Source organism: Sebastes umbrosus, chromosome 19 (assembly GCF_015220745.1).
Source record: "Sebastes umbrosus isolate fSebUmb1 chromosome 19, fSebUmb1.pri, whole genome shotgun sequence".
Lineage (NCBI taxonomy): Eukaryota > Metazoa > Chordata > Actinopteri > Perciformes > Sebastidae > Sebastes > Sebastes umbrosus.
The window spans coordinates 24,492,347-24,545,727 of NC_051287.1; the positions used below are offsets into that span (position 1 = coordinate 24,492,347).

Here is a 53,381-nt window from a genome sequence, read left to right on the forward strand (position 1 = left end):
CCATTTATCAAAGATGGCAGTAATGTAGGAGCTGGATTTTGTTCAAATACGCCTATGTGAGAAGGAGGAGAGATAGCTTGGTGGCATGCCCTTGAATGTGCTGTTCCTCATAAGCACTGGATTGGAAAGCATGCAGTGAAACTTGAACAAACAGCTCCCTCCAGTGGTGGAAAAGCAAAATGTCCAAGCCAACATCCAACAAGGGAAGTTTTATCCAACTGTTTCTAGTGGAAAAACAAAATAAAAATGCAAAGAAATGTTTAAGACAATACAAACAAATATGAAAAAAGGAAAAATAATGTCTCTCTGCAAATATTATGTATGATTGTAGAGAAAACTTCTCCTATTGTAGGCCTGTGTTCCTGCGAGCAAATTATATCAGCTCTCCATATTGTGAAACACCAATTTGGAACTTGGCATCACAACGAAATCACTTTGTTCTGTTGGATCAGTGAGCCTTGTAAATAGGTCAACTTGTGCGATTTAGACTCATTAAAAGGAAACAGCTGATCTGTGTCGGACAACCGCAGGTTGTGTCCTCGTCAGTTTTCACAAGATTTTATAGAGTAGACCCACTGTAGTACGCTTAAAGGACCGGTGTGTAACAATTAGGGGGATCTATTGGCAGAAATGGAATATAATATTAAGAAGTATAATTTCCTTAGAGTATAATCACCTGAAACTAGAATCGTTGTGTTTTCGTCACCTTAGAATGCACCCGATTCGACTGTTATCAGGCCATTAAATAGCAATCAGTAGGAGCCTTCTAAACCTACTACGTTGTAAAAGTGAAAGTAAAGCTTAAACAACACGTTCTGACAAGTTGTAAAACTGAATGAAACGTCCCTTTTTGAACACAAACAAAAAGGCTTTTTTAGGTTTAGGCAATAAAACTACAACTTCTTTAGGTTCAGGCAAAAGAAAACAGTTTGTTTACGGAAAAACATGGTGTTTAGAACATAGACAACTACACATTGTTGGTTTCACATGGGATGCAAACTCTGATCTCCTGGCTGAAAACCCAGTGTTTGTGTCCCATCCATCGACCCCGATCTCCACCGTTTATGGAGTTTCACAATGTCTATACTACAGCGCCTGACTTCCGCTTCTGCGCCTGTCATAAATACTAAGGTTGCTAGAGGTCGCTGTTGTGTTCTTTTATACCGTCTTTCAGTGATCTACCATGTGAATGGATGATAAAACCTACCAGTGGGTGTAGTAGCCCCCTATTAACCCACATCTATGGGGCTTATAGCGACTAATAACGCCTCCTTAATAGCCTGACAACAGCCGTTTATATCTACAAAGGAAGAAGGTCCCCTCTCCACGGAGTCCACCATGTTGCACCGCTGTGTTTCTACAGTAGCCCAGAATGGACAAACCAGACTGTTAACTTTTCCTGCTTGGGCCGGAGTCGATAACGTTACTCGCTTCCGTCGCCACCGCACTCTCTCTCTTCACCACTCACTTCCCACCTACACACACACTCTAAGAACTCTACTCTTACAACAACTGGCTTCAGAGAGGGCCATTTGCGTTTTCGTGTCGCCCACCGTTGCAATCCTACACGCTTGGCACACGGGAGAAGTTGCAATCTGCAACCGCACCGCTAGATACCACCAGATCCAACACACTGTTCCTTTAAACGTGCGCACTTCGACAATCAAAGTGTAACCAAATTAACTGCAACCTATCCTTCAACGTTTCCTCTGACCTCGAACTTTCTGTTTTTAGGGATTTGGCAGATAAATCCATATTTGCATGTTTTTACTGCTCATGTTTGCATATCTCTTGGCCAACTTAGATGTGAACTCAAACAGAGATCATTCTGACGCCTTGCCCTTTATCTACCTGTGTCCTTTCCTACTGGGCCTACTTTATTTATTCCCGAGAACGGAAACTAGTTCTTCACTACCCCGACAACAAGGAGAACCCTCAAGGTATTTCTTTTTTTTTTCTAAATGACCACCATTAATCTTCTAACCAGAAAATAGGGCAACCCATTATAAGAACACTTCTCTAGTGAGTTACGGAGGAAGATTAGGCAGAAAAAGTTTCTTGCCAAAATGGAATCGACTCAGCTGGGACAAGAAGCGCAACAACCTGCACAGCAGGTTCTGGTCCCAAAGTGATCCAAAGATCCAAAAATACAATTCAGAGTAAAGATAGAGAAAAAAAAGATTCCTGCTGAAAGTGTCTGAACCAAGTTACTGCCAAAATGGGTGTGATAACGCAGGGATTTACAGTATAAGGAAGTATTTTGTGAGTTTAAAATTACAGAGTTCAACAGCATCTGCCTTGTGAGATATTGAGTTTAGAAAGTTTTCAGCATCCAATTTAGTGAGTTATATTTGGTTTCTAAAATTAAAAAATCAAAAATTATAAAATTAAAACCATACTAATGTTTACAAGCAGTGGCGGAACTGTTTTGTGTGGCTACAGGTGAACTATTGATAAGGGTGTGATTGAATAGTGATAAAGTTAACTAGCAGTCCATGAATAAGCTTTGATGGATGGATGGACATGGATGGATTTTCAGCTTGTACAATAAAGGAACAGCGTGTAGCATTTAGGAGGATCTATTGGCAAAAATGGAATATAATATTAATAGGTATGTTTTCTTTTGTGTATAATCACCTGAAATTAAGAATCGTTGTGTTTTCGTTACCTTATAATGAGCCGTTTATATCTGCAGCTATGTTTCTACAGTAGCCCAGAATGGACAAACCGAACACTTGTTCTAGATAGGGCCATTCCCGTTTTCGTGTCGGTCACCGTAGTTCTCCTACGCGCTTGGCACACAGGAGAAGTTAAGCTTAATATTGGTTGCAAGATGTAACCTCACCACTAGATGGCGCCAGATCCCACACACTGCACCTTTAAACTGAATAAGATATGGGTGATGCCATAATTCATGTTCAAGTTTCCTGTATGACAAATATCCTGATGTAACATCTGTTATTAATACTGAAAACGAAGAGGCTTCTCTCTTTTTTTTCTGAAGCAAGAGTTCAGTGCCTTGAGGTTGTTTGTCACAGTGATGGCATTGATCGCCAACCATCAGGTTCATAAAGAGGCTATGAGCAAAATAACGAGAGTACTGGAAGCAGCTCTTCCAATGAATTCAACAATTGACCCTAAGCTTTAAAAACTCTTTATCAGAAAGCCTGCAAGGAGAAAAAAAAGGCATTTAGACAGATGGATCGTGCAAGTCAACAACACACTGAATATATAGTACAGTAGATGGCTGGTGGTAAGTGGGTTTCAAGACTGAAAGTTGCCACTTATTATCGTAGCTTTGATGCTGACTGAGTAAGCAGTTGACCCTTCAGACAATAAACTTTTAATAGATGAGATATGATGAGCTGATTATTTGTGAACCAGAATTCACAAATAATAAAAAAGGTATCTCCTGCACAAATGGGATTCATTCTAGACCACTGTGGCTCCCTGGAGTGAGAGGTATAAACTGTACTGTAGTATGGAAGATGTTTAGATAAGTGGGCGCTCTCTTGTGGACAAAGAAAACACTCCATTTTAATATACTGCCATTTTAATTTGTATGGCCAGAGCTGACTTCAGAGTTTGGCTGCCACTCAAATTATTATGCTATGGATTTCATCGCTAAACTCAATCATAATCATAATATGAAAGCAAAGCACACAGATTAATATATTCAGCCCCAAGGACAGTTTTATGCATGTTTGATTAAATATTATAAGGTTTGTTTTTGCATAATACACCTTTAAATTCCCAGTAAAGTGATCCAGCACGCTATTAACAACTGCAATAAACTCTTTTTTTTTTTTTAAAGCCTGTTTCATTATGATTTATACATCACCTGCGGCCATCTGGCCTGCTGACAGATAGCGTGGATGTAATCATTCTCCGGCCAACCCATAAATCTGCACAACGAAGGTTACTTGATATACAGAGTGAGAGGCTTCACACACTTCTGAGGACGAGCGTGTGGGCACACTGTGCAACCTTGCGTGAGATTTACAGACACATGACTACCGATGCACTCTTGACCTTGCAGTCAGTCTTTCTTTGGAAGTAAAGAGGAAAAGTTACCCAGCCCTCTTGCATAAATGTTAAACATGCACTTCCTCATATTTGGAATTAATAAAAAAGTGGTTTGGTTTTTTTTTCTTTCCCTGTTTCTTGTGTATTTTGTGTTTTTGTATGGCAGCTCCAAAGCTTTGGAACAGCCTTCCACTTTACATTGAATGTTCCTCCTCCATTGACACTTTTAAGAGAAACCTTAAGACATACTTATTTTCAATGGCCTTTGGTTGCTCTCAGTGTTTTAATGCTTGAATGTTTTAGTATTTATACTCCTTTATTTTTATAAATTGCTCTTACAAGACTTATTCTGAATCTGTGTTAGATTTGTGCACATTTTATGATATTGCCTTTTATTTTTCCATTGCAACCTGTTGTTGTTTTGTTGCTTTTGTTGGTGGTGTTTTACTTACAGTTCACTTTAACCTGTACAGCACTCCAGTTGTTTTGAAACGTGCTATATGAATAAACCTGACTTGACTTGACTTGACTATTTGTGGTGAAATTTCCCTCAAACTGTAACTGCAACAATCATATACACAAATATTGTGACAGATTGTGGGGACACATTGATTAACTGCATATTATTGTTTTAATGTCATTGATGCTGTAGAAAATAGTCTAAATACCAAGTGGTTGTTTTACTTTCCCTTTGTTATTGGGAAGTAGGGAAATTCCCAAAAATGTCCAATGTAGTTTTGAACCTAAAAGCAAACTGAAATCAAAATGACATACACATACTGTACATAATACATAATTATAATAATTACTGATGTTTGGAGAATATGGTTGTTTAAGGGGAGACACCCCAGGTGAATAGAGTAAACATTTTAACAGATACCACCATGGAACTTGGCAATTATTTTTTTTGTATTACAAGTTTTCTGAAACTGTATGTTTACATATGAAAATGAGGCATTATCTTATCAAATATGTGGTAATTTGCATACACTTCCAACACAGAAATCTGAACATTGGATAAAGCCAGGTTCAAAATTCCTGTTTCATTTTGTTGACATATTAGAGTCAAAGGTTTTTTACAGAGGGAATTGTCGATATCTCTTTTTATCACTCCATCAATCATAAAATACTGTCAGCATCCATAAACATTTTTTTTTAAAATTGGCATGTTTTTAGGAATATATTGTTGTATAAATCAGGCTATGAATGATATATGAACAAAACCCTCGGTAAAAAAAGTTTCAGGATATAGATAGGAATGAAACTGGAAAGTTTGGAGTATGTAAGTGCTACTGAAGTGGAGATTTCTGGATTTCTTTAAAGAGATGTAGGCTATGGTAAAATATTATATATATATATATATATATATATATGGCATGTTTTGATGCCATATAAAATGATAGTAATTTTATTTATAGAGCACTTTCAAGCCATAAGCACAAAGTGCTTTCCAAGGATATTCACAACATAAACAATAGAATAGGTAAATAGGCATATACATATTCATACATACATTATGCACATACATACGCACATACATCAGCACACAAGCATACAAAATGACTCAAAATCAGCTGTTCAGAAAAGCTATTTTATAAAAGTTAGTTTTAACATGGGATTTAAAAGTTGTGACAGAGTGACACAGCTCATCTGATGCTCTGAAACTTTTCCAGTTGATCACCCTATTTTTTGTATTACAAGTTTTCTTAAATTGTATGTTCACATATGCAAATAATGCTTATTTGTGGGTGAATTTAAGAGAAATCTACAGATGCAAATAGACAAAGTGAAATAAAATAAAACACCTAAATGTGTATTTCGGGTGTTTTCTCTCCACTAGTGTGAAAGAAGACATGTTATGGAAGCAAAAATAGTCCAAAACCTCAAAATGTACCTGTTTTTTCCTGGTGTGTGTGAGAATAGAGAGCATCCTCCCCTCTGTCCTACTAGGAGCACTTCCCCTTTAACAGCTGACGTCACCGCACGATGACTCGTATATTTTGCGACCGGAAGTAGAAGCGCCGGCTCGTCGCCGCCTCATCTCATCTCCGCGGGCTCAAAACAGTCAAACATCTTGGGGGGAAAAAAACAGAAAACAAACCTCGTGTGTTGATGTTCCAGCCAAACTGTTTATAATGTGATCCAATGCTCCTCCAGTCGACTGAGACTCACACAGCAGCTTCTCTTGGTGAGGAGGAAGAGACGTCCTGGTGTTGCATGTAAGATCACCAAGTCCACCACTGCTTCTGCACGGGCACTTCATTAGAGACCACTGTATGGATCAAAGGTGTTAGCTGTGATTGAGCCATTAAAACACAATGTATAGCTTTCTGTGCAGACTGTTCTAATGTATCTATACCTGTTGGTTTTAGTAAATGAAGTATGCACGGGCCTGCATGTCTTGTATTAGGTTTGCAACAATGTGTGCATGTGCATTCTGAAAACTGTATTAAAAACACACACTAACAATGTCGTTTCTTGTTGCATTCAAAGGCGAAAAGGTTGCTGACAGCAGACAGACGCTCCCAGCAGCTCCGTCTCACTCCTCCTGGGCTCCTGTGCGAGCCACTCTTTGCTCCACAACCAAATGAAGCCAACTTCCTCCATAGAGGACTGTAACACCTGTACCTGGGACTCCTGTGCACCGTGCTGGGCTCCGGTAGCCCACCCATGCCTGTGATCCCCATCCCACGGCGGGTGCGCAGCTTCCATGGCCCCCACACCACCTGCATGCACTCGGCCTGCGGGTCGACGCACGCTTCCAAGCTGGTGCGCACCAAGTACAATAACTTTGACCTCTACCTGCGCTCGCGCTGCATGTACAGCTTCCTGCGCTTCCTGCTCTACTTTGGCTGCAGCCTGCTGACCTCACTGCTGTGGGTGGCGCTCTCCGTACTCTTCTTCCTGCAGTACGTCAGCGTGCGCGTGCTCCTGCGGCTGCAGTACAAGCTGTCCGTCATTCTGCTCCTGTTGGGGCACCGGCGCCTGGACTTTGGGGTGCTCAATGACCTGATCATCTACAGCATGCAGATCACCATGTTTCTGGTGGGGGGGCTCGGCTGGTGCTTCATGGTGTTTGTGGACATGTAGCTGTGCCCGTGGGAAATGTAGTAGATGCTTCAAACTGTAACTAAAGCATTGTGTGGCGTTGTGGGACAGCATACGACTTGTCCCGTAGGACTGCTCCGCATCACTTTCAGCTCTAGTCAAAAAGATCCCTTTGACGTTAACTCAAAATCGTATTGGTTTTGTTTCAGATATGGTAGAATACAATAAGAGACTTTGTAACAACAGTGTGTACAGTCCCTTTTAAAAATGTTCTGTATAACTCTGAGCGAACCGCCCGGTTGCTGAATATCAAAAATGATGCATGAAGTCAAATCTGAATGTGAGTCAAACTTAGTCAGAGGGTCCAAATCTTTCCAATTTCAATTGTATTTTCATGCCATTTGTAAACCGTTTTAACAAATTTTGAAATCTTGACTAGAAACCCATTTGTTTACATTTTCAACAAATGGAAAATGTAAATGGAAAATGTGAATGTCAATGTTGCATGGAAAAGTGACTGATCATGTGGATGATGTGCATCATGGCTGTGTGATGCAAAGGCGGTCATTTGTGCCAAAATAACCCACTCTGAATGCAGAGTTGTACCATGCAGGTTGAGATGATTCCGGTTATGTCGTGTGTAAACAAACACTATATCATGTAAAAACATACATGTACCACAGAGACATGGTGACTTATGGTGGATAAAAGTGACCAAAAACAAGTGAATTTGTGTGTGTGTATAATGTGGTTTTGTGGCAGGAAATAGGAGAGTAAGTGACTAACTTTTTTTGTAAAGTTATTAAATGCATTTTCTGTTGATGAAATGTTGAAAATGCTGACTCATTTCCGAGTTTCAGAACTCATTCTTGCACCACTCGATAGCAGGATAAGTGATCAACTTTTTTTTTGTAAAGTTATTAAATGCATTTCCTGTTCACGAAATGTTTAACATGCACTGCGAAGTGACTGTGTTTACTGTGTTGGCTAACGCCCACGTTGGCGTGCCTCAAGCCGTGTCACAAGAGTGTGTGACAGGTCAGATAGAGAATGTCTTTGGGTCAAATGTTCCATCAGTCGCCCTCTTCGCTTCACGTTGTCTCAGAGCTGCTCTGACAGACTTCTCTGTTTAGCTTCCTGAAGCACGCAAACACCAGCCATAACTAGACCCCGCTGTGTCTGCCAAGCATAACAATGGCAATGGCTGTGTCCCAATCACCTTATATAGCCTCGTTTTCACATGGCATGAAGTATGCTTACGGGATCTAAGGAGGGCTGAAGCACTCAAATAAGCTTTTTTAAACGGATATAATTTGTGAGGATAACTGTGCTGTCATGTCAGCTTAGATTTCCATGTTTATCGTCGGCTAGTGACGAGCAAAAGAGTCTGGAAACTATCTTTAGATGGGAACTTTTGACACAGAGGCTGGTGGCCCGACTGAGACATGCTTGAGACCGGTATGGCCTCTGGCTGTAATTGGATAATCAGAGGGGGGAAACAATAAGCTATTGTTCTGAGGATCAACACATCATATGCCTCATGCTCCGAGCTGACAGCCCAGTTTACGACAGAGAGAACATGAGTTGTCTTGTGATGTCAACATGGTGCAGAAGGTAGGCTTGATGATTAAATCATGGCCTACTCATTTTCATTTCTTCTTTTTGTTTGAAAAGCTGAAGTCGATTGCTTATGCCTGAATGGCTCGGCAGTTTCATTTTTTAAGTCCTGACCATAGATCCACATCCTCTCCTGTATTTGGTTACTTTTTGAAGTTCATGAAACACGTCACACCACGTGGACTTCATTCATCCCAGTTTGATGAAGTCTGTGTTGCTACTAGAACAAAATTAGCCGTCATTTCATTAGGCTACAGTTACAGTTTTACAAGTTGAGCTGGATGATGAAAAATCTTTAATTTCCTTGTAAACATTAATGTGATTGTAGTAATGGCATCGACTTAAGTACAGTGAGATCATTATAAACTCGCCACTGAGTACCACAGACACATGATAGTCCCTATAGGAATATTATAGTGCTGCCATACACTTTTTAAATACCAAGAGGTACAATAAGGGCACTGCAGACTCTATTAAATGTCACTGTGAGCTCATACAGGAATATTACAGCACTAATAGAGTGACTCCACATCATGGTACAGATGAATACATGGTACTTGACAGAGGTTATAAATGAGATATAATATGATAGAGAGAGAAATAAAGATAATCCAGTGTCATCATGAAGTGAAGAGATAAACACCAATGTCAAATGTAATAATGAATAGTAGAGCAAATTGGGAGATAAGATTACACAGGTATAAACAGTGGTAACTAATTCATTTACTAAATTGGTTTACAGAAAAAGAAAAAAAAGTACAGCTTTGAGGATATTGTACTTAAAGGGAACCTATGAAAAGCTCACTTGTTCAGTGCTTGTGTACATACTGTACATGTGGGTATTTGGATTGCCTACCAAACTCCTAACCTAAACCACAAACTATGAAATAAGATAACCCAGTTATTTGTTTGTATGCTGCCTAGATCAGAAGCCAATGCTGAAGTGCCTTAAACTTGCATTCTTTCTAACAGCCAGCAGGGGGCGACTCCTCTGGTTGCAAAAAGAAGTCTGATTGTATAGAAGTCTATGAGAAAATGAGCCTACTTCTCACTTGATTTATTACCTCAGTAAACATTGTAAACATGACTTTATGGTCTCATTTCGCTAGTTTCATGTCTTCTTCAATACAGCATGATGTTTATTTAGTAAATTATGATTCCACTTGGAATAAAATAGATAATAAAACAGGATATGCTTTAGGGCTACCTTGTGATTGACAGGTCGCTACCACTGCATGTCCGGTCTGGGAGTTGTCCATGTTTTCGTCTTAGAACTTTAACCCTTTCACAGTGTGTTTTCAGTTCATGAAAGTTTATTATAACATTTTGGTCACCTAAAAATGTCTTATTCAATGTTCGGTTGTACTTAGCTCCCCCCTCTCGTGTCACTTCTGGTTGCAAAAAAACAAGATGGCAACGAACGAAATGCCTTCAAAAAGTCCACAAACCAATTGGTGACGTCACGGTGACTACGTCCACTTCCTCAATACAATATGGTCAGAAAACATGTGATTCAACAAGGCCAGTGCTCGAAATGGGCCGATACGCGGCGGTACAGCGATACGTACATTACAGCGGTACGCACGCAGCGGTACGCACGCAGCGGTACGCAGCGGTACCAGCACTTCTACATTTACTCCTTAACGTACCAGGACTTCTTCATGCGTACTGGAGCTTCTCACAAGCTGCAGACTCTCCTCTGCCCTCTCCATATCAGGTTCTCTGGGAGATTCATAATGGAGATTCATTGCTGTAATTTATCAATACAATATTCACGTCCTTTTAGTAAAATAATTTTTGAACTGTTCGTCATAACTTTTTTTGTGAACAAATGTAATTAATGAAACATTATTGAAAAGTTTTCTGAATCTGGTCTTTTGATTTACAGAATATGATTTTACATTTCCAGAAGAATTAAATGTTCAGACGAAAGCTGTTATAAATAATAAAAATAATCATTTAACTAATAATAATAATGGTCCAAAATTATATAAAATTGCATAGTTTTAAGTCAAAAACCTTCAAATTTTCTAAGGGGAGGACACCCAATATTTCCTATAGTATCTTTTATTCACTGCAGAAATTCAGAATGTGTCTCTGTATAAAATGTAGGAGCATCCTGACACTGCTCCTAACACCTGAAGGAAGAGCTCAAACACCTCAGCTCTGCATGCATACCTGCTTGTCTGGCTGGCTCCTGTTTATTCCAGCCTATAGACATACCATAATATATTATAGAGTGATGCTGTTGGCTAGAAAGCACTTCAAGTATTAACACTATATACAAACACACCACCTTAACACTATAATGTTCCAGTGTGAATATTATTGGAGTATTATCGACCTGCTGTAGAAGATGCATAGCCCAAGTATACAGGTATATAGCAATAAAATCACATCTGATTATGACACACGGTTTAAAATGGTTATAAAAATAATGAATAAAACACCTACATGTGAATAAGGGGAGTACCGGCACTTATTTTTTTTCACTTCAAGCACTGAACAAGCCGTTCAGATCTGTCTCCCCTTCCTATATCACATGGAGGCTAATTAGAACATATCGCCCACAGCTTGAGCGCTACCTTTGAAAAGGTGCAACATATTTTTCTCGCAAGCCAAACAGAGTAGATTGGGCTTTTTTGGGAGGGGGGGCTTAAAGAGACAGGCACTAAAACGGAGCATTTCAAACAGAGGTATACAGGTATATACGTACAAACCGACAGTATGAGAAAAATAATGTGTATTTTCTTTTTAACATTATAGCATGTAAATATGTTCTAGTAGAAACCCAAAATACAAATATGTACTTGAAAAGGAACATGATATGTCCCCTTTAAATGTTACCAGGCAGTAAATCCATTTTATCAGAATATAACATTTTACATTTTTTACTCAACATTTATCTTATGGCTGTTTCTAGTCACTTGCTTTTCAGAAAAGATTTGACTTGCAAAACAGATAATAAGATAACAGAGTATGATGGATTGCTGGAGTTTAACCTGGAATACTTACACGGCTGGTTCCCAAGCTGAGGGTCGTGCCCCCTCCAGGGGGTCACTGTATACATTTTGTGGGGTCACAAGATGATTAAGGAGTTAGGAAAAATAAACATACATTATAGAGTTGTTTTATTTACATGCAGCTATGCCATTTATCTTTGCTTTGTACTTTTTACATAGGTGGTTTTACCTCTTCCGGCCTCTAAAAAGTAATCAAATTAACAAGAAGAGGTAAAGAGAAGAGGAAGTAAAAAAATAAATCCAATCCAAAAACTTGATAATTGAAACTTCACATCTTATATGGACAAATCTTCACAAATAGTTCAGTTTGCTTTCTTGACTTGTTATGACATATTTTCCATTAGCAATGGATTTTAACACATTTCCCACCACTGAGCATATGCTAGGCATGGCTCTGAGTATAAAGTATGTAAATATACTGTGGGTGAGGTGATACCCTGCCATGAAGAGTGATGAATCATTGGGCAAAAATTCCATAATAACCTTTCAGCATATTGTAATTCAAGTGTTCTGAGAGAAAACTAGACTTCTACACCTCCTCATGGCTCTGTTTTCAGGCTTTAGAAAATCTAGCCTGTGGATGGTAGACTTTGGCCAATCACAGGTCATTTCAGAGAGAGAGAGCGTTCCTATTAGCTGTGCTCAGCTGGTGGGCAGTGCTTGGTATTTCCTCAACAGATCTCAACATGGCTAACAAACTTTCTCATTTTACAGCTAAACAGTACACTACAAGATGCTTCTGAAAACATTTCAGGAGAGAAATAGTCATTACAGTAACAGAATTTTGATTAATATTTAATCAGCGCTGCCTAATTTGATCGGAGTTCACGAGTGATTGACAGCCGCTCATAGACGGCAAGGCTCCGGCTCGGCTCTGATTGGTTGTTTTCCTCCGGTCTGTGAAATCTTGCAGATGTCATTAGGAGCACCGGAGGACACCGGAGGACACATGTTTTTTTTCTTCTTATATTATCTGTCTCATGCACTACTGTCAAGATACACTGACCATTCTATAAAAATCATATTTGCTCCAATCCTACCCACTGCAGCTTTAAAAAATATACATGGTAATATAAACATTTTTAAATATACAATGCTGCATCCTTGCACATGGTGCTCATATAGAAATTAAAGGAGAACATTGTGCCAGTGTGAAGTACAGTAGAGCCTATTTAGCAGCAGTGATTTAGTGCGCTGTGGCACCGTGCTGTGTGCTATCGCGTGCCTGCAGTAAAGAAAAGTTGACTTGAGGTCACACCGCCAGCAGTTGGCGCTTCTAATTCAGCAGTGCAGCACACATGCGCATCATGGAGCCTTTAGCTGTCATCACATAGGGACACGTGAGGTAACCACACATGTAAATCCTCTTTAAGGAGCACAACTGTCTCACACACGCACAGCTGCACAATGAGCCCCCTATAAGTTGTTTTTACATCCCATATTCGAGCCAGTGTTGGGCTGACTCTTCCCCCGGAGGCTTCGACACAGACACAAATCTGCACCTTTAAGCCCGCAGAGTGCAGCGAGTTCGTGTGTCCGTAAAGGCTCCACGATATGACCGACCGGTGCTGACAGACAGCCGCCCTAGAGTAGACTAGACTCCACTATAGTGTACCTATACAGTACAGACAGTAGAACCTGGCGGGACCCACTGAAGAAAAAACCCGTCTGCGTCTTTAAAAAGAAACTCTTCCCCGAGTGGTGCATGATGTCAGGCTGCCTGCACTGTGCATGTGAGCCGCGTTCACTTCCTGCAAAGGGATAAAGAGAGAGTGGGATAGGAGAGAGAGAGATGGGGGACGAGCAGCCAAGATAGGAGACAGGACTGGACTTATAGAGAGAGAGAGACAGAGAGACAGAGGACGAGAGGGGGAAACCGGGGCCTGCTTCTTTTTCTTTTTACACAAACTTTTATCCCGAAGAGAGAAGAGAAAGCCTGCCACATCTGCTGCCAGCTGACAACCCGCCGCGGTTCATGGAATAGCGACATACACATCGGGTAAATATATTCCCTCCTCTACTGTCTTCTTGTCTTGGTGTTTACAGTGCCTGGTTTGGTGTGACGCATAGGTTTTACCATGCATTATCTCCTCCTTTAGAGGTACAATAGGCAGCAGCAGCACACCCACCCGACTATCTGCTGACATTAACAAACATGGGGACTTAATGTGGGTTAAAAACTAGCAGCTAACTAAGTTTAAACTTCGCCAAATGCGATGGTTTTACGCAGAGGAGGAGGATGGTGGGTTTGTTCCAAACACGCGGCACTACTAGAGTCCCATAATCAGGCTAATATTTGTAGTTCTTTTTTTACACCCACATGTCATTGTAGTCTATAATTATAATGCCCGGCACCACCACTTTTTTTTTTTTTTTTTTGTTAAACACTCAAACCACAGGAAATAGTGTTGTGCCATTCTAGTTTCAACTGTATGAGAAAGTGGTACGATGTCCTGGCGTCACGATGAAAACAAAACAAACCAAACAAAAATAAATCTCCACCCCATAATGCATCCATCCATTGTGGTGCCTATATGTTGTGCATGATTGCGACAAGGAGTACAGACAGGCCTGCTTTACACTAAACAGTGGGAGTTGCTGGTGTTGTCAGGGTCATTATTTCACAAGTAGGAGACAGTTTATTATGATCCAAGACAGCTGGCTCCTCAAAATCCTCAACCAGCACTGTTAGTTCAAGATACAGTGAAGATACATTTATTTTTTTTTTTTCTTCTTTAAAATCCAAAAAATAAAAAACATAAGGTGAGGTAAGCTGTGAGGATTGTGAACCAAAATGGATTAATACATTTAAATTGATAATGTTAAATATGTCAGAGTGATTGGTAAACATTATAAAAGTTTCATTTATACACTTTTGCCTGCTGTAGTGTGAGGTCTGTCAGTTGCAGCTCTGTTTACCTCACCTGAACCCTGCAGGAGTCATCTGAGTATACAGTACATGCAATACCTCACCCCCCACCCCCTCCCTCCACCCCTTCTCCTCCTGTGTGTACAGTACATGGGTGCAGTGTGTGTGTGTATGTGTGTGTGTGTGTGTGTGTGTGTGTGTGTGTGTGTGTGTGTGTGTGTGGCTAGCCGGCGTGTAGCTTGTGGCAATTTTCTTCATTTCCTGTCACTTTCCTTCCCTCTCTCTCTCTCTCTCTCTCTCTGTCACCCTGCTCTCATTCTTATTCTCCGGTCCACCGTCAAGTGTTTTGTTCTCAAGATGACTGTGACAAAAAATCCCAAATATTTCCAACTTAGTTACGGTCTACATCTTTATCTTTGTCATTGTGGTAACAACCCAGATTGTGTGTGTGTGTGTGTGTGTGTGTGTGTGTGTGTGTGTTTGTGACTTACAGTATATGATGAGGTAGGGCTACACGCTTATGGCCAAAATTCTAATTATTTTGATCAATATTGAGATCACGATTATTTATCACGATTATTCATTGGTTTTTAGCGACAACATATTTTGATTGCACTTTCACATTAGAGAGCACTCTCATCCTGCTAATGTACAAAATAGGGCTGCATGATGTTGGAAAAAACTGACATTGCAATATTTTTGTTCTGCTATATTATACTGTATATTTCTTAATGAGAAAAAATAACAGGAATATTCGGCCTACCCCCTTTTGTTAGCTACATTATAAAGTTGAATGCTTCAATCTGGCGCACTTCGAGAGCAAAATTGGCAACATTAAGAGCTAAATAAACAATTTCATGCTCTCAATTTAATCATAAACACATCGGTTGTATAAATAATATCTATAACCAAAAGTGAAGCCAAGACATCTCGATCACCGGCTGTTAGTTTAGGAAGCGCTTTTTAGAGTTTTCTATGAGCAGAACGCTCATTTGAAACGTCCATATTGCAGGCGATCATGTTTTTTAATTGTGGGAAGCCAAAATAGTGATCGTGATTAATATTCCATTAATTGTGCAGCCCCTATGATGAGGCATCCGGGCCCCCAAGACAGGTGTCACACAGGTTGGACGTTAGAAATGTCTGCTTGTCTTATGTAGAGTCATATGTGTGCCGCCTTCCTCACCATTCTTGAGTGTTTTAGTGCCCATCTGTTTCTGCTTCTCCCATGTACAATGGGGGATAACAAGATGTTCTGTACTTCCCTTTTGAATAACTAGAACAGCATGATTCCATAGGTGTACCAGCCCGTCCTAAGGCAAGACAAAGGCAGCTTTTATCAAGGTACTTTATGATACACCTCGCCTCCAATACGGGGAAACCAGTTCGGGGTAATGTGAGTTCTCACTGCCAACTTTCTATCTTCAGTGTTTAACTCAACATACATGGAAAATGTTGGACTTTTTTCTTTCTTTCTTTCTTTCTTTCTTTCTTTCTTTCTAAACGGAGGCCCTTCCAACACCGCTCGTCTTTGACTTGGCCGTCTGCCAAAGGGTTGTGATGGCTCTCAACAGCTGTATTTGTCTGTGTGTGCGTGTTTGCGTGTGTCGGTGAGTGTGTTTAGCGTGTGTGTGTGTGTGCTCTCGCCGTGTCCCGGGATGCCCTTCCTCCATAGGCCTCACATTATACAGCATTCCACAAGGGGGCCCGGGGCTGTGTGCAAGTGGGGAGTGTCGAGGAGAGAGAACGACAACACGGTTTCAAATAGAACTGATGCGGATACCGGCGGAGGAAAGTACAAAGACTGAGAGAGTCTTGCCTCATCTCCTGTTAGACACACAAATGAGAAAAGAGTTGACGTTGCCTCAACACATGGAAAGCACTTTATTTCTTAGTCCACAAATATTTAAGGATAACAATAATACACTCAGACGATGTTTATTGATCCAAACATTTAAAACCTGGAGTTTTTGTCCCTATAGAGCTGCTTCATTTGCTCTGTGTGTGTGTGTGTGCCTGCTTGGTGCACTTTTATCTGCCCTGTATATGCGTGTATACTCATGCGGGGAGTGTGTTTATGTGTGTTTGATTTTCCTTTCCTGAGACAGTAATGAGTCACTGCTGATGGTATGCGATACAGGGCACCAGTCATACATCATATTCTCATACATCTTCTCTATGTAGCACAGAACTATTGCTGCTGGTGGTGGTGTGTTCAGGCTTGTTTGGTTGCTGGTAATAGAAGTGAACAGTTAAGGTTAACTGAAAGAATGTCTAATGTCACCACAGATAGAAATGTGAATATGATTCTAATTTTATCTCAATTTTTACTGGACAAATCGGTTTATGTGCCCTCCCAGCACGCAGTAGTTTCTAAGGTGTCATGGTGGTTTTTCCTTGAAGTAGCAACAATTTAAAATGTCATCTGCAAAATTATACTTAAGTGTTTCCAGGTCTGGGTGGCACTGGTTCTGTTTGGCCAACATGCAGATGTTCTGTCATGCAGTTTTGTCGCTTAAAACTGTTTAAGAGAGAGACAGAAAATAAAAAATAAAATAGTTTGGTTCTCTTCTTAGTAGGGGTGGGAATCACCAGAGGCTCCTCAATATATCATCACGATAAGTCACTATAAGATCTTATTGCGATTTTAAAGATTTTGCGATGGACTGAATATTTTTCAACAAGGCAAAGTATGCAGTTTGTCAACATCTGCTTTATCTGATAAGATACAGTTTTCACTCTGTTCATCTCAGAGTTTACATCCACATATCTTGAGGTCAGAGGTCAAGAGGCCATAAAAATGGCCATGCCAGTTTTTCCTCGCCAAAAACTTAGCGTAACTTTTGAGAGTTATTAAGCATCCTTCCCAACAAGCTGACACTTCTTACTAGGGATGCTAATTTTGAAAAATGTTCTTAACCGATTATTAACCGTTAACTGACAAGATTAGTGCCTCGCATGCAGCGGTGCGCCAGCTGCAGTGTATGAGCACAACAGACAACTGAGTCTCCAGTTCACCGTCAGAAGAGCTACTGTTGCAGCCACGGTGCTGCGTTCACTGTCTCCAGTTCGCCCGTCCGGAAGTGTTAACTTAGCAGCTACGATGCTGCGTGTAGTGTCGCGGACATGCAGCCACTTTCCCAGTAAAAGTCTCCACCGCACATTTAGTTTAGTTTAGCAGGTTGTCAGCTGTGTGTCTGCCCGGCGTAACGACACTCTGTCTGTCCAGATTAACGATAGCGATTATCCAACAAACAGTGTGTGTGTTTGTGCTACGTTAGCAGCTGTAGCTCTGCTGATAGCTTTGTGCTCGTCGTAGTCACACACACATATGGTCTGTCAGCGTGGCGTAACTTCAGCGAGTTTCCGACAGACCGTGTGTGTGTTTTTTTGTCGTTGCCGTTACAGCTGTGAACGTAGGTGTAGCAGACAGTGTGTGTACAGTTTATTTGTCGGTGAATAAATGCTACGAGGCTACAACTCCTCCGCTCAAGCGAGCTATAGACGGGAGCCAACTTCCTGTATCTGTAACACCAGCTCAGACTCTCTTAAGGTGGTTAAAATGCTTAATGTCGGTTAACGGCTAAACGGTTAATTAGTAACATCCCTACTCCTTAGGTTTTCTAGTTTCATATGATACCAGTATATTCACTTGGGGGCGGCTGTGGCTCAGACGGTAGAGCAGGTCGTCCACTAATCGGAAGGTTGGTCGGTTGTTCGATCCCCGCCTCCTCCGGTTACATGTCGAAGTGTCCTTGAGCAAGACTAGAAAAGCAATATATAAATGCAAGTCCATTTACAATTCACTCTAGCTTTAGGACTGAGCCCGCTACAAAGACAGAATAGCGTCCGGGTCCGCCGGATTGTTAAGAGGTTAATAGTTTATATAATAAAAGATCGATACTTGACGTCCGTATATTGAAACAATATTGCCACACAAAATATCGCGATACTATGTAGTATTGATTTTTTTCTGTCAGTATGAGAGTAGTTCGGTATAACTGACTGGTAAATCCGTATATCTCAGATGACTTTAAAGTTGGCCATCCAAAAGGTTTGAAAGATACAAACAGAAGAAGGGAGGCGTATCCACTCAACTCCATGTGTGCGTTCTAAAGGGGTATAAATCCTCATCTCCTGAAATGCAGATGAATAGTAGCTAAAGCTGACCTTGCCTTGTCCACATATTTTCTTATCAAAGCCTAAATTAAGTTGGAAGTCACATCAAATCAGATTGACTGCTAAATAGGTGAATCTGGCTGCGCGGCTGTAACATAAATCCACTTAGAGAAACTACATTACGTCCAAATGACCAATGTTCCCTTGGTCTGTCTTCTAACTGATATACAGTAGCTAGCTACATGGTTTCCCACCTGAATCAACACTAGGAATGTTTGGTCAAGAAGAGGGAAAAGAATAGAAAAAAAAAGAGAGAGATCAGCCTGAAAGTTGTCAACCAAAGATGTGCATTTATTCTGCATGACCCTATTAGTTTGCAGCCAAAAAGGTGAAAGTAGAGCTGCAACGATTAACCGATTAATTGTCAACTATTAAAATGAATCGCCATCTATTTTGATAATTGATTTGAGTAATTTTTTAAGAAAAAAAAGTCAAAATTCTCTGATTCCAGCTTCTTAAATGTGAATATGCTCTGGTTTCTTTCCTCCTCTATGACAGTAAACAGAATATCTTTGAATTGTGGACAAAACGAGACATTTGACGACGTCATCTTGAGCTTTGGGAAACACATTTTTCACCATTTTACGACATTTTATAGACCAAACAACTAATCGATTAATTGAGAAAAAAAATCAACAGATTAATCGACAATTAAAATAATCGTTGCCGCCCTATGCCAAAGCCAAAAAAAGAGGGTTGGGTAGTTATTCGAATGCAATACCTTTTGTCAGTCCCTCCTACTTTCAGCCTCACTCTAGGAAAACACAGATTTGAGGATAAGATAAAACACTTCCTGTTTATTTATGCACCCTTAAAATTAATTTCTAGTTCCCCCAGTGGTTTGTAGGCCACACAGAGATAATAATGTAGCTGGAAGTTTCTACTGCCGTTAAAGTACATTTTCTTTGCCATTTACTGTGCACAAACACACAGGTACGGTCCATTTATGCACATGCTGAAATACAGTAAAACATGCGGAGAAATAATGAGGGAGCAAATGAGCGAGAGAGAGGATCAGAGAAAAGCCATCAGGAATCTTAAAATGTAACTGATTTGGGCTGCTTTGGCTCACTGCGTGCATTTCAGGAAGCCTTCCAAGAATTTAGACAATGAACAGTAAACATGGCATGTTCCTCAGAACAATTCCACATTAGATCTCAAAGATCACGTGCCTCTTTTCCTTTTCTCAGAATCGACTGCCCCCACACCATCGCAGATAACTGTAGCAGCTAAATCTCATGTTCCCTGTGTATGTACTGTTACTGTACTTCCACTCGACAAGGAGCTCTCACAAACTCACAAATGTGCAGAATCCTTCTCTCGCTCTCTCTTTCTCTCTTTCTCTCTTTCTATCTCACTCTCTCTCTCTCACTCTGTCTCAGAGATTTCTGGTAAGTGACATGTTTGGCCGTTGGCATAATGCCTAGCAAGATCACATGGCATGAATGTCGTGCCTGTGTTGTGTGAGTGTGTGTGTGAGTGTGTGTGTGTGTGTGTGTGTGTGTGCATTTGTGCTTGAGTAGAAAAAAGAAAAGAAAGGGAGCATGTGCACATTTGATTGTTCCAAGTATTTTCAGCATGAATAGGAGCACGTAGCCGTGGCAGAGCAGTATGACGAGGATGTGTTGCTGATACGGTCATGAGATTGCATTCTCAAAGTGGACGGAAAATTTTGATTTAATACTTAACAGTCGAAAGCTATTTTGCCTCATTTTATGGCATTTGTGGCATCAGCACACATTAAAAATTCATGAAGGTTATGAAGCCTTATAGAAAGCTTATTTCACTTGTTGTTGTAATGTGCATTAGGGCCGATTCTGAAAAGCTTCAAAAGATTTCCAAGTCGTTCATCAGCATTACCTGGCACTTGTTTTTCGAGTTCTGGGAACCTCGGTTGAACTCCTTTTGTGTATTTAATTTACAGCCCATAAGGTCTTTCACTTAAATACAGAAGAATGTGTGAGCTTAAATCAACTTTTTGAACTCCCGCTGTCTTTCGCAAGCGCTTCATTTGAACTGAAGACAGTAGCCTGATATTTTTTTTCAGATCCTTAGAGCTTCAGCGAGGGGACTTACTGTGAAAGTCAAACCTATAATTCGGGGGATGACGCACGCCGACATGCACAAACACACGCATTCACAAACACATAAATAAACCCCACAGAATCATTCAGCTACACACAGAAGTAGACAGAGAGAGGGAGAGAGAGAGAGAGAGAGAGAGGGAGCACTGTGGATGGCATTTATCCTCGCAGCCCACCTCAATTTTCCGTGCTCTTTCGCAGTGTGCTGTACATAATTAAATTGCTGCAAACTTCAAGCCTCTCTCAAGACTCGTGCCAGTAAACAAAGCATGCTAATTGGTGCATAAGGTAATAAGTGAGGAAAGCAGATAGGCTGACCACCCCCCCCCCCCTTCTCTGTGGCAGTGACCTGTCCTGTATGTGCTCTTCATGTCCTAACAGCCTGGCAGAACGCTGGTAGGAGCCAGTGGAAAAAGACAGGAATCTGAGGCGGGTAGTTTTCACTACACAGCGCCCCCCCCCCCCCCCCCCCCCCCCCCCCCCCCCCCCCCCCTCAACCCCCGACCGCCAACACTTCCACAGCTAACATGCGTTAGCAATTACTGCTAAATCACAGCCTTACCTACCTGATGCTTGCAATTGTGTTCCCTGTAGAAGGTGAAAGTCACACTTCCTTGAAATTATGCCCTGACATCTAACTGCTTTAATCTACTTAAATGCTAGAAATGTCACGTTTTGGGGTTATTCTGATGGCAACAATTAACTTTATCGACCCTTGATGTTCTATGTGCGCTTGTTTGTTTGTTTTTTGTGCCATGAGTTAGATAAGAGGTTTGATACCAGTCTCAAATCTGTCTGTTCAGGATGTAGCTGCAGCCAGGAGATGGTTAGCGCTTTTAGCATAAAGACTCCAAACCATAAAGAGAACTGGATACAGCGTCGGAGGCAGGGCCACGTTCATTCCTATGAAAGTTGCTCAGTGGCACATAAAGCCAAAAAGAAGTTCAACATCAGGGTATAAAATTACCCGGATCTTTTGGCGATCATCCGCATCCATTGGGCCCCACAGAGCAAGCACACTATAGTGTGACCTTTAACCCCGCCTCCCCACCCCTTGGTCTGGCCCTATTGGTCTGGGTCGTGTCTAAAAGGAATCCCGCAAATTGCGAAATCTGATCTGAGATCTGCAAAAACTTGCAAAACTATCACGAGACTCGCTACCCAATGACCCATCTTAACCATAACTATTCAAGATCAATGGTTATCCTTAACCATCTCGCGAGAGTTTCCCCAACTTGCAGGTTCCCTTCTAGCTCACTACCGTCGGTCTGGGGCTCATTCACATGAACGGAGGAAGAGAAATAACTTGGCTATTAGTGCATTTTGCAACTTATACCTAATAATTTAAATAAGGGCTATTCAAGTGTTTGTACTGGGAAGTTGATTTACCTAAAAAAATAAAATGATCTACCGATTTACAGACGTCTCTTTTGGCATCATGTGACGGACACAGAAGTTGTAATTCCACAGTTTGGCCACTTTGAAAATTTACTTCAAAGCCCGGCGCTTGGTTTGCTTGAAACAGGGAAAACAGCTAGCCTAGAAAAGATTTATTTATTTTTTTAAAAAGAAAAGAAATCTGCCCACCAGCTCCTCTAAAGCTCACTATTTCACATGTTATATCTCGTTTATCTCATCCATAGCCTATAAAAAAACGCTGGTTGGAAGTCACTGCTCCTAGCCAAGAAATAGTCCTGCATGTAACCCCCCGTAAAACCTCAACTGGTTGTTTTTATACTTGCGTGTTTGTACGGATTGAACAAATGAGATATGACGTGTTAATTAGTGAGCTTCGATTTTTTTCTTTTTACCTTTGGATAGTGCCAGGCTAACTGTTTTCTCCTCTTTCCAGTCTTTGTGCTAAGCTAAACGGCTGCTTGGGGTAGCTTCATATTTATCGCACAAATACGAAGAGTGGTATCGATCTTCTCATCTAACTTTCGGAAAGAAAGCAAATTATATATATATTTCCCAAAATGTAGAACTACATAAAAAAATCATATGTTCATTGATAAATTTGTTGCTACATAAAAAACAGTAGATGCTCCATATTGTCAGACCGTCACCAAATCCAAAATGACCTGACCTTAAAAGTAATAGTATTATAGTATTATAACTATGATACCTTTGTTTGTACAGGATCATGCAACAGCAAGCAATTAAAGGCACGCAAGTCACGTATACTTGTGTCTGTGGGTGTGTGTGGGTGTGTGTTTGTGTGTTCATCCTCAACTGAACCCATGTACATAGCACTGAAAAATGCATGGTATTTTTCCGCTGCATGAGGGTGCTTCCTATGTCCATGTTGTTTACTCTGTTCTGGCTTGAGATGCAGATAAACAAGCTCTGTTGGCATAGGTCAGCTCGGGCCCTTTACAGCGTGTCACCAGGCCGCTGAGGTTAACCAAGGTGGCATGTTATTTGATCACATGTATGCTAGCTTCGCCTGGTGCTGACTGGAAGATTCTCAGGTCACAGTAATGTGTGTGTGTGTATGGGTGGGGGGAGTGTTCCGGTACGAACTTAAAATAAATGTGAATGTATTGCTGTGCACTTGAACAAACAGCCTTTTATGTCACATTATAACACTAGATGGCATTATGATTTTTTTTTTATTATGGGAAATGCCGCATGTCATGAGACATTCTCTTGATTCACCTACCCTGATCATATCAAACAACATTTCGTTCCCCCCACTGTTTTTTTTCCTCCCTTTTTTGCATGCAAGATAATGAATTAAAGCATTCTGTCGCCTCTAATTGAAAAAAAATGTACATGGCACTCAGTGGATGTGGGCGCTGCTCTCTCTGTATGTCTTTGTGTGGGCGTGTGGGCGTGTGTTTGTGTATGCCTGTGTCTGTAGACAGTGGGGCACTGATGCTGAAAGATGTGTCCTCATTTTTGCATTGCACTGGGCTCCTCTGGCGGTCATATCGGGCTGCTCTGATGTCACGTATGTGTCACTGCAGAACATTCAGCACAGCGCGGGGCGATCAGAATGGCATGTTCATCATCTCCATGTCCCACCCCCCCCCTCCCCTCCCCCACCACCTCCTCATCTCTCTCTACTTCTATGTCACCCTCTTCCTACTGCTCACTCTTTCACTCACTGTGCTATATGCACTGAAAACTTTACCGTACAATTTGTTTTTCATGCAGAGAGACGTCTCATGAGGGGAGGGGGGGAGAGCAGCGGCTTTACTGGGGAGGAATTAAACGCTGTTTTCACACTTAAAGGTGCCACAATCCTATCAGAGCACAACCTCATTTTATGTTTTCTTTTTTTTAATTCCTCTCACCTCGCCTTGCCCCTGTTTGATTTACACTCTTGCTGCCAGCTGCTATCCACCATTTTTAATTGTTCTTGGATGAACATCCACTCACTGACACAGCGTGTCACATTCGTCCAACACGTGAATACCTATAGACCTTGTCTTTGAAATTGCTTTGCGGCATGTAAAAACCTATAGACCGACGCTCATGTTTCCCCAGGGAGAGTTTTTTTTTTTTCAGAGTTAATCAGAAAGGGCTAGAACTTGCAAAGCCCTTCCTTTAGTCTCATGGACGGAGCTGTGCCTCAGCAACCACAAGGAGAGTTATTTGGTACAAGCCCCTTCTAACAATGTTAGCTATATCGTCCAATTTTTTGCGGGATAGCAAGTTAGTTATTCTTTCAAAGGCACACCCCAAAAATATCCACAATACAGTCTAGTCATTTTCAGACTACTTCAATTTTGGTAGTCAAGGATCTTGGATCGATGAGGCTGTGAAATTGATGATTTTTTTTGCTCAGTTTCATCACCGTTTTAGCTGAACACCCAGTGACAGTTTGAAACCACATATCAAACAATTGTATTTGTTCCTGTTATCGGCAACATGAAACTCCCCCAGCAAAACTTAAACTCTTTGAGATTTGAATGCCCGGGAACTCCCCACACGTCAGAACCAATGTAGTTCCTTGGATGAGTCTACAAACAGCAAATCCAGCCTGCTTTGGCTTCGAGAAAGAATTTGACCTGGATGACTAAGAATCTTCATATACAAAAATGTATCTTAAAAAAAACAATGCTGACATAAAGATAAGCATTTCTTGCCACCACATGTGGTGACAAGAAAAATGTGAAAGAGAGGAGTGGAAGAAGAATGTTAGATATGTTAAAAATAAAAAATAAAAGATTAGCATACCCTGTAGAGTTTTTGTACCACTAGTAGCAATATGGAGCAATGTCTTTGCCATATAAGAAGTGGACGTAGTCACCGTGACGTCACCCGTTGGTTTGTGGACTGTTTTGAAGCTTTGCGTTTGGCAATTTTAGCCGTCGCCATCTTGGTTCTTTGCAACCAGAAGTGACACTGGACAGTGGAGCTAAGTACAACCGAAGGTGACCAAAATGTTACAATTAACTTTCATGAACCGTAAGATGAAAATGCGGAAAAGATCCAGACCAAACAATGCCGTAATAGCGTCCTCTCAATCGCAAGGTAGCCACGCCCTAAAGCATCCCCTGCTTTATGGTCTATTTGACTCTAAATGGGACCATAATTTACTAAATGAACATCATGCTGTATTGAAGAATTGAGACCATAAACTCATGTTTACAATGTTTACTGAGGTAATAAATCAAGTGAGATGTAATTTTCTCATAGACTTCTATACAATCAGACTTCTTTTTGCAACCAGAGGAGTCGCCCCCTGCTGGCTGTTAGAAAGAATGCAAGTTTAAGGCACTTCAGCATTGGCTTCACTTTTCAGACCCAGGGTTGCCCACTGGTTTTCATGAGTGAGTCCCCATTTTGTTTGTATCATTCACACGCTCGACTACGAACATGCACAGATGCGGGCGACGCAATCCCCGCTCCTGCCATCAGTTTCACACTTTTCCACTGATCAACAGTTGGTGGCGCTAATGCACAAAGAAACCAACCAAGGCATAGAAGAAGAAGTCTGCAAGCTAGCCAACATGGATGTAAACAATTCAAGAATTTAAATACAAGAATTGTTATAAGTAAATGCACTCAATGGGTTTATAAGGCCTCAAGGATACACACAATGTGTTATGGTGAGTAACACTGAACATAAGGGCTCTTTCTCAAGCCATAGTGCATTTGGTAGTGATGATGAGAGGAAGCTTCATGAAGCACTGAAGCTCTCCAGCAAATTAGTTCGCAAAGGGGTTCATTTCACGAGGCTTCATCTGGGCTTCATGTGCACACAAAACCACCTACTGGTCAAATAGTGTAAAACAGGCAGATACATTACAGATGTGTGGCAGTGGTTTAACCGGGCAGAGGGCAGTGAGTGTGCTTGTGTATCTATAGGAAAATGATAGATGGGAGACATTATTAGTTTATATTCAGGAATAATAAGTTCTCAACTGCATTTCGGCTTCAAGCGTCTTCAATGACATCATCGGTCTAAACAAGCCTCGATACATGCTTCACAGAAAACTTCCCGGATTACTCAACACACACTCCGAAGCCTCGGCACAGCACGTCACATCATTACCATTTGGCTAGTCCGACTCAGAGTGAAATTGTTACTTTTGGTTCATTTAGTCTTTCACAGTGCACAAATTAAAGCTCACCAAATTAAAAGAAATAATCTGCTGAGGGGCGTGTACGAAGAAGTGGATTTATCTTTTTCGTCTTGAGAGCTGCTGCTCCTACGCAGGGAATAAATAAGGCACTTATATACTGTATGTTGCTGTCGAAATGTTTCCACTTTGAGTTGGCACTGATCTACTGTGCGCATGAATCCATTTTCCTTCAGTTTATCTCAAATGACTTTATAAACATCACTATTTTTGTGGACTTTATTTAGCATATTCTTTTCTCTTTGGATATCAAGCAAAAATCGGACTTTTGCAAAAGTCCAGGTCAGTCCTCTCCCACTCAGGTTAACCTGTTGTTTACCTGTGTCCGTCTCAACAAATGCCCACACAGGCAGCCTGCTTTCGCTTGGAAACCGGTTGTTTTGGTCCGCACCAGAGTACGATTACTGCGTTCACAACCGCCCAAATGAACCGCACCAGAGTTAAATGAAAACAGACTAAATGTTGGCTTGTGAAAGCGCCCTACGAGAACTCCACAGGGCTCCCTTAAGAAGGGCGAGGACAATAGGACAAATTAAGACAAAACCATCATTAAACATTTTGATTATTGTTTTAATTCTAAGTCAATCTACTCATACATACGGTATACAGTACAATGAAGTCTTTTCTCGCCCACTCCATTCACTTATAGTATAGTATATGCGCGTGCTGGATCACCACGCTGATATGCTTTCATTTCACAGTGATTCATCCTATTTCCTCCATTTCTCACTCTCATGCACCATGAAAATCAAATCATGTTTGGAACAAAATGCGTACAGAGTGTCACCATTGATACACATACACTTGCAAACATACAGACCTCCTGTGAAATCTAACCTAATTGTAGTCCTCGTGTGACAGTCAGTGACACTCAGCAGGCCGTCTCCTGCCCTTCGTTGTCCCCAGATGAAGGTCACGTTAGGGAGGATATCAATGGGGGTTTTTAGGGCCCTGTGCTTTTTCAAACTAAGTGCAAGCAACTGCACAAATCTGCTGTGTTTTTTAGCAAACTTGAGTATCAGATGTCTGGTGGGCAGGAGAGCCAGCGCAGCAGTGACACACCTGCTTTTGTAATTGTACTTGCAAGAATAAATTATCAAGGAGCTATAAGGGCAGGCATCAACTCCAGCCAATTAGCTCCTTCTTAAACCTGTACGCTGTGTGTATCCACAGTTTGGAAGTGAGGGAACGCATTTTTTGAGGTGCCAGAGAAGCTTCTCCCGAGAATAAACCAATGTCCTCATCAAAGCAGGAGTCACAAGGCGGGAGTTCAACACCCCCGACCTGTGATGCCAACGGCAAATGATGTTTGTTTCAAGTGTAGACGAACCGTTATCTGTTCACATACACCTACAGTGGAAAAAGTTTGATAATTTTTCTCACTGTTTTAGGTAGCTAATGAGTCTAGAATAGCCTTGCTATAAACCCTACCTTCATGAAGATAGGATACGAAAAAACTGCACAACCCTCCCTCTTTTTTACTGTAATTCTTTTCATACAGTCCCTAACTGTGCAATTAATCTGTAATTTAATATGCCACGCATACCAACATTGACACCAATATCAGTAATGTCATCACCAAACTGGCAAATCTGCCCGAGCCCATCAAAACTGATACTTTGCTGGCAGAAGATAAGTGCACGGCAGCATGAAATTAGGGCCCTGAGGCTCATGGAAAATGTACAGTTCTGTGTTACGCTTTGGGACACCCACCAGTCACATGGCAGTTTGGAGCCGATGCCAAAGTAAAGGATTTAATAGTATGAAACTGTCCCGAAAAAAGAGATATCACATGGCAGTCATGGTGCAGTATACTGTAACATTGTGTACACTGCTGTTTAACATTCACACATTCATTCTGCTGATGCCTCCCGGATCATTTCTCGTGTTCTCTTTCCTCCTTCCTGTGCTACTTACGTAGCTTCCTTTTTTAAAGTTGAAAATCGGGGGAATTTTCGGTCTTGTGTCAGTGTTTGTTCAAAATATCTCATTCTTGCGTGAGACCTGGGCTTGAGTTTCCCCGCTGCTCTAACGTCACACTTATGTGTTGCTATAAACTGGAACGACCTGCCGGCCCCTGTGGTTCTGCAATATGAGCTTACCGGAAAAATCCAACCGTCTTTGTCCTTTTAACACTTTTGTTCTCATGTTATGCTGCATTCTCTTCCCTTTTCCTCGGTCATACAGCAGGATTCTGGGAAGCCTCTTTGGTTGGAGCTGACATTTTGGAGTCAGTAATGTGGAGGTGGAATGTCTTTTTATTAGAACAAAGTGTCAGTTTGTTGATAGCACTTGGCTTCGTCTGTTGCTTTGCTCTGACAAGCCGACACACAAAAAAAATGTAATCAAATTACACCATATACAGTTATTCTACACAAGTCTTGAATGGGAATATTATTGATACAATCGGGTCTATTTAGCTTATTGGTATTTTGATTTCTTTTTTTTCTCCAGCACTTTGTGTTTTCTTTGTATTTTTGTCATCTTGGCTCCCACAGCTTCTTTCCTCATCCCGAACTCTTTTTACCTTTCTGTATCACTCTGACTGATTTCCCTATTCCTCTCTAACGCTCCTCTCCCTGTGACTGTGCTTTGTCAACTTCTCTCTTGTTCTTTTCTATTTGCATCTTTTACACACACTCCCTCTCTCTGTCCTCTCTCTCCTTTTGTTCGTCTATCTCCTCGATTCAACCCCTCCCTTTCGCCTCTCTCTCAAATTATTCTCCCCTTCTGTACCTTTCAATTTTTCCTATCTCTATCTCTTCAGCTCTCAAACTGTATGCCCAAAAGCCATCATGTATATTCAAGGGTATGTGGGTTGATTTGTTTGTGCGTACGGGGTGTGTGCAGCAATCCCGATGTCCTAGTCGCCGGAGTTTGGTGTGATGTAGTAGCCGCTGCTACTGTTTGTTTGTTTGTTTACCTCCCACAGCCACTTGGAGTTCATTAGCAATGCCTTTGCCTCAGGAGGATCATCCACACACACACACACACACACACAAATGCACAATGAAAACACGGACGTGCTCTTCCTCTGTCTTTTCCCACTATCTCGTTTTTCTCTCACGCACATCAACCGCGACTATGAGCTAAACTGACAGGTGGCCCACCGTTACAGGAGTTTTCTGTCACAGCTTCGTGTTTGATAAAGTCTCCGACCACTGGGACACGTCAGGGTTTTATGTGCAATAAGAGGATGTTGACTTGCTGCAGTGCTGTCTTTCTCCGCAAAGCTGGTGCATTTTTACATATGTATTTGTGTGTGCATGTTAGTATTTATCCCTTGTCCCTGCACTACCAAATGGATGGATGTTATTGGTCAATTTGCACAAATGACAATTGCGCCTTTTGACTGATTGATTTTAGGGGAAATGAACGGTGACCACTAATTACAGCAGCAGCAGGCAGTAATATAGCATGTGAACCAAATTTTATCAAATTACCGAAATTGTTAAGACCAATCCAAGTCTGAAACTGCAAATTTAATTGAGTTACATATAATCAAATTAGGAATAGCTACAAATAACGGCATGGCTGTCACTTTTAACGATTGAGAACGAGCACAATATTTGTTTGAATAAATTTGAGAAAAACCTACATAGCCTAATTCTAAATTAACTGGATGTTGTTCAATTCATTCGTGGTGCATCCGCTGCCTCACTTTTGGCCACTTGGAGTGCCAGAAACAAGCTGTGAACACATTATCACCTTTTAAAGGGGATCTATTATGCTTTTGTGCTTTTTCCCTTTCCTTAAGTGTGTTATACAGTTTTTTTGTGTGTAAAATGTCTGCAAAGTTACAAAGCCCAAAGTCCACGCCAAAGGGAATAACTCTCCCCCACAGAAACACTGCTCCTGAACTGCCTGAAACGCCTCGCTTGAAGTCCCGCCTTTTCTTCTGTAACGTGGTGATGTCACTAAGTAACACATCTGCATAATACCTGCCTAGCAGCTAGTTGGGCACGCCCTCAAACAAAGCTAGTTAGAGCGAACCAAAGAGTTTGGTTCTTCTGACCAATCATAATAAGAACCTCATAAAAAGAGGTGCTGCAGCATAGCCGGTATAAGAAAAATAAAGCCTTCTTTTTTCTTTTTTTTTTATCATGAAAGCATATAAACGTGTTTTAGTAGAAACCCAAAATACAAGTATGCACCTGAAAATAACCATAATAGGTCCTCTTAAAGTTGATACGGCTAACTTGCTAGCATTCAGATGCCTATTACGCACACAGTAGATTTGGAGTAACATTCAATTGGAGATTAGATCCTGATGGGCGAAGTTGGCACCTTAGCAGCCTCTGCCATCAGTGTATGAATGTGTGTGTGAATGGGTGAATGCTGACATGTAGTGTAAAGCGCTTTGAGTGGTCTGAAGATTAGAAAAGCGCTATATAAGTCCAAGTCCATTTACCATTTACCATAATATTCACTCTCCTTTTTAGCTCTGTTTTTGGTCTACACCAACGATAAATGTGTAGCTCTTTAACTGCTAAATGCCTCATTTCCACTGCACGGTTCAGCTCAACTCAACTCTACTTGACCCACTTTTGGTACCAGATGCTTTTCTCAGTTTCGTTTTCCACTGCAGATAGTACATTGTCAATGTATGCTAGACTCTTAGCTGATGTCACAGCGACGCTGCCGTGTCATCATCTTCAATGCGACAACACGCACGTTACTCCATCCAGGATCCTTTCATCGGCAACCAAACAGAGAAACGTCTGCCCTTCGTCATTTGACCATGTCAATGGTTTTTGCGGGCTGCCATTTCTTTAAAATCTGGGTCCAGCGAATAAAAAAATGCAATTACTATTGACGGTAGCTTGGCTATTTAATAATAATGGGTTTGTGCTGGATGTCCCATTGGTGCACAGTTCTCTCTGACCAATCAGTGGTCTGCAGTGTTTTAACTCCACCTTCTAGTCTCGGCTCAGCTCACTTGGAACCTCGACCGAGGTGGTACCACAAAAAGTATCAGGTACCATCCACAACTTTTGCCAGTGGAAAACCAAAAAAGAACGGTTCCAAGCGAGCCGAGCCGAGTCGTGCCGTATCGTGCAGTGGATTTGTGGCTTGTGTGTCACCAGCTAGTAGTCATTGGATCCATTGTTATTATAAAAATATTGATTATAGCCACTCTAAGTGATGAGCTAAGAGGTGGCAAACTCATTGTAATGTTACATATAATTAGAAATTCAACAAATCAATCCGCTTACAGTCCAGTTCAAAAGTGGCCATACTGTATTTTATCAGAACAAATGAGTCAGAAGTGAGCCAGCATCATTGTCATTTTCATATTGCCACAGACAGCCATTTAGTTTTACCTGAAATTCAGCCTCTTTTTTTTTCTCCTACTCAGACCACAAGTTACATTATCGGTGCATATTGAGTGAATACAAGTGGAAAGATACCAGACAATATTCAGCCCACAACAAATCATTTCATAGTTGTCTGTTTGTTACATAACTGCATGAATCATAGGGAGTTTTTTTTCTTTTTTTTTTAAAGAAAAGACGATTTTGATCCCGACTATGTGCAGACAACTTCACCCAGCAGGGTCTATACACAGAGAATGATGTTGCATTATAAGCAGTGATAAGCAGCCTCTCTCACTCTTTCTCTCTCTCTCTCTCTCTCTCTCGACATCCCATAATGATACTCAGACAGACTCAGGCAGGCAGACACCCGCTCGGTCCCGATTGGTAGAACTGTTGCCAGGGAGCGTTGCCGTCTCAACGTGGATAGAATCTGTTGTCTGGTACACTTTAGACATGAGAACAACTGCAGGATCTGAATATTTATAACGAGGGGACTGTTCATATTGAGATTGTATAGAGGCAACATAAGCTGGAGCGGAAGGAGCTGTTCCTACTCAGCTCACTTAAAAAAAAAAAATTAATTTACATTTATTCGTGGATTGCCGCACTTTAAATGAGATTTTAATTAACGCCATCACTTCTCTGTATTTGTATTCTGAACGTATGTTTAGCTTAGTTAGGATTTTATCATCTGCATGTTGAACAAAAGTTGGTGCGACAACAACTTTCCCTTCAATATTCAACTAACTTGAACTATTCCATGAAGTGCTAAATGGTAAATACATGAATCATAATTATATGTAACTTTTATAGTCTTATGGAAGTCATTTTTAAATATCATCATTTATTCAATTGGTTCACCCCAGTGGGTAACCTCCAGGATCTGAGAAGTGAAGCCAATGCGGAAGTTCCTTAAACTTGCATTCTCTTTAATATCCAGCAGGGGGCGACTCCTCGGGTTGCAAAAAGAAGTCTGGTTGTATAGAAGTCTATGAGAAAATTACTTCTCACTTGATTTATTACCTCAATAAACATTGTAAACGTGAGTTTATAGTCTCAATCGCTAGTTTCAAATCTTCTTTAATACAGCATGATGTTCATTTAGTAAATTATGGTCACATTTGGAGTCAAACAGACCATAAAGCAGGGGATGCTTTAGGGCGGGGCTACCTTGTGATTGACAGGTCACTACCACGGCGTTGTCTGATCTGGATGTTGTCTGTGTTTTCGTATTACAGCTTTAACCCTTTCATGGTGTGTTCTCAGTTCATGAAAGTTAATCATAACTTTTTTGGTCGCCTAAAAATGTCTTATTCAGCGTTCGGTTGTACATAGCTCCACCCTCTCGTGTCACATCTGGTTGCAAAATGCCAAGATGGCGACAGCCAAAATAGCCAAACTCGAGGCCTCAAAACTGTAGTCCACAAACCAATAGGTGACGTCACGATGACTATGTCCACTTCTTATATATACAGTCTATGGTTCACCCTTCATACCTTGGTTCCTTATTTGGTGCATGCACATTAGATCATAACATGAAGGACGCATGAAGGTTTCATGTTAATGTGTGGTCAGCACACACTGACTGACTGGCTGCTCGCCAATCGGTCAGAATGATGGTAACAACACATTCTCACGCCCAAATCGTCAAATACCGCCACTTGGCCAGTGCGCTTCGACATCGGAGACCGACGCACAGGGTACCCCTCTTACGATACTTTTGGCCGGACCGGGGGACCGCGTGTCAGATATACGCTTGTTACATGCATAGAGTCCTTTCAAAATAAAGTTCTGTTTTCACAGGAAGCTAGGATTAGGCAACACAACAAATTAATTAGGGGTAAGGAAACGGTCGTGGTTGATGTTAACTTCACTGGCTAGCGACTCACGGGACTGCTATACCGACAAGTCACTTAACTAAAGACTGATGTGACAAAATAAGTCAATGATACTTTTAGTTTCACCCGGGTCACGAACAGCAGTTGCCTGGTTGAAAGTCTTGTGTTTGTTTGACCCATCCACCACCCCTCCTACCAGCCCTGAGCGGACTCTCACACTATTAATATTGGGTGGGGTAATAATTAGTGGGTTTACATTGGATTTAGTTGAAAGCCCGGGTTGTCACGTACTGTCGACAAAGGGTTCCTCCGTGCATCTCCATTCAGAGTCTCCTCATTGCGATCCCATTCGTTGACTTCCACATCAGTGTTTTGTGTGGTCATTCAGAGCGCTTCAAGTTTTACAGAACAATCCTCCACAACAGTCTTACATTTGACTGTTAGCCTATTGTTATTTGGTGGATAGCTACCGTATAACTAGTGATTAGCCGTGTGCATGTGTGTGTGCATGTGTGCCATCTGGCGAATCGTCTCATTTCTTCAGATTATTCAAATATGCCTGGACCTGCTGCTGCAGTTAATAACACTGTGCGTAGGTATGAATCCTTGATTAAAATGGATGTAACACATTCCAACAAAGCAGACAACAGCAATTCAGATCTCATATCTCTGCTCGCACACACACACACACACACACACACACACACACACGCCTGACATACAGTGCCAAAAGTCACAGCCGGGTATATAACGATGATTATAGAAGCACGCCTTGGTACGCGAGAAACTTTGACATGGAAATGCAAACACAGAAGGAAATGAGGACACAAGCAGCACACACACACAGACACACATACATAATCACTCGTTGAGGGAGTTCATGCCTTATATTTTTTCATCACGGATGTGCAAAGTCTATATTTAATACAGGCGGGAAGGGGGTTGCAATTTCCGTGGGGATGTTTGTGTACATGTACGTTTTAATGTGCCCGCCCACCTCCATAATCTACATGTGTTTCAAATCCACTCGCGCATACATTTACATGAACATGCGGGAGTGTGTCTGTGTATATATACTGTATGTGCAGTGTGGCACACCGCCGTCCTGTCTGCCTGACTCAACATATTCTCCGCTCACTCTCCTTTGCTCTCCCCCTCCCTCTTCCTCTTTTCCCCTCACTCCTCCCTCCCTCCCTTACCCCCTCCCTCTCTCCTCCTCCTCTCCTCTCCCTCTCCCTCTCCCTCTGCCCGGCTGGCACGTACATGCATGTCTGTAGACTCTGTACTGTGCTTGCTGCCGTGGCACGCGCCAACCTCACTGCAATGCAGCCCTGTGTGCATTAATTGGCAGAGAGACAGTGGGTATGTGGTATGCGGGGCGGGAAGGATAGAGAGAAAAAAGAAGGAGAGTGGGGAGAAGCAAGAGGCGATGTGAGGACACACTAGTAACAATATTTGATGGATGGACCGATGGACAAGCAGTCTGGCAGGTTCACAGAAGGACAGACAGACAAACAGAGTGTGGGTTGCTGAGTGTGCACAGGGAGATTACCTGACTGTGTGTGTGTGTGTGTGTATTGAACAGGGGGAGGGAGTGTGTATATGTTTTCATTAGTGTGCCTGCGGATTTGTGTCTCCTGCGTTTTTCGACTGCGCTTTTTGTGTGCGCTCGCTCATGTGTGGCTATATGTGTCGTGCAGATATCACACCGCCGGGGCAAAGCTCTCTCTAAACCAAAGTCTGACTCACTGTATTCGACGCTTTGTGATATCCTCCCTTTCATATTTCCGCCTTGACTGAAGAGTAAAAGTTTGCTCAGTTTAGCGCAACTTTTTCTCCACTTGAGGTTTCTTTTGGCAAAAGAAAGAAAAATGAAGCGCAATGTGTCTGGTTACTTTCTGGGGACGCGCTCGGATATAAAAAATGCTTCGCTTCAGCTTTTCATTTTCTTAACAGATGTGCGTTGCGAGGAGAAAAAGATGAAATTTTGAAATCGCTTGCTGAAGTGTCTTCATGTGTCTTCAGCGCAGAGGTCAGAGAGAGCTCTTCCTCCGACATGCAAGCATTGCGCAACCTTCACATGCGCGTGTGTACAAAATGAACTTACTCATCTGTCATATTTGCATTCTTATCCTCCCACGCACATCTTTCTGGAACTTCTTTCCTATTTCTGTTAGTGTTTTATCTTTCCCTCCCCTGGCTGCGACATCTGGCTCCTGTCCTCCCTCATCCACATCACGCTACATTTTCAGGGATGCCTTCCATGCTCCATGCATGGTCAAAAAAAAACTAAAAAATCTAACAACAACAGGAAAAATGTCACCTGAATGAGCTGAGCCAGCAAAGTGGAGGCGTGAATTAATCATTTAATTTACCAATTCATGTAGAAATACAAAATAGTCTTGCGTGAAGACAAGAACTTCTCTCCGCTTGTGTGTAGGTGTTTGGCAGAGAGGTCCTCGCATGATTCAGAGAGAATACACAACACTTGCTCAAAAGTAAAAAAGCTCTTTTTTAAAAAACTATTGTCCTCCGAAGACAAAGGGAAATACCTTGAAATGAGTTTTTTAATTCTGCAATTGGAAGGATTATTAAAGCTTTCCAGTTGCTTTACTGTGACGTGACGCATTCCCTTCCAGACTTGCGTCAAACAGGGATTTCAGAAGTTTCACTATTTAATTAATTAACGGCGGCTTTGACCTCTGTAAGCTTTTCTCTTTTCTCTTAGTCATCCTCCTCTCTTCTGTTAGACCATATAGGCATCTGTGTCCAGGGGCAAGTGGCAGAAGTTGCTTCAACCTAATTGTCTTTCTCTACTCGTACTGTCCTCAAATGACTTTCTCTCTGTCTCAACTCCCCCCTCCCTCCTTTGCTTCTCTCTAAGCTCTGCCCAGTCTCTGTCTCTGTCTGTAACTGTAGCCTGTGTTTTTCTCTCCCTCCCACTCCCTGCGACGTATAGATACTGCATTGATCAGACACACGCGCGCAGACACATGCACACACGCGCGCACACTGAGCCTCCCACTCCTTTCATCATTGATTCGCTCTGCTCTGCTCTGCTCTCTTTCTCTCTCTCCCCATTCTCTCTCACTCTCTCTCTACAGCGGCACTTGTTGAATTCAACCCTTGGAGAATAGAGAGAGGGGAGAGAAACAGAGAGAGATAATGACAGGGAGGCAGAGGGAGGCTTTGAGACGGCGCTAGAACAGACAGCGAGCGGAGAGAATGGGGCTTTGGAGGATATAGAGATTGAAGATATAGGCTGCAGACACACAGTCAGAGGGAAAGTCAGTCACACAGCAGAAAGAGAGAGAGAGAGAAAATCATCTTTGAGACAGTGGGAATGACACTTTAAGTCGACCAGACGGAGCACATCAGAGTGCTCTCCTTCCATCTCTAACTCTTCTGTCCCGCCGCCGCCGCCGCCGCTGCTGCTGCTGCTGCTGGTGTGATAGCGTGCGCCAAGCCTCCGTGGTGTGATGTGCTTACACAGGTCACAGCCGTCTGGGACAACAGCGAGCGCTTTTCTCCGCATTCGTGCATGTGTGTGAGTTTAGCAGGGGAAAAGTCGTTTGCTGCTGGTTTCTCCAGGTGAGTGCTTGCGTGCCAGAGTACACAGTCATTTCCCTATGCAGCCTGTACTGTAAGTGTTAATCGTGCACACACACACACACTTTTTTTATGTAAGTAAGCCAGAGTGCATGCCTGTCTGTCTGTCTGTCTGTCTGTCTGTATGGAGTGCATGAAGAAGTGGGAGAGAGAGCGAGAGTGTGTGTGTGTGAGAGAGAGAGAGAGGCGGTGACATTTTTTTTCAGTTTGTATTCCTGGAAACTGTTCTGCAGCATTGCTTAATAATGAAACCAATGCGTATATGTATGTGTGTGTGTGTGTGGGTTGGTGGGGAGTAAAACAATGGCACAAGGTTCAGGGAAGGAAAGAAGGTGCAAATATGCCTGCAAATATGCCTGGAGTATGTTACTAAGAAGGGAGCTATCAAAGTTAGTGTGAAAATGGTTGTGTTGTTTTGTTCCCCAGCCGGAGTTTAGGAAGAGGACAAATGCTGACAACGGTATAATAGAGTCAGCAAAATCAAGAAGTGTGTCTCTAAACTCTTGACATGAAAAACTGGTTGCATTCGGCGTGGCGTCCTCTGCCTGAAAAGTTGTTGTCGAGGCTGATATACAGGTCGTCAAAGTCCATGCATAAATACATGGAAGGAGTCCAAGGTTCTAGGAATTTAATCCATGTTAAAACAGCATAGCCTTAAGGTATTTCACAACGGCCTCATGTACAGTAGGCACGGCATTGTATTGTTTCTTCTTTTTTTTTTCAAATGTGGACTCACTTGACTCCTCCTTTCTCTCTCCTGCCTCCACTCTCTCTCTCTCTCTCCGCATATCCATCTCTCTTTTTCACACACCTCTCACTTCTCCCTCAACTGTATTCATTTTCTCACGTCATCTCAACTCTATTTTCCTTCTTGCTCTTTCTGTTCCTTTTAAGATTCTCTCAATTCTCGCCTCTCTGCCTCCCTCTGGCATGTCTTTTCATCTTTCACGCGTTGTCTTTTCGCTCCTTCTTTATCGCTGCATTTATTTTTCCCAATGCATTCAACATACCTTTTTCTCTTTTTTTTTTTTTCTTTCTTCCAGATGCCTCTCTCAGTGGCGGAGTCTGCAGTAAATATCTGAAACCCCATCTTCCTCTTCCTCTGCGGCCATCATGTCCCAGCTGCTCCACGTGGAGATCCCCAACTTTGGAGCCACAGTTCTGGGCTCCCTTAATGAGCAGCGCCTGCTGGGACACTACTGCGATGTTTCCATCCTGGTCAAAGGTCGGTTAGCAGGAAATCTGGAGTTTTTACTTTGAAATCATTAGGGCTGTCAAAGTTAACGCGATAACAACGCGTTAAAGCAAATTTAAAGCAAAACGCCTCAAATTTCTTTAACGCACTATCACAACTTGCGATTTTTAGGTTGTAGCGGGCTCAGTTTTAAAGCTAGAGTGAAGATACTGGCATCATATGAAACTAAAAAACCTGATGAATCCATTGGTTCATACTAGCTTACTTCATGGCCATTTTCAAAGGGGTCCCTTGACCTCTGACCTCAAGATATGTGAATGTAAATGGGTTCTATGGGTACCCACGAGTCTCCCCTTTACAGACATGCCCACTTTATGATAATCACATGCAATTTTTGGCAAGTCATAGTAGAGCGATATGGCCTAAAAATAATATCGCAATATTTTTAGGCAATATCGTGATACACGATATATATCGCGATATTTTCAAATATCCTTCAGGCACTTCATAAATGCTTGATTTTACCCTTTGATGCATACAATCACACCAATATGATGATTCTTGTAGTCCCTGCAGCATATGTCTGCATTAAAACCTTCTTGTTTATATTCATTAGTGGTTTCTATTAGAATTATTTTAATCTTGCATTCAAAACGGGAGAAATCACAAGTTCAATTTAACAAAACAGGACCCAACAGTATTCACTTTAACCAAATAGTTATCTGGCAATACATGCTTTATATATTTTGATAAATACATAACACACACACACAGTTTTAATGGCATGTAATACGTGTAAAGTAACTTATTGTTATGTTTACCAGTAAGCTGTTATAACATTGCTGATAATGAAAATTATTATTTTCCCACTAGTGTAGAAAGACTCACCAATTGCGAGGTGTAGCCTGTGGCCAAAGCAGTCTGGTCCACTTATTCAGGCTTTGGTTCTGTTAGCTGGATGTTCAGATCGGTAGTTGTGGAGAAGTGGGTCACCTCTGTTAGCTGGTAGGCCAACTTTTCCCTCACTTAAATGTAGAACTTCGGTAGAGCTTTCTCCGCAAAATAAATTTGCGACCAGGCAGTTCATATTTTTGGATCAAGTGTCTTTATGCGTCTTTTGAATCCGGGCTTTTCCACTACGCTAACCGGATGTAGTTGTTTACCTTGGCCGTGATTTCTTTGCATTTTGCAATTTTTTTCATGGTCATATGGGATTGCTTTGGAAAGCGAGGAAGACAGAGTCATTTGCTTCTTGACTGGTTCTGGTTGCTTTGGTCGTGTTCTCGTCTTCTGCTTTCTCCGGGCTCCGGCCTTTCTCTTTCCGCTGCGTCCCTCCGAATACAAAAACACGCCAAGTCATAGTCAAGTCAGCACACTGACACGCTGACAGCTGCTGTTGCCTGTTGGGCTGCAGTTTGCCATGTTATAATTTGAGCATATTTTTATGCTAAATGTAGTACCTGTGAGGGTTTCTGGACAATATGTATTATTGTTTTGGGTTGTTAATTGATTTCCAATAATAAATATATAAATAATTTGCATAAAGCAGCATATCTGCCCACTCCCATGTTGATAAGTGAATACTTGACCGATTGACAGCCCTAGAAATGAAACTAGAATTCTGTATCAGTAGTCTCAACTTTTTTTTTTCCTGTTTTCTGTTATTTCTATCAACCAGGTCAGGCTTTCAAAGCCCACCGGGCCGTTTTGGCTGCCAGCAGCCTCTACTTCCGCGACCTCTTCAGCAGTTCCACCAAGAGCCAGTTTGAGTTGCCCTCCTCAGTCACACCTGCCTGCTTCGAGCAGATCCTCACTTTCTGCTACACAGGGAAGCTAACGATGGCTGCTAGCGAACAGCTGGTGGTCATGTACACAGCTGGCTACCTCCAGATTCAGCATATAGTTGAAAGAGGCATGGACCTAATGTTCAAGGCAAACTCGCCTCACTGTGACTCGCAGACGGCGGGGTCTTTAGAGGAAACCGGATCCGAGCCACAGAGTCCCTGTAATAATGGCAACGGCCTGGCGGTGGCTGCCCTGTTGGGAACCACGGGCTGGTCTCCGTCCCTACTCATGCCGCAACGTAAGATCAAACTAGAAGGGGGCGAACCGACGCCCCTGACGATGCCTTCGACGCAAAACAAGATTTCGTCTTCGGAGTTGGGGAGTCGGCTGGCGAGGGCCAGCTCGCTGTTCTACACGACGGCCGGCGGGACCGCCATCCCCGGTATGCCTCCTTACCACCTTCATGGGGCCGGTGGTGGGGGTGGAGCAGGAGGAGCGGGAGTCGAAAGGTCAAGTCCTGGATCGTCCAGCCTGCCAACCACCGACAGCCCTACATCCTACCAGAATGAGGATGAGGAGTTTGAGGAAGAGCCCTATGATGGGATCACAGAGGATGCCTACAGTCACCTCTATGGACGTTCAGCTAACCCCTACGGAAGTGAGTATTATTTTATATTGATGCTTTTAAGTGTTGCAGTGCTTTGGTGTGTTTGTTGGATCACTGAAAGCTTCTCCCTGGAATATTTTTTCATCATTAAAAACTTCTAAAAATACAGAATGTTCTAAGTTATGGCCAAAAACTAATATTACATTACAACAAACTCAATAATATTTATTCCACTACACCCGCTGTAATAGTATTTACTTCTCAACTCCAGCAAATTAAAATTGTTTAAAAGGAAAAACTGGTCAAATGAGCAAAATGCTAACAAGACAATTCAATATCCCCTCGTCAATATCTTCAAAAATCTTTCTAGACATACAAGATCTGAGTAAGTGAATTACTTTCTCAATTGTCCTTGGCTCGGATGGAGGAAATTCATTTGATATCGGACCGATTTAAAAGTAGAACTCGGCATGACTTGCAGAAATGTACACCCATGAATGTAGGGGTTTATGGAACAAAGTTCCTCCTTGTCCAGACTTGTGCAAAAAAAGAAACTGATGCACATTCATTTCATCCCAGTTACATTATTTAATCTTTCATAAATCATGTATCCTGAGCATCTCGAAAAAAAGCTGGATGTTGTTGCCTCCAGTGTGTGTGTGGGTTCTCTCAGCATAAAGATAGCTTTATGGAGTTATGATTGGAGTGCATCGTGACCAACAACGCACTCCTTATCACAGCTACAACAGCTGGTCTGTGCTGCATTTTGTTATAGTTTTCGTACTGGTGCAGGTTTGCCTACTACACACATGCAAGCATAGATGCTACAGTATATTCACTTCACAGGCATGTACACACACACACACACACACACACACAGACACTCCATCATTCTTAGCATCCTGCAGCTCAAAGGCATCACATGGGTTTGTCAAATTCTAGAGTTTCAGATATTTATGAAATCCACTCTATCTGCAATCAGTCAGAGCACCCCAGGGTGACATTGTGGGATATTTGAGAACCGTGCACGTCCTTCCTGTGTGTGCGTGCGTGCGTGTGTAGGTATAAGTGTCAATGCAATAATCCACACTTTTCTGTATGTGTGTGGCAATTAATGGATTCATTTCTCCTGTTCTCTATGTGTGTGTGTGTGTTTACACACGTGTGCACGGGAGGTGCGTGCATGTGCACACACTCACAAGTCATCCCAGAGGTTAGGGGGGGAACAAATTTTGCGAGTAAGAACCTAACACCCAACTTCGGATCTGTCCCCCGTCCAAAAAACTCAAAGTTGCTGATGCAGCATCATGACTTATCTGGGATACATCTGCAATGCTCTAAAACATTCATGAAACACAACAAGCTTGTCTGAGATTACACCAACCTGCTTTACTAATTACATTTTGTAGCCTCTATTTTAATAGAGGGCACAGAGGTTAGGGATGTTTTTTTAATAGACTGATAATTATATGGATGCTTACACATTCATCTGTTTTTTTTTGCTGTGTAACAAAGAGCTTTTCTGAAACCCCTCTCTGTCCTCGCTCGCTTCCATCAGTCCAGGACAAGCCGGAGATGGCAGCGATGCCCTTGGCCTTGGAGAGCCGCAACTGTGTGCTGATCCGCAGGGACCTGGTGGCGCTGCCTGCAAGCCTCATCAGCCAGATAGGCTACCGCTGCCACCCTAAGCTCTACACTGAGGGGGACCCGGGGGAGAAGCTGGAGCTGGTAGCCGGTAGGCACGCACACACGCAAAGTCAGTGCATCCACTCACACGCATTTTACACGCTCACATTTTATCACATGTTGTGGAGATGAACTTGTATGCAGTGAGATTGGAAAGTATTCATACCTCCACCCTCTTGCACATTTATATAGGGGCTGGGCAATAATTCAATATGATAATTTATCGTCTTTCATTGGAATCGTATCGTGATGAAATCATATATCGAGATATATTGTTATACACAATTACGTTGCTTAAATTGATAATAAAAAGCACATACTAACAGAAATTTCTCAGAAATGTGAAATATTTTAAGGGAATATCATTTGAAGATTGAGGTATACCACTCAGTTCAATGCGATTAATAAACGGTGTATACATATATTGAAATATTTCTCTATAATTTCACTTGAAACTTATGTTCATTTTGCACCGAAATTCTTAATTAAATGAGAAAATAGTCTTTCATTTGTCAAGTATTTTATTCACACAGGAGTATACAAATATAGGCTTTACCATGTTGTTATTTCTTATAGATTATTTATTCATTGAATTACCAGAAAACATGCTATATAGTATATATCGTTATCGGGAGGATAGAAGATTTTGGCCATATCGTATATTTAATATTCTATAGCTGGTCAAATTAAACTGACAGAATTAATTCCAACTACTAAATTCAGGACATAAGAGAACTCTTATATATTCCATTGTGAAATAGAAAACCTTTAATATCAAAACTTCTTTCTAGAGCTGGCAATTCACACAAAATCAGTGACTGGCAAAGAGGACATTGATTGGGGAGGTTACCCAGAACCCAGCTGAGGTGTGTGGACTCGAGTCAGACAGTTGATGACTTTAGACTCGACAAAATCCAAAAAGACTTGCAACTCGATTTGGACTTTAACACCAGTGACTTGTGACTTCACTTGGACTTGAGCCTTTTGACTTGAAAATACTTGATACCTTCCCTCAAGCCCAAAGATTAAAAAGTATGTTATTTAAAAAGTGTGCTAGAATCAATTAATGTCCCTTCATTTCCCGAATCAACTAACGTCAACGCTTTTCATTCCCAGCACGTCCACACTTAATTCCCCACTTCTTTTTCTACCATTAAGCTCAGTTGCACTTGTTTTAACAAACTTGTTTTAACAAATAATGTTTTTTAATACAAATTTTAAAAAGCGTTTTTAAATGATGTTTGTAAATGTATACATATATAAATATATTAATACCCTGTTGTCAAAATGGCATTACATTTGGTGAAGAGCGCATTGACTTGTTTAGGACTCGAAACTCAAAGTTTAGGACTTGTGACTTGACTTGGGACTCGTCTGTCCTGACTTGGGACTTGACTTGGGACTTGTCTGTCTTGAATTGGGATTTGACGTGGGACTTGTCCGTCCTGACTCGGGACTTGACTTGGGACTTGTCTGTCTTGAATTGGGACTTGACGTGGGACTTGTCTGTCCTGACTCGGGACTTGGGGCTTGACTTGGGACTTGTCAGTCTTGACTTGGGACTTGACTTGGAACTTGTCAGTCTTGACTTGGGACTTGTCAGTCTTGATTTGGGACTTGTCAGTCTTGAATTGGGAGTTGTCTGTCCTGACTTGGGTCTTGACTTGGGACTTGTCTGTCCTGACTTGGGACTTGTCTGTCCTGACTTGGGTCTTGACTTGGGACTTGTCAGTCTTGACTTGGGATTTGAGACTTATGTGTGACTTGCAAAAAAATGACTTGGTCCCACCTTTGCAACCCAGTGACCCATACTGTATGCTTTTATGCAGGAGACGCTTGTATTCAACCTGCATTTGACCCAGATCAGATCAGATCAGATCAGACTGCTGGTCCTCATCATTAACAGTGACTCGTCTCTATCTCAACTCCAGCTCTAATATACATTAGTGCTAAGCCATATAATTAAGACACTCTGGTTAAACTATGTTTAGACATCAATAACATTGAATTGAATTCTCATCCCTAATGAAAAGCCTGTTTAGCAGCGTCTGAACCTCGTTCAACCAGACTGTGATTGGCCGCCACAGCAGTTTTGAGCCACATTGCTGTGGTGATCTTAGAGGGACAGAACAAAGCTGCAGAGCTTCTCTGCAGAGATTGAGGACCGTGACAGAAGGACAACTATCTCTGCAGTACTCATCAATCAGGCCTTTATGGTGGAGCGACTAGACAGAGAAGTCACTCCGGAGTAAAAAGCATATGACAGCCTGCCGGGAGTTTGCCAAATGGCCCTTACAGGGCTCTGAGAGCATGGGGAAAAAGATTCTTTTTTTTTGGTATGATGAAACAAAAAGCTGAACTCTTTGGTCTGTCTGCCAGACACCAGACGTCGCTCTTGGCAGTCAGACCAAAGACTTTCAAAGAGAGCAGGTACCGTTCAACATGTAGCTAATATAATTCATACAAAAGGAGCAGGGCAAAAGGTTTAATCAATTTAGTATTAAATCTTTTCAGACAAAAAGAATACGGTCTGAATACTGCAAGTAGTCAATAATCACTCAAAATACTTTCTGGAACAAGAGGTCAGAAAGTTACCGCATGCTCAGATTCAATCAGACTGTTATGTGATTGAAAAACACAATGTGGAAACGGCTTATTCAGTTCTGTAGTCTGCATGTGAGATACAGAATACAATACGTGTATGGGAAAGACGTGGTTTTATAAAAGAAAGCAAAGCAAAGTAATATAATAAAAAAAGTGCTGTTTTTATGGCCTTCAACTTCGACTCCTCCTGATTTCTGATTCTACTTTGAACAGCTGAAACTTTGTTTGACTGCGTTAAAACATCTCCTTGAACATGAATTTCTAATGTAGCAAAAGAATAAAAGATCAACTGTGGGCCAAAGAGAGAAAAGACAAATGGATTGTAATATGAGCAGGTTTCTCAGAAAATCCTCTTTTCTTTTTTTCTTCACCAGGTACGCAGGTGTTCATGACTCGAGGACAGTTGATGAATTGTCATCTATGTGCTGGTATCAAACACAAAGTCTTGCTTCGCCGTCTGCTAGCCACGTTCTTTGATAGGTGAGTGTAATGACGTGCACGACACAGCAGAACACTTTTTGTGAGACTTTGCTGTAAGATCTGAGTTCTTTGTATGACTCCAACACTACCGCTGCTGTTGTCTCAAACCAACTTTCACACTCCATCTGTGGCCATGTTGTGCAATGCGGTTAGTTGTGTGTGTTCCCATGTTTCTCTACTGTATATGTGGCTGCTGCTGACTCTGCCCCCTGGTGTTCTCTCTGTGTCCCTGCAGAAACACTTTAGCCAATAGCTGTGGGACAGGCATCCGCTCCTCTACTAGTGACCCCAGCAGGAAACCCCTGGACAGCAGGGTCCTCAACGCTGTCAAACGTAGGTTTACTGTCCAAATCATCAAATGTGATATTATTTTAAAAGAGCACAATCTACATTGGAGTTTTCTCTCTCTTTTACAGTCTACTGTCAAAATTTCAACCCTAACTTCAAGGAGAGTGAAATGAATGTGATCGCTGCTGATATGTGCACAAACGCGAGGCGCGTCCGCAAGCGGTGGTTGCCCAAGATCAAGTCCATGCTGCCCGACGGCATGGAGGTGTACCGCGCAGGGATGGGCATGGGTGCTGCTGTGGGTCTGGGCCTGGCGCTGGGTGCCTCTCAACCAGGGGTGACCCTTCCCTTCGAGGCCCTAGACCAAAGGTTGTTTGCAGATCGCAAGGACCTTCTCAGGACTCACCTACCGCTGACGGCGGGCAGCCCCGGGTCCGGGGCGGCCGGAGCGGAGGCCGAAGGCGAAGGAGCGGTCCAGGAGGAGCAGGAGGAAGACGAGGACGAAGCTGGGTTAGAAGGTGTGGACGGATCACTGGGGGCGCCGACTTTGGTCCCGGGAGCCGAGGCGGGCAGTTGTGGCGACACGCCGCCGGAGCAGGAGGTGGAAAATTTCGGACAAGGTCTGAGGGTGAACGGACAGTGAACGTCCCTCCGGGCCGCCTCTCACGTTGTGAAATCTGTTGAACGGCGCAGTTTTCTTTTGCTTGCTCTCTTACTCTTAACATCTCGTCCACCACTCTTTCTTCTCCTCTGTGCTTCCTCATCAGGAATGACTCGGCACAAAAAAGCTGCGCTCGTAGACCTTACTATACAGGAATTTGTCACACATGCATGCGCACACGTCGTGTACACGCATACTTACTGATAGTGGCAGTAGATCACTCATAGTAGAAGTAGACACAGGCATGGCATCAGCACATTAAGAACATTTCTGCTCCACCCTTTTCTTAGTATACAGTATTCAGTATTTACTCAGTATTTGGGCAGCAACATTATAAAGGCCTGATAGCAGGACAAATGGCTGGAATGAGTCATCATTTCAGTGCAATACAAAAGCAACAGCTGCTTTGCTGGCCGTTTATGGATTGTGGTGTAATGGTATGTAAAATGATTCTGTTTTCTTGGAAAGCCACGTCTGAAAATAACCCATGTAACCTTGGGGGGGGAAAACAGATCAGAGAAACGAAGCTCTCTTAGAAAGCAGCTTATTTTGTTGTATGATAAATATGTATGAATATTATAACAAAGATTGTATTATAATTAAAGGTCAAGCACTGCATTACCGCCACTAAACGGAACATTTTGCATTTCTGTTAAAACGTCATTTTTAGGATGAAGGCGAGAAAAAGTGTTTTCTGCGAAAGCTAAAGGCGGCCCAACAAATGCTCTATCACATGGAGTCGTGTATTCACGCATATCTGCCTGTGACTTATTGGATTAGATTGTCAATGTGATGCCTGTGTCTGCTCCAGACCGCCCCTCCCGACCACACACACACACACATAGATCCATACACACACACACACACACACATGCACACATTTCTCACCTTATGATACTTAGCCTTTAATATCTGCATTCAAAATACACTGTCCAAAAAAAAAAGAAACAATGCTTTTTAACTTTGAAAAATCCTTTTTCGATGACATCATTCTGTCTTGGAGATGCGGAGAGAGACGCGAACAAGAACGTGCACTAAAATCCAAGCTTGCATGCATGAATACAAACAGTAGATACGGAGAATTACCGAAAACAACAACAACAAACCTGCATCTAAATAAGAAATATGTGCCGTAATATGCCGTTAAAGGACTTTTTTTCCATTTCTCACTGGGATCTGACCTCAGTCTGACACGTGTTAGAACTGACCCGGGTGTGACGCAGGATCGGCTCTGTTTGGATTTCCTTTTTTTAAACTTTGGAGAGTGCTCACCACGTGTAGACGAGACTGAACATATGGAGTAGGAAGAGGAAGTGCACTACACCGAGTGGTAGAAGAGAGAAGCACTGTTTTACCTTTGATGTGGCGGTGTGATCGGCACCAAGACTACATAGTCCTGCTTCCATCCTGTTTTTTTTTTTTTCCTGGGGGGTTGGGGGGGTAAATTATTGAATAAAACTTTTTGCTGGCTTATTGCATTTGCACTCAAAAAAAGGTTTAAGGGTGGGAAACTAAGGCAAAATGTGACTGTACTAAAGACTGAATATGTCCTCCACATCACCCTGATTGTTTATTTGATGAGCAGATTGTGGGTTTGGAAAGAGGTCTTTCTGAAGATACCTGTTTCTATATTTCTTTTTTTTGAAGCGGGCGGAGTGAAGCAATGTCTAACAGGGACAAAAAATACCTGTATTTGTCATATTAATTTTCTTTTTTTGATATCTGTTCATGCTTTCTGCCACGCGTAGGGACGCAGTCCAAACAGCCTTCCTTTGTTGTTTTGTGCATTGATTTTAAGAGATACACTGTTCTATGTTTTTGTGTGTCAAATCACATTTAATCACAAGGTCAGACCATCAAATTTAGTCAGCTCAAAAAATTAATCAGACTTTTCCACTGCAAAAAATGAATAGCATAAGCTAACAACCAAGCAGTATACGCCCTTGATGTATTTGTTTGTTTGTGCTTCAGCGCTGTGCCACCTCAAAGGTTGTGTTTACGTGTCTTGTTTCGTATTCTTTAGGAGACGCTTTAAGATGGCCCTGCACAAGAAACACAGGGTTATAATTGCACTAGGTAATAATAATAATGATAATGATAATAATAATGATGTTTACAGTATCTAGTATTTTTCTTTTCTTTTGTGATCTACCATAGATTTAACAGGGCTGTGATCGAATGGCTGAGATGATGAATGAATGTAAACTGCAGCACTGCTTTGGCGAGGGGTCCGAGCCTTGATTGAATATGGTCAAATACTCTTTGTATTATTTTTTATTTTTTATATGACTCAGTATTCCCTCAATTGTATGTAAAAAATAGGCCATAATATAACATTAATCTGACTGTGATGATGATGTTCAAACCTAAAGCTTTAGTGATTTTGAAACTGGTCTTCCGAAGTGGTGAACACCGGGGAGTATTTCCCTGATAATATAGAAAACTGCACGAGTACAGACTTTTATTACTCTATTGTTTTTATTTTGTCCCAACAAGCTTTTATTTTTTTTAGATAATCTGAGTAATGTGTGTCACTAATGTTGAAATGAATGTGTTCACCAAACTGAGAGATCATGACATTTTCTGTATAGAAAATCAAATTTTTAAGCTTCGAAAGTAAGAAAAACATAATAAAGATATTCAGTGGTTCATTGGACCCACTATCTTAGTTACTTTATGACTTTACGAGAGGATCATCTGCACTTCTGATTTTGTCAACCGAGGTATCAGTCGTTTTGGAAGTAAACCAAATTCACAGTTATTACTTTAGATCACAAAATAGTTCGCAACTGCCGCCCAAAAAATTTAAATCTGTGTTCTCCACTGTTAAACTGTGCGGTAAGTATAATATTTGTTCTATTTCCTCTCTCTGTATTTTCATGCACGGTGAATCTATGCCTTTGGTTCTGCAGGGTTTTTTTTTGTTTTGCATGGCCACGACTTTAACTTCGAGGAATTAACTCCAATTAAAACGAATCGGTAAATAATAGCCTATAGGGTGGGAAATATTGATATACTCCACTGTAGTGATAAAGGGGGTGTGGAGCAGTGCCTTAGACTGTGACTGTGTGGATGTTGTGATGTGAACCTTTATGATCAGAGACGAACGAGACAAAGTAGCTGTAGGGGTAGGATGCACACATTGATTTTTTTCCTTTACTATAATTGGCCTCCAAAAACCTTTGCTCAGTATATTTAATATTTTATTCACCCGTCTTCTTACTCTATGTTTGCCATCATCTTATTCTTTAAGGAGATTGTTTGCACCAGCCCACAACTCATTAGACTGGCATCCTCACATTTATACGATTAATGATCTCCCATATATAAATTAGGGCTGTCAATCAAATTGAAAAATGTAATCGTGATTAATCGCATGATTGTCCGTAGTTAATTGTGATTAATCGCAAATTAATCACACATTTTGTATCTGTTCAAAATGTACCTTGAAGGAAGATTTGTCAAGTATTTAATACTCTTATCAACATGGGAGTGGGCAAATATGTTTCCTTTATGCAAATGTATGTATATATTTATTATTGGAAATCAATTAACAACACAAAGCAATGACAGATATTGTCCAGAAACCCTCACAGGTACTGCATTTAGCATAAAAATATGCTCCAATCATAACATGGCAAACTGCAGCCCAACAGACAACAACAGCTGTCAGTGTGTCAGTGTGCTGACTTGACTATGATTTGCCCCAAACTGAATGTGATCATCATAAAGTGGGCATGTCTGTAAAGGGGAGACTCGTGGGTACCCATAGAACCCATTTTCATTCACATATCTCGAGGTCAGAGGTCAAGGGACCCCTTTGAAAATGGCCATGCCAGTTATTCCTCGCCAAAATTTAGTGTAAATTTGGAACATTATTTAGGCTATTTCGTGACAGTAAGTAAATCATGATTGGTACCGATGGATTCCTTAGGGTTTCTAGTTTCATATTATACCAGTATCTCCACTCTAGCTTTAAAACTGAGCCCGCTGCTACCTAAAAATCACAAGTTACGTTAATGCATTAAAGAAAGTAGTGGCGTTAAAACAATTTTGCTTTGACAGCCCTAATATAATACATCTATTGTATTCCCTTGTTCACATTTAAGATGACGCTTTTCAGAGACTTCACCTCGGAATAGTCTTCCTCACAGAACAATCCCACACACAAATATTTTACATTCATTTCCCATGATCACATTTCAGCTCGTTCACTGTCTGTCTGCCTTACTGCAAATTATGTCCGACTGTCCCGGCCAACAAAAACCATACCAACCTTTTTAGGAAAAACTTCTCTTCTACTCAGTCTTTTTTTTTTTCCTTGTGCAGGGTGAATTTGAACATGAATGATGTTGCACTATAAACTGAGATATTCTCAGAGAATGTCGTGGCTAACCCTTGGGGGAGGATGAGATTTTTGAGGTGGCTGAAAGACACAAAAGAGTCCTGTAAGATGTATGTAATGTTATGTATTTTACATATATCCTTGATTAAGTCTCCTTCACGGCAAACTTTATAGTAAAAAATTATTATTTTTTTAATTTGATGTGTCTTTTGCAATATCTGCCATTCACCTGGATGCTCATTGAAAATGAAAAGAGATAGGATGGGATTGCAAATAAATTGTTACGTACTTTCTAAAAAACCTTACATAGTGCTCCGTTCATCCTCCCATTACTGTAAAAAGTGATGGTCACAGTCGTTTTTGTTCCATGGAGTGGTTTATCCTGAAAACAATACATTTATATGCAAAGAGACACTTGTATCATAAAATGCATGTCATTCAGACACTCACTCTAACCCGATGAAACCTCTGATCTTTATGCACCATGTAATTTATGCTGAATAACTGTTGTCACTGTTAGCAAACAAAGACTGTGGAGTCTTGCAAAGAGTGGGGGTGTATTTTTATCACGCACACCCTGGCCTTTTATTGAATGTTTGCGTCACGTTTAACCTATTATAACAATGACGGCAAAGTGGTGATGAAGAGTGGAATACATAGACTAACTACCCAGTTGAGTGTGCATTTGAACCTTCAGCAGACTCAGAAAAAAAATGCACTAAAAGTTTGTATGTGTATGTGTGTGTCCTTGAACATAATGCCAGCACTTTAGTTAGAGAAATGAGAGAAACAGTCACAGAGGGGGTTTGGCGAGTGAGACGATAACGCAACTTTTAAAGCCATGTGTTCAGAGCGCTGACAATCAGAATAGGGATGAGACCCAAAGTGCATTATGGGAGATCTGACATGACTTGCTGTGCTCTTGCTATTTGCTTTGCCTTTCTCCGGCTTGCTTTGGTCTGTGCTAGCTTACTTTCCAGAGTGGAGGGATAATGTTAACTCCAGCCTTCTTGGTTCTAAGTGTGTGTGTCTCTGCAACAAGGACTGACTGATATATTTGACTGATACCTTGGTGCTTCGTGAACAGAGCTGTCCCATGTTGACATGGACCATATCTGTAATGCTCTGGTAAGCATGGGCCGAACTCGGTCCTGTAAGTCTGGGCCTATTGGTAACCTCTCAATGGACAACAGCCAAAAGAGGATCTTATCATGCAACCCCTACACTTTGATCGTGGTAACGTTCCTCACTATCAACAGGGCTTGGACCAGGCAAACTGGGATGGGACAATTTCAGTGTTGATACCGCTTTATGTTTCAAATGAAAAAATGTTAAAATGTTTATGCGCCTTCTGACTCGAGCATCAATAATATATACGACGGAAATGCAAGTTGCCACTTTTGATGTTGCATAAGAATCTACCTTTCATTCCCATCATGGTATTTGCCATCACCAGTTTCAGTTGTGTAGTCCAAGAGTACCTGATTTCTTTAAATGCAATACAGAAAACTCTGCTTTCTAATAAAAGTCCTTACTTCACCATATACTGCACCTCCTCTTTCTTTTGTCTCTGTTTGTACGCTTTGAGGTTGTTTCTTTCAGGTAGCTGTGTACCTTCAGGGATTTGCCCGGTGCTGACCCCCAAATGAGAAGTTTCTTTTCAAGTTGTGATGTATTGTAGAAATGCATTACTATCAGATTCACATTAAATAGAGTAGGACATCGTAAAGAAGCATGGCAATCGCTCCTCATCCTGATCATCCTTAACATATAATTTTTACTGAAGGCATAATGATTGCCAACTTCTACAATGTTGGATATATTTATTTGCTAATTTTACTAAAACCCATTAGCAAACAGTCTTTTATATAACGTTTTGAACATTCTAATAGGCTATGAGGCCCATGTGCTATCACTTCAGACCCTTCTGTTTCTCCTCTGTGCCTGGCGGTCTTTGATCGGTATGAGTCTGTATCATTCTCCTCATTAGCAGAGGTAGAGCATCATCTGCGGCCTACAAAGTGCCCCTTAGACAGTATCCCTTCTCGGCTGCAAAAATAAGTTTTTAACACTGTTGGGTCAAGTATTCTGACATTGATTACACCTCCCTGTTATCAGGGTGTGTTCCAGCTGCTTTTAAACATGCTATAGTGCAGCCTCGTATCAAAAACAAAAGTCTGCACCGGTCTGTTCTCTCAAATTTCAGACCTATTTCAAAGCTATACCTTTTTTTAATCTAAAGTTTTCGAAAAAATAGTTTTTTAACCAGTTGCAAACATTTTTAGATAACCATGACATTTATGAGAAGTTTCAGTCTGGGCTTTAAAACACGCCATAGCACCGAAACAGCTCTTTAAGAGTTTTTAATGACCTTCTTTTAACTGTTGACTCGGGGAACTCTGTTATTCTAGTGCTTTTAGACTTGACTGCTGCCTTTGACACAGTAACACTTTAAAGGCCTTGTGGACATATTCATTCATTTTTTAAATATTCATCTACATAAAAATTTAATCAATAGGACCTTT

At 41.6% G+C, this 53,381-nt stretch overlaps 2 protein-coding genes and 1 long non-coding RNA gene across 10 annotated transcripts; 2 read left to right on the plus strand and 1 right to left on the minus strand.

Annotated features, from left to right (window-relative positions):
- Window positions 1–4,038: 4,038 nt before the first annotated feature.
- On the minus strand, window positions 4,039–11,374 carry LOC119477865. The gene is made up of 3 exons (XR_005204334.1): window positions 11,194–11,374; window positions 9,176–9,181; window positions 4,039–4,048 (listed from the first exon to the last, which is right to left on the minus strand). It is a non-coding gene; the product is annotated as an uncharacterized LOC119477865 (long non-coding RNA).
- Window positions 6,014–7,922, plus strand: LOC119477863 (transmembrane protein 250). Of its 3 annotated transcripts, none has more exons than XM_037752023.1 (2): window positions 6,014–6,313; window positions 6,520–7,922. In XM_037752023.1, exon 2 carries the CDS (start codon window positions 6,697–6,699, stop codon window positions 7,114–7,116), a length of 420 nt encoding a protein of 139 aa, XP_037607951.1. In that variant the 5' UTR covers window positions 6,014–6,313; window positions 6,520–6,696; the 3' UTR covers window positions 7,117–7,922. The 3 variants fall into 3 exon arrangements, with proteins under 3 accessions (XP_037607951.1, XP_037607950.1, XP_037607952.1); XM_037752022.1 differs by having other exon boundaries at window positions 6,014–6,245; XM_037752024.1 differs by having other exon boundaries at window positions 6,014–6,214.
- A 1,719-nt stretch (window positions 11,375–13,093) lies between the features above and the next one.
- On the plus strand, window positions 13,094–49,674 carry LOC119477861 (nucleus accumbens-associated protein 2). 6 transcript variants are annotated; one of them, XM_037752018.1, is made up of 8 exons: window positions 36,163–37,187; window positions 37,632–37,864; window positions 38,249–38,430; window positions 40,079–40,843; window positions 42,351–42,548; window positions 45,457–45,562; window positions 45,798–45,895; window positions 45,979–49,674. In XM_037752018.1, the coding sequence occupies exons 3-8, from the start codon at window positions 38,319–38,321 to the stop codon at window positions 46,491–46,493; spliced, it is 1,794 nt and encodes a 597-aa protein (XP_037607946.1). In that variant the 5' UTR covers window positions 36,163–37,187; window positions 37,632–37,864; window positions 38,249–38,318; the 3' UTR covers window positions 46,494–49,674. The 6 variants fall into 6 exon arrangements, with proteins under 6 accessions (XP_037607944.1, XP_037607949.1, XP_037607948.1 ...); XM_037752016.1 differs by lacking the exons at window positions 36,163–37,187; window positions 37,632–37,864 and adding an exon at window positions 13,094–13,713; XM_037752021.1 differs by lacking the exons at window positions 36,163–37,187; window positions 37,632–37,864 and adding an exon at window positions 13,096–13,713 and having other exon boundaries at window positions 42,351–42,527.
- The last annotated feature ends 3,707 nt before the right edge of the window (window positions 49,675–53,381 follow it).

Coding starts and splice junctions, on each gene's coding strand:
- LOC119477861 (XM_037752016.1), top strand. CDS start 38,319: ATGTCCCAGCTGCTCCACGTGGAGATCCCCAACTTTGGAGCCACAGTT. Junction 40,844..42,350: donor TTCAGCTAACCCCTACGGAA/GTGAGTATTATT, acceptor CGCTTCCATCAG/TCCAGGACAAGCCGGAGATG. Junction 45,563..45,797: donor CTAGCCACGTTCTTTGATAG/GTGAGTGTAATG, acceptor GTGTCCCTGCAG/AAACACTTTAGCCAATAGCT.
- LOC119477863 (XM_037752023.1), top strand. CDS start 6,697: ATGCCTGTGATCCCCATCCCACGGCGGGTGCGCAGCTTCCATGGCCCC.